Genomic DNA, 72,089 nt, shown 5'->3' with positions numbered 1-72,089 from the left:
GTCTATGAATGTCTAAAACACATCTGGAGGAAACTTCCCCAAGCCTAGAACTGCCCAGCCCTGGGGATTACACACACAGATGGGCTGCAGTGACACCAGAGGGTCAGCTCCATGAAGGCAGGGATTTTTCTCTCTTAGGTTCACTCCTAGAAGGCCTGTATCCACAACTGTGATTGGCTCACAGTAGGCTCTCAGTATTAATATTTGATGACTGAATAAATTGTGGAAATATCTCACAAAGACATGCCAAACACTGTTCCAAGCATGGAGACACTGTCCACATGCATCTTATCAATAAGCTTCTGAGTGTGTGTGTGTGTGTGTGTGTGTGTGTGTGTACCTGCATCTACCCGAAAATCTAGGTTATTCTTCCTTTTACCAACTTTTGGCAAAAGTACTTCATCATGATTTGAAACATGTCTATGTGGTGGGTGGTTATTTGTGCTACACGACAACAACATGAATGAGGGCACAGCCATGTGTTAAGGTTCTAGATACTTTCGCCATAAGCAGCTCTGCCCTAGACGTCTTTGCTACAAGCATTTTCAACGCAAACATGTCCGCCACATAGCTAACTGGCCATGAGGCAATTTTGCAGTAAAATATAAAATAACAAAAAATTAAAAAGGGACATTAAAAAGGACATAATGAAACACAAAAAACAAAAAACAAAATTAAAAAGCCTTTATTGTGAAATAAATACAAAATATTTGAATACATTCAACGTGTGTAGATTCATGGCAATACTGCACAAATAACTGATTTTATTTTGTGGGTTGGTTGTACCTAAACACTTTTATTCAAAGTCTTTCCTTCATAGTATCATACTTTTGTTTTGCTTGTTAATTCGTCTCCTCATTTAGCATCCATTACATTTTTCATTTTTGTAAAAATTTCTTCCTTCATTAAAAGAAGTATGTTTCCAAATACTAGGATGCATATTTGTAACCAAGCTTTGTATTACGTTGTGAAAAGGCGTCTACACTGTTGTTTGCTCTTGGCATATTGTCACATGTCCATTGATAGACGTTCCAAAGTTCTACAGGAAATGTGGAGCTAAGACTTATATAATATAAAAATGGGAGTTCTGCGTGAATGGAGAAATGAAACCAAACTGTCAACTAGTTATTTTATCTTAACCAAACTGTCCACCAGTTATTTTATCTTTTATGGCAAAATTGTCTTAAGACCAATTAGTTATTTGAAAATACCAGACACGGTACCCAATATGTCCCATTCTGTCCTAGGTCCACTCCTAAATGTCTATCAAGACTATCCCAGGCATTGTAGGTTCTATTCCTGGAATCAATGAGAACTCAGACAAATAGATAATAGCACCTTACTCCCTAGCAAGTAGGGTCTGAACAATTCCAGCTCAGTGGTTTTCAAACTGTTCATGGCCCTTGGATTCCACGAAGTCATATGGAGGCTTGAGTGGGCAGGGCTCTGGGTTCCCAGCTTCTGTACTAACTGGGAGGAGTATTATGTGTATCTATCATATTGTTGAGTTTCCCATCAAGTTTTAAATTTGAAAAAATAATTCACTGTTTTAAAAAGTTTGAAAACCACAGATCTAGCCTTTGAAGGTTCTACTCAAATGTCCACATGCTTACAAGTGAATAATAGTAATAGCTATCATTAATGAGCACTTACCATGTGCTAGGCTCTGATCTAAGAACTTTGCATGTGTTCACTCATTTACATGTCATAACAATCCTATGACATACGTATTACTATTATTCTCACTTTTCAAATGCAGAAACGGAGTCACAAAGAGATTAGAAAACTTGCTCAAAGTCATGCATAGCTAGTAGTTGGTTAGACTGAGATTCAAAGCAAGGCACATTACTTCCAGAATTCCTGCTGTTAACCATTCCATTATACCACCTAGAGTCAAAAGTAAGCACTACCTACTGACTTGAGTAGGTTTTGCTTCTAGAAATATCTCCAATAATTTTTGCATGATCCTCTTTGATAGACAAAAAGACTTTTAAGTAACAACAAAAACTATATCTGCCCAGAAATTTCAAAACTGCATCTTGCTTCACCTCCCTCAGATTCAATCCTTTGAAATTAACAAATTGATATGGAACTTGAATTTGCCCCCACACCATTTGGACTTAAATGTTTAACCTAATATGGGGACAGCACCTTTGTTGTACACCTAACTGGCTCTGGCCCTTTGAGGCAACCCAAATACTCGGGTGCCACACATAGTGATGAGGTGAGATATCCTGAGTCAATCAGGGCATTCTCCTTAGATCATGCTTGCTTGTACCTCACCGGCTGCCTCTCTAAACCCTAACTCCATTCTGGTGTGAACTCTTGGCTCTGAAATTCCTATTCCGTCTTGCCCCAGGACCTATTCCTTGGTGTTGCTTCTTGGCTTCCCAGAACCCGATGGGCTCAGATTTGGCTTGCCTCTCTGGCTCTCCCAGCCAAGTACTGTCTCGTGTTGGAATCCAGCTTTAGTCCCTGTCCTTCAGAATATAATTACCAACACTAGCCAGTGTCCTGGTCCAGGATGCCCAAGGACCTGGTCTGGGATGCTCTCTCCTCTAGGGCTGTATTCCGATGTTGTTCTCCTCATTCTAGCCTAAATTCTAGTTTATTCCAGTTAACTGTGCAGGAGCTCTTAGTATTCACCACAGCCAGAGTTGGGTCATTTATAACATGATTGGAGCATCTGAGTAACGACAAAGTGAGACTGAACGAGTCTTTTAGAAACTCTAAAAAATGAGTAAGAAGATTACAAACAGAGCCAAGGAAAGGTAACTAGATTGCCTCACTTCCAACCTGATACAACTGTAGAGAGTTTTAAAGAGGAGTTTCAAAACCAAGGCTCAGTTCTTTTCAAAACTGAAGATGTGCTACGGGGGGATGGGGCACTGGAAGCAGCCCTCTCCTAGATATTAATACATTTATATATTTAGCACATTAGGTCACCTCAGGAATTTGATGGAGTAATTTTTTTAAATTTTTTTTTATTTACAATCACCTGTCTGCTATGAATCCTCAACTCTTCAACCAGAGGAGAGAAAGAATGATAGAAAATGGCCTGGATGGATCTTGCTCCATCTGGATTTCCAAGAATTTGTAGCTATATTTCCAAGCCCTAGAAGTCATTCCACTTGATGCACAACTGTTAACTCCAGAGTCATAGGAAGGTAATTGGAGTTAGGGTGTGTGGAAATTACACCCCATTAGAATAAGAGAGAGATGGAGTGGCCTATGCTCTTGGCTAGCCTATGCTGATTTTAGTCTAAGCGTAATATTGACAAAATCAGTATGCCTGGCAGTTGTGCATTAAAGGCAGCACCTGAGTGTCATTTGCAATAAATGATTAGCTGAATAGCTTGCTCCCTGCTGGGCCAGTAGAGTTTGTTTTGCTTTATTAGTCTGCAGTATTTAGAACACATGACTGCTATAAGAGACCCAGAATGCACTCATAATTAGAACAAAGAATAGAGGAGGTATGCAGGGTTTTTGAAGTCACGTTTGTTTTTCTTTCAGAAGAATAGGTTAGGTGGTAGAGTCATAAGTCTTTATTGAAGCCCTAATAATTCTAGACACTGCCCTAGGCATTTGTCATGGTCACATTAATGTGTCTCTCAGATCTCTGTCTGTGAGGAGCATGATTGATCCAGGCCTCAAATGCTGCACTCTGAAATCCATCATTGCCTTCTCTTGGAGACCATGCTTCCATGGGCTGCTCCTAACCAGTAACTGAGCATGGCTGGGTACTGAGGTGGGTCCATTCTTAGCAGATAGGACACTCCTCTTGTGGGTGACTTTGGCTCAAGGAACTGTGCTGCAGTCTAAGACTCTTCCACACAATGCTCCTTCCTTCCCTCTCTCCTTCACAAGGGTCAGATCTGCACTACATTCTGATGGTTCTCCCAGCTTCCCTTCACTTCTTACCCATTTTCCCTCACAGTCGTTTCTATAATAAATCTCTTGAATATCTAATCCCATTTTAGTGTCTGCTTCTCAGACTTACACAGTAGTGTTACGTACATCGATTCATTTTACTCCTTACAAAAATCTTATGAAATAGTTTATTAATTGGGACTCATTTTAAATCATACAAAACTGATTTTTTTAAAACAAGAAAACATGTTCAAGTAGCGGGGATAGATGGGGAGAGGTGTAATTTTTTTTTTGTCTGAAAAATCAAGGGGAGACCTTTAGGCATAGCTAGGTTTAAGGATTTAATCAATGTCATCAAGAACTAGTTTTGTCTATCTTTTGGCTCTGAAGTTCTCTGTTTTGGCTCCATTCTATAGGAGATTATGTTTTTGTATTAACTCCAAGTTTATATCCTCCCATTAGCAACTTCAATGGTGAAGAGCTTCTATCTTCCCAACAACCCAGTCAAACTCCTAGACATGACTTTCATCGACCTGAATCAGATTACATGTCCATAGCTGAATTAATCATTGTGGCCTGGAGGATGGGATACACTCATTGAATTAGTGCTAGAACATAATCCTACCCTAAAGCTCGGGGTGGAATCAGCCCCATTCAACCACATGGACTGAGAATAGGGAAGAGATGGTTTCCATAATGGAAAATTAAGATGTTCTTCTCAAAAGAAGGAGAGCAGTTTCTCAGCATCATATGTTGATCGTAGAAATATATCACAGATTAGAAAATGGAAATCCAGAAATTTTAAACCACTTGCATAAGAAAGCTGTTCTTAAACTTTAGAGTGTGTCAGAATTACTTGGAGGGCTTGTTAAAATGCAGATTGCTGGGCTTCTCCCTCAGAGTTTCTTATTGAGTAGGTCTAGATTGAGCCACAAGAATTTGCACTTCTAACAAGTTCCCAGGTGATGTTGGTGCTGGTCTAGGGACTACAGTTTGAGAACCACTGCACTGAATAAGTAAAAAGTGTTAACTCTTTTGAGTAATTACTAAGTTCTAGACACTGTTATAAGGTTTACATACATTATCTCATTTAGTTTTCATAATAATGCCAGGAGTTAATTGCTATTATTATCTACATTTAAAAATTTTAGGAAGCTAAGTTTCAAAACGACTAAGTAACCTTACCAAGGACACATATTAGAAAGTGTCAAAGTTGGTATTGAAACTCAAATGGCTCCTAAAGTAAACTTTCTTAAGACCAACAGCCAGGAGGATGACATCTGTCTAGGGAAAATAGAAACCAACTAGCTCCCCACTATTTGGTTATCCATGGTCTATGTAATTTGAAGTTTAAAAATCAATTAACTACTATTTCCCCAAGATCATCCATGTTAATTGTATGCTAAGCACATATAGGCACACAAAGTGGTTATAAAAATGGTAATGGTTTTATCCCAATTTATAACCCAAACTAGCATCCACACCATAGGAACACCTAGAAAGGACATGTTTCTCTCAGATATTTCCTCCTGTGTTTCTGCTGCAGTGTGAAATTTTAATATCTCATCACCTATATAGCAGTCATAAACCACCATCCTTTTTTATCTAGTTTCTAACGCAAGAAGAAGCACATTCTTAACAATGAACTAAACCTACCTCATGAAATAATGCACAAGGATGATGAACTCTAAATCACGAGTGATTATTTTTAACTTCATGGCAACTTTCCTGAACATTTTTACTACCTGCTTAATTTCTCCAGAAAACCATAGTCATTGTTACCCACAATATAAGCAGTTCATCTGGAGGAAGGAATACTTGGTTTGCTTAAAGGTTTATTAGATTTTAAAGAAGAATTTATCACATCAGATCATGGCACATTCTGCTGCCAAGCACAGCCTTGTGTTTACAAAAACTGAATCATAAAAAAATTATTAATTCTAGCCTCCCAATAGCCTCTAGCTGAGGAAGGGAAACCACACAGGTCAGATATGAAGGGAAAAAGAAAAGAATGCATGACAACTAGGACTTTAAACTCTGAATATTATGAACTATGATTTAATCTCAGGAACTGCATTCATTCAATAAAGAATTGTAACAAGTTTGCTAGGCACAAGGCCCTGTGCTAAACATTACAGAGGATATAAAGAATTTTAAACCATGAACATGTCCCTTAAAGAACATTAGTCCAGGGGCCGGCCCGGTGGCACAAGCTGTTAAGTGCACGTGCTCCGCTGTGGCGGCCCAGGATTCGCCGGTTCGGATCCCAGGTACACACGGACACACTGCTTGTAGAGCCATGCTGTGGCAGCATTCCATATAAAGTAGAGGAAGATGGGCACAGATGTTAGCTCAGGCCAATCTTCCTCAGCAAAAAGAGGAGGATTGGCATCAGCTGTTAGCTCAGGCTGATCTTCCTCACACACACAAAAAAAGAACATTAGTCTGATCTGATAAGGAAGTTGACAGAATACCTATGGTTTTTGAACAACTATAACTAGCTGGATCTCATACTAGATACCTAGTAAGGGTAAAGACGAGAGAGCTCTAACAAGGATATTCAAAAATGCAATAGCTTAAACAAGATGTCCAGGGCGGGTAGCTGGCCTCTGCTCAAGGAGTCAACAAGAGCTAGGGCTAAAGAGACACCTCTGCCATCTTCCCAGCACCTAGAGTCTAGGACATTGCCATCTGCATGGATGAAACATGAAGGTACCACTGCATCCTGGTTCCACCCGGAAAAAAAGAAGAAAGAGAACACGGAGGCTGCAAGCATACTGCCTGAAGGCCCGGGCCTAGAAGTGGCACATATTACTTTCGCTTACATTCCACCAGAAAGAATTTAGTCACACAGCCACACCTAGTCACAAGGGAAGATAGAAAATGAGGTCTAATACTGGGCCCAAGAGGAAAGGGAGAATGGATTTTGGTGGGCAATCAGCAGTCTCTTCTCTAGTATTGCACATGATTTATTTCACTTAATCCTCACAACACCCAATGATGTAGATATTTTTATTTCCACTTTTTGTATGACATAACTGAAGCTTAGAGAGGTTAAGCAACTGGTCTGAAGTCACAATAAGCCATTGAATAGAAGAACTAGAATTCCAACCACAACACACCTGACTTCCAGGCTGTGCAAGTGGCCACTGTAACAGGGAACCACTGTGACACATTACTTTCTCATCATTCTAAACACCTGAATAGCTGTAATATTGGGTAGAGTGTGAAAAGAAGTTCTTTTTCTTTTAATGTGAGAATAGTTAATAGTAATGATGTATATATGAGTTCATAAAAGTTATGAATCTTGACGAGAGGCCAAAAAAGTGTAGTCCATGAGCCACCTGCCTGGGACAGAGAGCCATTTATTTCACTACAGTTTGTCTCCTGCAAATCTTTTCATCCATTTTTGTATCTTATTGGGGGTAGTGTGGGGTAAGGTTATTAGAATTAAGTAGTTTCTAAATCGAGGGTATTATTTGGCCAGAGCCAAGAAGAATTGCAATCGAGGCAGAGCAGGCTATGCATGCTAAGTTAAAAACTATAGCTGAGCTGCACGACATTTGCAAGATTGGGGAGTTGTTTCTATTGCCGTTTTGTTTCACGAGTGCAATTTGATTTCTACAGCCTTTTTTATTCATCATATTTCAAATGTGTCTGCCATGTACCAAAGTAGACAGACATGTGGTGACTGCAAAGGGAATCTTGGGCTGCCTGCCACTTGGCATGTGAAGACAGGCATAGTGACTCTTTATTTGAAAAAGGTATTTGCCATTTTCTGAAGGTAACTCGTGAACATCTGCAGGATTGCGAATACAAAGAGCAAAAGAAAAGGAAGGATGAAGAAGGGCAGGCTGGAGCAAAGAAGGCAGGAAAGTTTGGTAAATGACAGTGTTTAAAACATGTCCAAGTAAATATTAAAGAGCTGAAGAACCATTTTGGATACCTTAGGTTTTTGTTTTTGTTTTTTTTTTAACATGAGCAGGAATTCAGAACCTGGTGATTTTCACTAGACAGCTCATTGTTTTCTGCTTGGGAATGATATCTGCTAGGCAGAGAGCATTCAGGACTGGAAAGAGCGATTAGCTTGGGCTCACTATACCATCATATAACCTTGCCCATGGCTGGCAAAACACCTATCAGTGAAACAGCAGCAGCAACAGCAGCAGCAGCCGCATTATCTCACTGAGAGGATGGTTTTGGCCAATAAGTGACAGCAAGCGTGACATCTGGCTATTTATCATCTGAAAAACTCCAACAAACAAAAGGAAGTATAGCAGATGTGCAATCCTAGAACAATTCAGGTGGAAAAAACCATCAAACTTACCCCTCCATATTCCATAGATGCACCCAGAGCAATGGGCCAGACATTATACTAGGCTATGATCTTGCCCTCCCCTCTGGATTCCTCCATGGTCCTCATGGCCATGACTCACTTCTACTGTGGCCTGGCAGGTAGGTGCATAGCCTTGCTCTTTCTTTTCCCGATTTCCTTTCTAAGGCTATGGCTCTACTTTAGGAGAAAGGAGAAATGTTAGTCAAGAAGTGGCTTTTCTTAGATTAATCAAAATGTCTGTACACATTGGAAAATTCATCAGAAGCCAAGATGGTGTAGAAACAAAAGGTGGATATTGTTGGGAGACAATTGTCCATGGATCTCTCACATTTCTGCGCATCTTGCAAGCAGAAACACTGGCAGCTTTCGTTCCAGACCATCATTTCAATTGTATCTATATGGCAAAGAGCCTTGGAAGATAGAGATAGTTTCTCTTTCTGGAGGAGAGGGCAGGTTTGTTTACTGTCCAGTATAATACAGGTAATGTCTCCCCCTGGCAGAGAGCTTGGTAGGTCTATTGGTAGCCTGTTATAAAAGATTTGGATTTGCTAATTTTGGGGTTCCTCAGCACGACACAAACTCATTGCATGTATCACATTCCTTTGGCCCTTCTGCACCACTCTTTTGAGACTTGGGTGAAAAAGGGAACCAGTGCCAACAGGAAGCTCATGTTGCTTGCACTGCCATGAGTAATAAAGTTTTTTGTCTCTGACCCAGGAGTCTTGTGTTTTCTGCTTGCGTCCATGAAACTGTAGCAGGCTAACTTGTTGGGTTGCCAGTGGGGTAAAATTGCAGATCCTTCACAGTCTTGGCAACCACCTCTCTGTAGTAGTTTTGTTCTACCAATTAATCTCCACTTAATCCCAAGAAGATTTTATTTTTACCTCGTCTGTGTACCCCTGATGCTTATACTAATTCTATTATGATACTTATTGAAAGTCATCATTTAAATAAACATCTTTCTCTCCCTTGGCTTCAGGCTCCTAAGACAAAGGTCCATGACTTATTCATCTTTGAAGCTTCAACTACTGGTGTAAAACAATTGCTTAATAAATGAATTAGGGCATTTGAAACAGCCAAGTTGAGTCCTTCAGATATTAGTTATCTTCTTGGCATAGTAAACACTCCATCTGGATCCTATTTATGGATGAAGTTGTAAGATATTTTTGTTCAATCATAGATTCAGCCATCATGACAATCTTTAGCACAACCACTCCAGTACCCACAATTTCATCTGGTGGTGGCAGCACTACGAGAATAATCTATGGCCGAGAGGCAGAAAGAGGCTATTGCAGTGATCCTGATTGTTGGAAAACCCCAGCAAAAAGTCCTGCTGTAGTTGCATATTTCTCCAAATGTCTTTGCCTATATTCTAGGGAAAACACAGCTTGGGAACAAACTGTTCTTACCAGGAATATGGCATCTTTTCCAAGACTCAAATGTCCCTACATAGAGAAGAGAAGAGTACCATGGTTTCCAAGACTAATTGTGATTCCTCCACATCTTTCCCAAGAAAGACACACTCATTTCTTCTCTCGCTCATAGCTCTCGATTCTCTTCAGCACCCTCTTCTTCCCCCTGCCCCCACTAGTGGGTAGATTTGAGTGACAGATGTTCAAGGAGGCAACAGCGGTTCCCACTGTTTCCACCAATAAAATATAGTGTCATTTTCTAAAAGGGGGTATTAAGTGAGAACAAATCTCTGTGGGAAGAGATTTATAGTTAGAATGAAATAGGAACAGTTTTCTTTCTCAAGACCTTTTTTTAAGGGAAATAAAAGTTCCCTCTATGCAAGCATAGTTTGATCATAACTATTATATTTGGCACAATTCAAAAACTCATTTTCCACCAAAATGAAGAAATATATTTGAAAGAGCTTCCCCACTTCTCTTCCTCTCACTCTCAAGAAAAAGCAACAGTATAAAATTTTGCAGATTCTACAATATCCTTTAGCTAAAAGAAACTGGACACGCGTGTAAAACAGATGTTTAAAGACACGTAAATAAATTCTATTAAAAAGGAATCAAAGATTCCCTATATTCTGTAAAAGATATTGATAAGTACCGATGAAAGACTGTCTTTATTTCCACCTTTGAACAGAGATTGTGATTGATTATATTTTAATTGAACAGCTCCACCCAGATTACCGTATTTTAAGAATGAGTAATTCACCTTTATTGCTTGTTCTGTTCCTTATCTTTCACTGATGACACTCTGTAATTTAACATAATTTGGGGCATTTCTTTCTCAGATGAAAGAAGGAAGGAACAAACAGTACACTATAATAACTTAGAGCCTGTGTTTCACTTACAACTCAGCCACTTACTAGTCTGGGGAAAGTTATTTAAGTTCAATGAGCCTCAGTGTCCTTATCTGTAAAGTATCAAATGTAATGTCAACCTTAAAGGTTTTGTGAGGGTTAAATAAAATAATATAAAAGTGTTTCCATAGTACTTGTTACATGGTAAGTGTTCCAAGATTAATACTAGTCACCATTTTGTGAGACATATGACATGCCAGGCACAATGGTAAACACTTTACTATATAATAGCTTATTTAATAAAATAGGCTTTATTAAAAATCCTACTTTACTACTGAAGACTTTGGGCTTCAAGCAATTACATTATTTACCTGAGGCCATAGAACTAGTAATTGACAGCACAAGGATACAAGCCTAGCAAGATATTCTGACTCTGGGTCCAATGTTCTTTCCAATAAATATGAACAACTGAGAATAGATATAAACTGGTTCCATTTCACTCTAGAGTCTAGCCACACACACTGTCTTCTGTTTTCTCACAAACATACCGCACAGGGTCACATCTCTATAAATTTTATGAATAAGTTTGATTTGGAATAATTTCTGAATCAGGGGCTGGGATTTACCGGTCTCTGCAGCCACCTTTGCTTCCTGGGACAGAAGTAGAGATCAAGGGCACCTATAATAATAGGAGATAATAACTATCTTTAGATCAGAGTTCAATAAAGCATCAAAATCCCCAGGAAACCCCTTACCCACAGCTGTCTGCCCTTGAGTCTTAGGAACAGTCCAATATGGACTTATTTCTCCCACTTCCAACCTTAGCATGTTGAATCCTTTTCCTACCCAGTCACCTTCCTCTGAATACATCTCATGCTTCTTAAATATGAGTAGCCCTCTTCTCAGTGGTCGTATGATGGGTGCAGGTTGTATGATTGTGCTATTTCCACTGATGTTTGCATCAAGAGTCTAAACTCCAGCCTGATCTCCCCTACAACCAAGTGTACAGTTTCCTATTTATAATTTTGTGAGTGTGTTAAAAATTATCTCAACAATTTTTGCAGTAAAAATAGTATATACTTCTTGGAAATTTTTCAAACAGTTCAGATATAAAAATGGAAGTCTGCCTCCCTAATCCTACTCTACTTCTTGAAGGTGGATACAATTAACAATTTAGCATGTATCCTTCTAGACTCTTCCACATATAAACATCTACTCAATTGTATATAAATATGTATATATTGTATATATAGCTATATATACCATATATAATATACACATGTATATATAATTTCTTTAGATAAATGGAATCATAGATTCTGTAATTTGCTTTTTTCAATAAACAACATGCCATAGACACCTTTCCATGTGGATACATATAGCTATACCTAATTCTTTTTAATAACAGTATAGTATTCTACTATATTAGTGTACTATATTTAAATAATTTCCTATTGAAAGACATTCAGTTTGTTTCCAGTTTGGGAGCTATTATACCAACAGTGCAATAAATACTCTAGTAAATAAATATTTGATTACTTCTTAGAGTATTTTTATAGGATGAATTCCTAGAAGTGGAATTGCTGAGTTAAAGGGTATACACAGTTAAAATTTTGATAGACATTGTCAAATTGCCCACTTACCTGTTATATTTGAGAATGCTTATTTCCCAAAATATTCTCCAACATTGGATATAATCAACTTTTTCTTTTTTGATAATCTGATAGACATAAACAAATCTTAATTTATATTTCATCAGATGTTAATGAAATTCAATATCAGTTTCAATTCTACCTCCTCATGAAGTTCTATTAGTGCTGCACATTTATTCCAGACTAGATCTCCTGCTGATGTCCCTGCCAACTTGACCCATCACTACCGCATTTAAGAAGGATACTTTGAGATCATCTACCGTCCCTTTCATTTTGTAGAAGAAACTGAAGCCCAGAGAAGTCAGGGGACATGCCAGAGCTCAAGTTGATATGCAGTGAAATTGAGGATGGTCAATGCAGTTACTCTCTTACTAGTTACTAGTTAGTGTCCTAGGCAGACACTTTGCATTTTTATGTCCCTCCAGTGTGTCTACCATGGTGCAGTAAGTACTTAATAAATGTTTATTAAATAAATGAATTGAAAGAAAATAAGCTCTTTTGTTCTCTAGGGTAAGAGGATTATTAATAGATGTCTCCAGGGACTGCAATATTGAAACCAAAAAGACAATACTAGGTTTTTATTTATTTACTATAGTATTATATCCAAATTATATTTGTGTTGATGTGGAAAAAGGCAGATACATACAAAATGTTCAACAGATAAGATTATTCAACCAAGTAGGTAAATATCCATCACACAATAGTGTCATTTTTTATTTAAAAGCAAAGCCCTCAGACATTGCTCCTACCTGAGTGAGAATCAGGGTCCAGCACCACAGACAGCATAACTGGAGTAGAAGGGTCTGGTTACATTATTTAAAGTAAGAAGTGGCCAGGCTCAGATGGATTTTTCCTGAAGGAAAATCAGCGGAATGAAGTAAAGGGAATCTAGCTATGAGCAAATGCAGGTAGTTGGGCTCCAGGGAACAGTGGGGAATTGGGCCTGAGAACCTCCTTCCTCTTTTCTTCCTATACACCACATAATCTACTAACCACACCACCATCCCATGTTCCATAATGTTCCAACTTCCACACCACTCCCCTCACTCTAAGAGGACATCAATTATACTTGTTTTTATTGCTGCATAACATTACCACAAACTTAGTGGTTTAAAAATCACACTCATTTGTTACCTCACAGTTCTTTAGGTCTTTAGGTCAGAAGTCCATGGCATGGCTGGGTTCCTTGCTCAGGGTCTCACCAGGCTGAAGTCAAGGTGTTGACCAGGGCTTTGTTCTCATCTGGATCTTGGTGTCTTCATCCAAGTTCATTCACATTGTAGGCAGAATTCAGTTTCTTGTAGTTGTAGAATGCAGGTCCACATTTCTTGCTGGCTGTTGGCTGGGGGTCACTCTTAGCAACTACAGGATGCCCTCAGGTTATAGCCGTGTGGCAATACGTCACATGTCCATATGGCAATATGTCATATGGCCATGTCACAGTATGGCAGCTTGCTTCTTCAAAGGCAGCAGGAGCATTGCTCTCCAGTCTACAATGAGAGTAGTATATGTAACATAAGACAGTCATGCCAGTGACCATCACTTTTGTCACATCATGTAACCTAATCAATGGAGTGACTGCCCCATCATATTCACAACTCCCACCCACTCAAAAGGGGAGGGGATTATACAAAGCATGAACTCCACGGTGTGGGAATCTTGGGGATCATCTTAGAATTCTGCCTTCCACACAGATTTAGCAGATAGAAGCCCAAAGCGACTCTGGTGAAATACCCAACACTAGTAGACGTGACAAAAGATGCTCAGCCTCATTAGTAGCCTAGGAAATGGGAGTAATAACAACAAGACTACAACTTGGACAGGTTTTCAACAAGGAGGAGTATTGTTAGAAAAGTTAGAATACGTTTTGTCAGTCTGAAAATGATCATCTATGGTACAACTGAAGACACAAGTAGCTGAGATTTCATATTTTTCACAACATCAAATAATGGTATTACATCAACACAAATATCAATATTTAATTACTTAAAAATAATTCGGTATATCAAAATAGCAGAATACTAAAAACCAATATTACAATCATAAAATATCTCCTGAACGTGGGGAAATAAATCAACATCAATCTTTATAAATTATTCTCCTATGAACAGGGCTACCTATACATTAAGTAAGCTTGTTTATTTTCTACATATATAGGCTTTTTTCATGCCCATGAAAACTCTGTCCTATTTCACAGTCAGCTTACGTTCTTTTACGATTGGTAATGGAGCATTTCTTCTTTTTTTGTACTCTTCCATATTCCATTAAATCTGTACTCTTATTCTCCTTCCTTTTTTTTTTTTGTGAGGAAGATCAGCCCTGAGCTAACATCCATGCCAATCCTCCTCTTTTTGCTGAGGAAGACCGGCTCTGAGCTAACATCTATTGCCAATCCTCCTCCTTTTGTTTTTTTCTTTCCCTCTTTCTCCCCAAAGCCCCAGTAGATAGTTGTATGTCATAGTTGCACATCCTTCCAGTTGCTGTACGTGGGACGCCGCCTCAGCACGGCTGGACAAGTGGTGCGTCGGTGTGCGCCTGGATCCAAATCCAGGCCACCAGTAGCAGAGTGCGCACACCCAACCACTAAGCCATGGGGCCGGCCCACTTTCTTTGGTTTTTAATGAAGTCAGTCCTTCCCCTTTCCAGTTAATTTTTTAAATAGAATTTCACTGATGCTGAAACACCCACAGCCTGCTGTTACCTACAGGCAAAATCCTTGCCACCCATGGGAGATGAACGAATTGAATATTTCAAACAAATAAACATAAACAGTTTAACTTGCCACACATTCTGACTTTGAAGTACTAATTCAGTAGTTCTGATGCATCCAGCTTAGTGACATAAACCTGTTGCCCAGCAGAGTAAAAATGCAATGGTGGTTCTGTAAGGTACGCGTGAGAGCTGCCAAGGATTGTTCCTTTATTTCCTTTTCCTCAAATTATGTCTTACTGATCATGGGTTTAAAAACATTCACCATTAATTTTTGTAAATTCTATTTTAAAATTTTATTATTGAAGATTCAAACATAAACACAAGAAGTGGCAAAGGTATTATAAACTCAATGTACCCATTTCATCACCCAGCTTCAACAACTATTAACACATGACAAAAGCTTATTTCATTATACTCTTACCCACTACTCCCTCAATTATTTTAAAGCAAATCCTACATATCCTACCATTTCATACCATAGAGATATTTCAGCATGTGTCTCTAAAACACAAGATTCCTTTTAGAAAGTAGAAAAAATATAATCACACCTGATAAATTAACAATAGTTCCTTAATATCATCAAATATCCACACAGTGTTCACACATCCTTGGTTGTTTTATAAATTTTTTAAACAGATAATTCATTTAAATCAGGATCCAGATGAGGCTCATACATTGAGATGGTGGTATGCCTTTTAAAGCCTTCTCCTGCTGTTTTTGTTTCTTGTATTTCTTTTTGTTGTTGTTGAAGATACTAGGTCATTTATCCTGCAGAGTTTTCTAAAGTCTACTGTGCTATTTACATTCCAGTGATGTCCTTTATTGAGTTCCTTTGTCACCTGTATTTCCTATAAACTGGCAGGTAAATTTAGACGCTTGATCAGATTCAGATTAATTTTTTGGTTTCCGGGCAGATTTCCTTCATGGGTGATATTGCATTCATCTATCAGGATGTACACATTGTCTCTCTTTCTTGATGTTATCAACTACTGATGATTATTACTTAGACCCATTAATTCATTGGGGAGGGGTGCAAAATAGTGATATTTGTCATTTCTTCTTCATTTATTAGCTAGAATACTTCTATAAAGAAAAATTTCCCCTCGTCAATTATTTGGTTACTGAGGTACAGTTACATATGAATGGAGGACAAATGCTAGATTCTTTCTCTTTAGAAATTTTCAATAAATAAATAAAAAGAATCACCAAAAGTCATCAATGAGTTATTTTTAATACCATTATAAACCCAAGGAGTTAAACAAATTTGATGAGATTTAATCCATTGTAATTTTTGTCTTAACTGATGCTTAATTTATTTCATCTTTGACCAGTGAGAGCTTATTCAGATTGCCTCCTGAGTTCCTTTGATATGACCCAAAAGTCTTTGATAGTTATCTTGCTCTCCAATACTAAAGAATATTTCAGGATCACTTTGTATATTTCTTTTTGTCCCATATCTAGAATCAGCCATTTCTCAAAAAAACACAAGTTCCTTTTAATGTAAGTAATAGAGACCACAATCTGGGTACTAAGGGTAGTCTTTGCTATTGGGTTGGTCATTGTTTTTAGGTATTTTCAGTGTACAGAGGTAGGGAAAGATTTTAAAGATAAAATACATCATTGCTTCATATTGATAATTACAATTTATATTCAAGTTTATAGAGTTTTAGGAATTTTGTATAACAGCATTATTGAAATCTAATTCACATACCACAGAATTCACCCTGTTAAAGTGTACAATTCAATGTTTTTTAGTATATTCACAGAGTTGTGCAGCCATCACCACATTCAACTTTAGAACTTTTCCATCACCACCAGAAGAAACCCTGGACCTTTTAGCTATCATCCCTCAAGTCTTCACACTCTCCCTCCCCCCACTAGCCCTAAGCAATCACTAATCTGCTTTCTGTCTCTATAGATTTATCTATTCTGGACATTTCACATAAATAGAGTCATATAATACATGGTCTTTTGTGACTGGGTTCTGTTACTTAGTGTCAAGTTTTCAAGGTTCACTCATGTTGCAGCATGTATCAGTACTTCATTCCTTTTTACGGCTAAATAATATTCCATTGTACGGATATACCGCATTTTGTTTATTTATTCATCAATTGATGAATATTTGGATTGTTTCCACTGTTTGGCTATCATAAATAACACTGCTATGAATATTCTATATACAAGTTTTTATCTGAACGTATGTTTTCATTTCTCTTAGATATATACCTAGAAGTGCTATTGCTGGATCAAATGGTAACTCTATGTTTAATGTTTTGAAGCACTACTAGATGGTTTTCCAAGTGAGTGCACCAATTTACATTCCTACCAGCAGTATATGAGGTTCTGATTTCTCCATGTCCTTGACAACATTTGCTATTATCTAACTTTTTTGTTATAGCCATCCTGATGAGTGTGAAATGGTATCATCATTTGGATTTCCCTGATGACTAATGATGTTGAGCATCTTTTCATGTGCTTATTGGCCATTTGTATATCTTATCTAGATAAATGTCTGTTCAGATCCTTTGATCATTTTTTAAATTGAGTTATTTATGTTTTTATAACCGAGTTATAAGAGTTCTTTATATATTTCAGATATGAGTCCCTTATCAGATATATAATTTGCAAATATTTTCTCCCATTCTGTTGGTTGCCCACAATCTGACCCCAACCTACAGTGCCAGCTTGATCTCTTGCTTCTTACCACCATAAACTCTATGCTCTAGCCATGGCTTTCTTCCTGGCCCTCTATTTAGAATCTTTAAATTCTAACCGACATTTCTTCTCTGCTTCATAAATTCTAACTCAACTTTCAGAACAATGAAATCTTCTCCAGATGATCTCAAGAAGATGGTAACCCAAATATCTTTCATTTATGTATCTGCTCTAATATTTAACCTGGTCTTTGCACTAGTTGACACAAGTAAAACTTAAGTAATTACGGGACAGCCTGCATGCTATTAACTCTAAAGGCTACAGAAGTTCATAGAAAGATTAAATAAAGGTGGCCTATGGATATCAGAGAAAATATCTTCCTGGAAGATGTAGAATTTGAGCTAGAATCCTATGTAAATAAGAGGTTATCTCTTTTTAAACACATTTCCATATTTATAAATTCCAATGGTTAGCAATACCTCTCCTCCTGCCAAACTCATTTAGAGTTTAAACTATTTCTTAAAGTACAGCCTTAGGAAGAATAAGTACAACTCATCCATAGCCTCTCTCCGTATATGAAAACTCTTATTAAATTACTTACAGCCAATGATTTTACGACAGGCTCCAGCTCACTTCTCCAATTCTCACTCATGTTCTCAAAAGAGCTTATTAGGATCTTCTGTAGCCTGATCCTACAACATTTACTTATCCCAGGAATGTTGTATTATGATTAGATTTATTAGATAATTGAAAATGGCTATCTAACTAAACCTTGTCCTGAGAGGGTAGCATAGCATGAAGGTTCTTGGAGTGTGTTATGAGATTTGTCAGATTTTCCAGAATCTTATCTTTTCCAATTATCCATTTTAAAATAACTGTTGCTCATTAAGACTTACCCAAACATGATTCTGCATTTACGTTTGGAAAATCTTTCAGGATCCTGATATGCAATTTTTATGACTGAAGAAATATGCTAGTTTATAGCACCTAACTGCTCTCCCACATGTGATCTTGCTTGAACTTCAAATACCCCTTAACCAAGCTTGTTCTACTCTTTCCGGCTCGAAGTTCATTTCTTCAGAGTCAAAAAAAAAAAAAAACAAACAAAAAAGGAAGAAGAAGGATGTGCAGTTGGTAGAAAGAGCAGCTGAAAGAGCAGGTACTTGAGAACTGAAAAAGTGAGTTATTTTTTTCTTAGTTCAGACAGCCACATTGTGTGTGACTTCAGGCAAAGCCCACAGTCAATATTGACTCCATTTCCTCATCTGTATAAAGAAGCGAGGATGGGCAACTCTTGGACCCTTCCTCCATGTTTGTGCTCAGCAAATGCACTTCACACTATCTGGTTGAGTCATATCTCTTTTAATACTCGAGTAGCTCCAAGCCACCATCTTCTTTTGGTAACATCAATTTTCTCCTATCCTGAGGTTTTTCAGCCCAAGTTATTGCCAGACAATCTACAGAATGCTCACGAAGCCTATGAATCAGTCATTTTTTTCACTCATATCTGGTCATCTGCCTTGAATTCTCAGACTCTTTTGCAAGAAGATCTCTAGGATTGCTGATCTCCATCCCAACCATATTGCACACCACTGCCATTAAAACTCAAACAACTTGGCAGTGTGAAAGAGGCTGTTACTTCTGAGTGGTGCCACAGTCACCAGAGGGGCCTAGAAGTCAAAGGCGAGGCTCTGTACTCCTCACAACTCTAAAGCCGCAGTGAATGGCCCCTCAAGGGGCAGGGAAGGCTATTCTTCTCTCTGAGTCTTACAAGTTCACACAATAAGAACTGCCCAAGGCCTAGTGCTACTGTTCTTCATTAACAAACTTCTTCACACCACACACACACACACACACACACACACACGCACACAAACCTCACAATGTGGTTAAGTCAGAAGGGGCTTTAATAGCAGACACAGGAACCTCTGAAACAAAGTGCCTCAAGAGCAGAGGAATCCCCTCCTTCTCTTTGCCCATGGCCTACTTTATAAAAATTTAAAAGCTTTACTGATATATATCTAACATACAATAAACTGCACATAATTAAAATGTACAATTTGATATTTGGACTTATGTACCACCTGAGGAGTCATTACCACAATTAAGATAAAGAACATAGGGCCCGCCCCGTGGCTTAGCAGTTAAGTGTGCGCGCTCTGCTACTGGCGGCCCCGGTTCGGATCCCGGGCGCACACCGACGCACCGCTTGTCCGGCCGTGTTGAGGCCGTGTCCCACGTACAGCAACTAGAAGGATGTGCAACTATGACGTACAACTATCTACTGGGGCTTTGGGGGAAAAAACGGAGGAGGATTGGCAATAGATGTTAGCTCAGAGCGGGTCTTCCTCAGCAAAAAGAGGAGGATTAGCACGGATGTTAGCTCGGGGCTGATCTTCCTCCCCAAAAAAAATAAAAATGATAAAGAACATATCTATCATGCTCAAAAGTTTTTTCGAGGCTTTTTAATCCCTCCATTTTACTCCCCTCTCATGCACCTCTTTCCCGTTTCAGATATTTACAGGATGTGGACATCCTTTGGGAACGGGGCTCAGAAATTCTATTTTTAACTGGCTCCCCAAGTGATCCCCTACATACTAAGGTTTGAAAACCACTGCTTTGGGGAAGGAACTTCACATCCTCTTTGAAACATACGCAATTTGGGGCTTCTATCCATAAAAGCATACCTTACCACCCCAAGTATTTTAAAAAGTCTCCTTTCCTATTGTTTATGATACATGTTCAACTACTCCCATCATTCTCTTCATTTATTATTGGAATTCTAAGTCAAGGTTGTCACATAGTCATAATCGTTATAAATATATAGAACCATGACATGCAGTTCTAAGAGAAGATGGGGGATAATACAAATATCTGTATTTCACAAAGTTCTGAGAAGTTTTATAAAAGGCTCACATTTTATCATACAGAAATTTCAAACATTTCTATATACAAAGTTTCCGAAAATGTACTACATACATTTTCAAGAGCCAGGATTCACCTCACAGTGCTAGATGATTCATTTAGAAAGTTATTTTTTGAAAAGTGTTCATCAGATTTTTGTAAGTCAAAATTTCAAATTATTTGGACTTCACTGAACATATGCAGTCATCTAGTTCAAATGGGGCTTCTCCTCAATGGGAAAATATATGGGCCATCAAATGTGAGCACCAAAAACACTAAATAATTTGTATTAGTAATATGAACATTATTGACATTTTTCCTTATACTATTCTTCAAAATGTTTCTAAAGGGAATCAGATAAAAGTACGATATTCGGAAAGTCCATTGAATGCGTTTATTATTTATTGTTGTAATAAAAGCAAACTGAAGTCTCACCTCCATAATTAATGCTTTAAGCTCTTATTTATTCTTTGGATGATTACAACCCCGGGTAAAATTTAGAAAACATAAAAAAACCCTTAAATTTCAGGTAGAAGCATTATTATTTTACTCTTGAGTAAAGGAAAGCACTGTGAGTCATTGCTCTCAAACAGAAAACTGCCTTATGGTAAATAACGCTTCCTTTTATTGTTGGTATAAAAGTCCCAGCTCTGAAAGTAACCTAGGAGGCATTGAAAGTGGTTTTCTGTGAAAAGATATAAAACCAAATGATCAATGCAGAGACTAGAGTGTAACCCAGACTCAGAATAAAGCAGGAATTCTCATATCCTAGTTTTTGTGGCCAGGCTGCCAAAAGATGTTAACCTTAAATGGAGAAAGTTAGGAATGAGGATACAACTGAAGACTTTGGGCTTGCTGTTCTCCCTCTCAAGGAAATGAGGCGACCTCTCAAAGATATTTGTTTCACTGTTTGATTATACATCCACAATGCTTCTCTGAATTGTACAGGCTTATTAAACCTCTGTAACAGTGTAAAGTACTCTCTAAGCTACTTCCATGATTTCTAGAAGGGCCAAACTGAGTATGGCAAGACCTTTGATCACAGTGTTTTGACATTTCTTATCTAACTGATTCCAAGTAACATCAAGATATCTCAACAGCATTCTACTTTTAAAAGCTAATATATTAAAAATTTTGTTGGAAAGATTTAATCATTCATTCATTCATTCAACAAAACTGTTTTGAATGCCCACTATGCCTACAGGTGCTGGAAGATTTAAATCTCTTACTTCTTATTTTCACTAGACTAGTTTATTCACGTGGCTCTAAAAAGGACAGCAGAAATCCTTCTTGCTTACGTCTCATTCAATTAATGCCTCTTCCATGAAGCTTTCCCTGATCATCTCTACTAGAAATTATGCCTCTCTTCTCTATACCATACGGTCATATACCAATCTCATATTTTATTTAATTTAGTTTCATATCTTATCTTTCAATCTAGTCCATAAGCTCCTAGAAAGCAGGGGCCCTGACTCTACACTCCTATTCATTCATTCAACAGGAAAGATACTGAGCTAGGCATTATGTGAAATGTAAAGATAAATAAAACACAGGTACCACCAATAATTTGATTTTAGTTTAATTGGTGAAATAAGACATGTAAGTAATTACCATGACATGATTCCTAAGCATTTTTTTACATCTAAAATTGTGTTAACTTGAGCTGAAGGCTTTTCCCAGCATTCCTGGCCTCTGCTTCTTAATACACCTCGCCTAATTTAACACGCTGTCATAGACAAAGTAAGGACTAAATAAATGTGTTGGATGGATATTTGTTGAAAGTTTTTAAGATTTCACTGTTAGGTCCATGAGATTTCCATTTTTGTTCATGCGTTTCATAAAGCTACCCACTGTGATGCTTTACGACATTTGCACCTTCAGATTCTGGTGGCTCATAACTAACATAAGGAGACAGAAATCTTAATAAAATTACGAGGCAGCAACGTGTAGTGAGAAAAGCATTGAGCTTCGAGTCAGGGAATGTGCTCTGGACTTGGGTTCCTCCATTTCCTGGTCGTGTGAATTGAATCTTACCCTCTGACTCCGGATCTCAGTTTCCTTATTTGTAAAAGAGGGATAATAATAACCACCCGATAATGTTGTTATGAGGCACAAACGAAAGAATGTGTTTGAAAGCACTCGGAATACTGCAAAACATTTTCAAAATGATATTGTGAGCTCACAGGCTGCTCATGGCCAGCAAAGGGTAGCATGGAGTCAAGCACAATAAGAACATCCTTACTGCTGTGCCTTGCCACCTGACTTGCTACTGACACCTTATCATTTTAGAAAAATCATACTTTTTTTGTTATTGGATTTCCGTCTTTCTAACTACAACCTGAAAAGATGCCGTATGCAGGTAAAGGCTTAGTGGAACTCAGCATTCAATGACCCTAAAAATAGCTGTAAAATCATCACAAATCTTTAGAAGAAAAGTAATAGGCAAATATACCCTTACTAGTCACACATTAATAGTAGCTCTTGATTACAGAATGTTTTCTATGTGCGAGACAGTGTGCAAAGTGCTTTATAGACATTATCTTAGCACAGTACATGGATAGAAATCTCAAATTGCAGTCAGAATATGCTATGTGACTTGGGCTGCACACAGTATAGAATGGGTTCTGGAGTCTGAAGACATTAATTCAAGTCTAGTCTTTACCCCTTAAACTAATTGGGCTCTAGTACCTGGTTTCTCGTCCACTTAAAAAAAAAAAAAATGGGGCTAGTGTTAGTCTCTGCCACATAGGTTGTTGTGAGCACTGATTTTATAATTCATGGAAAGCATTTGCAGCATGTCTGGCACTATATTAGGTATTAGTATTTTTTCATCTCTTCCAACTAGTAGCAAATTACCTTGGACAAACTACCTAACCCCTCCAGATCTCGATTTCCTTGTCTGTAAAATGGTGATAATAATAATACTTTTGTCATCGTACTATTGTGAGTATTAAATTAGATAATGTATAACCTAGGAAACACTATAAATATTTTAATTCATATTTTCACCTCATTCTCTTTCTCTTCAGCCACTTTCCTCTACATACTAACCACAGTAAACTACCAGGATATGGTCTCTGGAAGGAAATTCTCGAATAAATTAAAATTCCAAGAAAACCGTGCATCTTATCACCAAGAGCAGTTATCTCCCTTGGGCTACAAATGCTTCACATCAGCAGCAGCCCCAGAGCCATCTCACTTGACAGGATGATGCTGTGTGGATTAGTGTCAGCAATCCTTAAGATGCCGTGGGCTGCGGAATACCTGGCGCCCATCTCCTCTGCTGCTAATTCACTGGACAGCAAAGAACAGCATTCCCAGATGTTCACCCATGCAGTACCCACCAGGCCTGAAGAAGATTACAAAAGGGATCAGTATGAATTCCTTCCCTATGACAGCAGCAAGGAGCAAGGGAGAAGAGAGGCATCCTGTTGAAGTGAATAAGTGCTATGGGAAGAACAGAAATAATTAAATCATTTTTTGCTCACGGCTCTATAGGTCTGGGCTCACTGACGTGTACTTGAATAGCTTTTCCTTCTCAGCGTGTATAGACATTAGACATTTCTAAGTTAAGAAGATTCAAGACACTATGAAGTGCCTTTTCTTGAAGAGAAGCCAAGCTATGTATTCCTCCTCTAATCACTACCAGTATCCAGACCAAAGGAAATAGACTACTTAATAGCCCATATACAACTGCTTGAATTTGACAAACTTGAACAATAGCAGCAGGCTGTAAGAGTGGTTGATCTTATTTTTGGTTCTGGTTGAATGAGATACTGCAAGGTGTCAATGTCAGTAGACTGAAGCACTGTGGACATCTAGAGGGTATACTAGCTGCCATTTTGAATGACATGCAAAACCTAGACGTATGTATACACGTAATCATAAGTTGAGGAATACATGGAAATTATTGTAATAATTTTTAGTATACCCCAATTTTTAAACCCATTAACACACTATTTTTCTGGTTCTAATTACATACACCATGTGTTATTATTAATACAGCCATCTGAATAATGTATGTAACAGATCTGTTTAACTGCAAAACCTTTTACCAATGTTAGTTATTACACCTTATAACCCTGCCCTAGGACCAGGAAGTCAGGGATATTTACATATTATTCAGTAGTCCACACATCAAGCTTCTTTTAAGGCTCAAAGCATTCTTCCTCCTGGATTTAACTCATTTTCCTCCAGCTAATTAGAAATAATCTCTTTTTCCTACATTCTCACTAAATTCTCTTACTATCTCTGTTATAACATTTGTCACAGTCTACAGGTGTTAGATTTATTTATGTATGTGCTTAGTTTCCAGATAAGATTCCAGAAGCCTAGAAGGCAGGCTCTATCCTGGTCATCTTTGCGTAAGCCCATCCCCTACTCACTTGCCTCCTTTCTACTAGGTGTTTGCACCTGGTTGGTATTTAATGACCTTTTTACTAATGATGTTTTTTAAAAGGTTACTGGTCACCTCAGTTATATTTTAACTACGGTGCTATTTTCTTTTTTTGTGTGTGAGGAAGATTGGCCCTAAGCTAACACCTGTGCCAATCTTCCTCTATTTTGTATATGGGACACCACCACAGCATGGCTTGATAAGCTGTGTGTAGGTCCATGCCGAGGATCCGAACCCGTGACCCCAGGCCACTGAAGCGGAGTGCGCAAACTTAACCACTATGCCACTGGGCTGGCCCCTGGTGCTATTTTCTGACCCTTAAAATAAGATAAGTATGTAGCCCACCCTCACTCCTTATAAGAACTTGTGGTTATCTACTAGGGACACATGCAACCAGATTTATTTTATGCCTTTCTCTCAGTTACGTGGGATATCCCTCCCACAGTTCTTAGAGTGATACTTTCTCTCCACGCTGCTGTGGTAAGTGGCAAGCAGTGCTTTTCCCTAGTGAGAAGGAAGTCAATAGGTTGTATTTTACTGTGACAGCCGGGCCATTTGACTTGAGTCTTATTACACTTGATGGTTACCTTTAGGGAATGTCTTTTTCAATTGTTTATTCTCCAAGACTCTCACCAGTTCAAACTACAGAAAACAAAAAGGGAATCCACATTTTACTAATGTGTACCCACAATTTGGATAGCACTTTATCAGACATGGGCCTAAGAAGATATTTAAGTCTAATGAAACCCACAGATATTTACTGAGTATCTCAATAACAGTATGAGAATGATATAAAAATGAATAAACTCTAACAGTTCACTCTTGGATATTATTTTTAGGAAATAATAAATATATATACACACATATAAATTAGAAATTATCTGAATTACTTAAAATAGAAGATAAAAAAATGCCAAAAATATCCAATTTTGGTAAGGTCTTAATAATGGACACTCATTTCAGAAAGACAATTTAGCTATATTTGTCAATTCATTTACTGAGTTTTTCAATGGGGGAACTATTGGCATTTCAGCAAAGCAGTCTTTATTGTGTAGGACTGTTCTAAGCATTACCAGAGGTTTAGCATCCCTGGCCCTTAGACACTGCCATTGTGACAACAAAAAGGCCTCCTTATATTTCCAAATGTCTTCTAGGGTAACACCCTCAGGGTAAAATAGGCTAAGTTATGTTACAGTAACAAATAACTTCAAATCAGGGACTTAATCCAACAACAGTTTATTTCTCCCCCAACCTACATAACCAAAGCAGGTTAAGAGGAGTATTCTGTTCACTATAATGACCAGAGACCAAGGCTGATGAGGCTCCATATCAATATACACATCTGTGATCTCACAGGGTGTGTTGGAGAGAAGAGACAGCAGAACAAGGGCATTGCAGCTGCAGATATCAGAATGAGTCAGCAAAGTACAATTATTAAAGGTGAAGGGCACACCTTGAGATGCAAAACCGAATGCACCAGGTACCATAGACCTACTTGTGTGCCATGAATAAAAGAAGGTAGTTAAATAAGGAAACCCCCCAAGAAGCCATGTATGCAGGAAGCACACTGTCACTGTGGCAGTGTAGGAGAAAAAGACTCTGAGTTGTAAAAACCCAAAAGCTGCCTATTCCATTCACTGGAAAGAAAATAAGGCTACATGAACTTATATACCATTCCCTGAACCACGAGATAATCCCAATTGGCCTGGAACTCAGGTCTGGCTCTGTCCTGATGTAAAACTGCTCCTTTTAGTTGGGAAAACTCACCCTTTCAAAGATGGTTAATAAACAAGAGAACCAAAACAGGATATTCAAAGATACACTAGGAAAAAGGGAAAGAATGGACAAAAACAAGAAAAATAAATGGTAGATTCATAATAACATCCAGAAAAATATTGTCATGGAGCATATAAAAATCATGGCTAAATATTTCTCCCTGGATTTTAAAAACTGAAGAAGCAATCAACTCCATGAAGCAAGAGCTCAAAGCACAAATAAAAGAACTTTCAGACAAGATGACTAGACAGCAGGAGAAGATAAAATATGAGTGTCAGAGCTCAAGAAAAGCAGTGGGAGAAAAATAAAATCATCAAATTTATAGTGGACAAAAGTAGAGGCATATGAGGGAGATGAGACACTGCTATAAACACCTTAAGGAGAAAAGAAAAAATAAATAAGAAAACAAATGAAAAGGATTTGTAAGATAAATGAAAGAAGATACAACAGGATATATAATTGGAAACTTTGAAGAAAAAAGGAAAAATAGAACAAATATTTAAAGGGCAGAGCCACACTGGCAACAGCACAGGAGGAAGAAGCGATGTGACTGTTACTCTGCTGAGGCCACACCAGGCTCCCAGAGCACAGGTGAGGAGTCCCAGCATGTCACACTGCGCTGTTGCTCTCCATCATGCACTGAAGCTGCAGCCCATGTCTCTCTGGCCACTGCCCATCCCAAGCTTTACAGCAGGAATGAAGATTCCCTCACACACACTCATCAACAAAGTAGAAGAACAGGGTGTTGGCTGCAGCAAGATACGCAGAAGCTATTTCTTGTCACAAAAAGGCAGACATATATCTTTCTGAATCCGTGAGCTGACATGGTCTGAACAGGCCCATTTATCACTGGAATTGCAAAGAGATCGTCACATGAAGCAGCTACTGCTCATTCTGGAGAGGCGAAAAGAGAAAAGAATGTGAAAGATTAGCAGAATATGGACAAGGATGTTGCTCCACATCTTCAGGCATCTCCAACCCTCTGCTGTGGAAGCTAAAAGCCCAAGCCATTTTCTTTTCTAGAAATGGAGGCCCAGCACAGAGACACACCTGCAGAAATTTAGGGGGTTCTTTTACAGGGACCTATTTTTTACTTCAGCAACAGAAGAAGCCAGCAGAGCCAGATATTGGAAGCAAAGCCCCAAAAGATGATCAAATATTTATAAATGAGCAGATAACAAAACTGTATATCTAACGAGGCATGTGGAGTTCCTTGAGGCCAAGAATTGAAGAATAAAGAAAGAAAATAAACAAGGAAAAGCTGAAAAGGTCAGCCTTCAAAAAGGTCCAATAAAAAGGGGCCACAGGTAGATGCTGATTTTGTAGGAAAAATCAAAGTTATGGAGCTTATCATCACATTTAGAAACTTGAACATCATCAATCTGGCAGAAGTTTGCCACAAACACAGGGAAAGCCAAGGACATAACAGTGCCCAGTCTTCCTCTCTCTTTAATTTTCCATCTCAAAAACTTCTTCTCAGGGCCAGTCCCATGGCGTAGTGGTTAGGTTCGGCACACTCCGCTTCGGCAGCCCAGGTTCACAGGTTTGGATCCCAGGCGCAGACCGACACCACTCGTCAGCCATGCTGTGGGGGCGACCCACATACAAAATACAAGGAGACTGACATAGACGATAGCTCAGCCCTAATTTTCCTCAAGCTAAAAAACAAACAAAAAACTTTCTTCTCTTAGAGGAATTCTTAGAGGAATATTCTTCTGGAGAATGTTCTGAAAGTACTCACAGCTAAGTAAAACAGAAAAGCACATGAGAGGAAAGGTGGAGAAATTATATGGTTCATACATAGCAACAACAACAACAACATACAGAGAACCACCAGGCCAGGGATACTCCCCAGAAGGACATAATCTGTCAGGACTTCAGGAGAAAAGGCAGACCCACGATGGAGGAAACAGTCACCGTGAAACATGCAGATATCCAATTTGTTGACTCAAGCCAAGGATTCCAGTTTTGGTAGACACTCACTTCCTGGAGGTTCAGTTTATTCTATTATAAACCAAACGGCTACCGGGAGATCTTTTTCAAGAAACAATTATTTTTCTTTTCTTAGGGTTTTAAATATATAAAAATATGTTTTATGTAATAATGTATAATGTCATAATAGATAATTCAACACCAAATTTTAATATGAAGGCCTAGGGCTCTTTGGATTCATTTTGTTACGCAAATTTTATTCATCCATATGAGGTAAGTAAATTACATCCCTTTCTAGATGAGACTCTATGTACCACACTTTGAACTACACAAAGATAACATTAAGACTAAAAGAACTCTTTAAATTTCTATCTTATAAGGAAAGAAACAAATAATTAGTTTTGCTCTTTTCTTAATTATCAGTTTACATAATGAATTAAGGTGTTTTTGTAAATTTAACTTTTTTTGTTTGTTATAGAGTGCACTATTTAAAAATATCCAATGAATTATCCTTTTGTCTTTAATGATGAATGAGTGGAAGCAATGTTAGTTGGCTGTATTTGGTTATAAGAAAGCAATAAAATAATTGTACTTTAAAAAAGATATAATTCAGGCAAATAGTCATGAAATAAAGATAAGAGAATATATATGTCTATGAAATATGGTATTTTATATATATATATATATATTTATTTTTTATATATATATATATTTATTTATATATATATATTTATTTTATATATATATATATATTTATTTATATATATATATGGTAATGTTTATGCCTGGGAAACAACTAGAATAGTTAACAAAGATATATACTCTAGTAAAGATGCTATTGAACTTCAATAATTTTAGGAAGGGAGGTAGAAAGGAAGGAAAAGACAATGAAAAGAAAATCATTTGGGCATCTAGGAGAAAATATCTAGTTACTTACATCAGAGAATAAATTGGACTGGTCTCATAATCCTCCACAGTAATACTCAATGTCAGAAAATAGTGGAGTAACACAAAATCTTTAAGGAAAGAAAGCGCTATCCCAGTGGTTATACTTTGCTGCCTTAGCTGAGGTTCTTCAGAGTGCAGAGTCTGGGACAAATGTTTCATCACGTGCCTTTTTTAGTTTCCCGTGACTGCTGTAACAAATTGCCACACACTTGGCGGCTTAAGACAACAGAAATCTATTCTTTCACAGTGTGGAGGCCAGAGTCTGAAATCAGCATCACTGAACTGAAATCAAGGTGTTGCCAGGGTTGTGCTCCCTCTGGAGGCTCTAGGGGAGAATTGTTCCTTGCCTCTTCCATTTTCTGGTGGCTGTCACCATTCCTTGATTTGTGGCCACATCACTCCCATCTCCGCTTCTGTGGTCACACCGCCTTCTCCTCTGTGTGTAATCTCCCTCTGCACTGGTGATTGCGTTTAGGACCTGCCCAGATAATCCAGCAAAATCATTCCACTTTAAGATCTTTAACTAATCACATCTGCAAAGACTCTTTTTTCATACAAAAGGTAGCATTTACACATTCCTCACAGATTATAAAGAAATTAAAGGAACTGTTTAATTCTACTACTCTTCTTAATTCAGTGCAAATAAATTTGGAAACTAGGTGACATAGATAATATTCCAGAAGTGTATAATTTACCAAATCTATTTCCAGCAGAAAATTTAAACAGATTTCCAAAATACAAATAGAGAGAGGTGTCAAAGAACCTCCCTCCCCACAACCCCACCAAAATCCACCAAAACAACAAAGTGCCTGAACTAGAGAATTTCAAAGGAAAATTCTAACAAAACCTCTAAAAAGCAGATAATTCCAATGGTATTGCAATTGTTCTAGAGTACAGAAAAAGAAGGAGTGTTTCCAAATTCTGTTTATGACATGGACATAAAAGTGACCCCCAAAATCAACAAGGATTGCACAAAAAGAAAACTACCAACCATATTTCAAAAGTTCAACAGAAGGCACTGATAATTCAATATTAGGATATATGGAAATCAATAGTCTTCCTAGTAGTATTCAAACAACAACCAGATAGTAGACACAAGAGAATGAAAAATCCTTTATTTTCAATAATAACACAAAAAATAAAATGTCTGAGAGGAAATGGGTGAGCTCATTATGAAAAAGACTTTAAAATGCTACAGAGGAACACAAAATAAGATATGAACAAAAGAAAAATCATTCCATGTCATTGGGTAGGATGACTCAATATCATAAAGATGTCAATTCTCCCTAAATTAACCTACAATTTTCACACAAGTCTAATAAAAATGTCAGCATCATTTTGTCAGAATAGTCAGGCTGAGTCAAAAGTTCATGTGGAAAAATAAACATGTAAAAATAGCCAAGAAAAGTCTAAAACAGAAGAGTAATAGGGGGAACCAGTCTCTAAGTATTAACACATTACAGAGCTTTAGTAATTAAAACAGCGTGATACTGGCACATGAATAAATAGACAGATCACAGAATAGAATTATGAAGTCCAGGAATAGATATACGTCTACATAAGGCATTTTAGAAAAGGTGGCATTTCAAATAGGAAGAGAAAGGTGGATTATTTAATAAGTAGTGTTGAGAAAAATGGGTCAGGAGAAAGAAAAAGAAGATCTGATTTATCCTATTATTAGGTTAAATATTTAATCTAAATTTAATATCCTATTATTAATAGGATAAATCCTAATAATAGGATAAATCCCAAATGTATTAAAATTTTAAGTATTAAAAAAATCAAAATACCAGGGGAAACCATAGAATGTGGAAGGCCTTTCTAATAATGACATGAAGCTCAGAAGCTATCAAAGGAAAGACTGATGAATTCAATTACATGTTTAAAAAATGTACATGGTAAAAAGTATAACAAGCAAAATCAAGAGGCAAATATCAAATTGGGAGGAAAAAAACATGAATTTATATCACAGACAAAAGGTTAATCTCTCTAATGTATAAAGAGTTCCTAGCAGTCAATGTGAAAAAGACAATCCAATGAAAAAACAGGCAAAAAATGTTGACAGTTCACAGCAAAGGAAATATGAATTGCCCTTAGACATACATTAAGAAGTTTACTCAAGAAAAAGGATTGGCAGAGATCAAAGTTCAATAATTCACTGTTTTGGGGAACAAGGTGGGGTAACAGGTGTTCTCATACTTGTTGGTGAGAGTATAAACTGGTACAACTTCTCTGAGGGGCAGTTTGGTAATGTCCATCAAGTTTATAAACACTATACCCTTTTACAAATATAGTCTAAGATATCCTTATATGTTTGTGATGTGATGTTTGCATCAAGTTATTTCCTGCGGCACTATTTGTAACAGTGAAAGAGTGGAAGCAGGCTAAATGTCTATTAATGTCCATCACTATGAGGCCAGTTAAATACAGTATAGTACACTCATACAATGGAATACTACACAGCCATACAAAAGCATGAAGAAGGTCTTTACATACTGACTGATATGGAATGATGTCCAAAATCACTGGAGGAAATAGACACAGACATCTCTGACAAACACAAGAAACTGCTATACTGGCTGTGTTAGGGAAGGGGAACTGGGTGGTTGAGGACAGGAGTATGGACACTGTTTAGTACATACCTTTTTATGCCTTTTGCATTTTTAAAATAAATAGAAGAGATCATAATGCCAAGATGAACTATAGAGATAATAAGTAGTAAAAGAAATAAATACAATAGAGACAATGAATAAAGTTAGCTTCCAACCTCCTACTTCCTTCCTCCGAAATGCACACATCTTCCTCCAATTACAGTGTTGCTTAATTTCATTGGCCCCAACCTTCATCTATGCTCAGACCCTACTGTTTCATTTATCTCAAAAGGTGTCATAACATTTCTAATAATGTTCCAAAGTTATATTAGTACATCTCAATTTCAATATGTGCTATGTGCAATAACAAAAAAGCTTGAAATCATTCATTTGAGGCAATCATAAGAGCACAAACCCATCTTTTGGAAGGTACTTTAAAAACACAGTGGTTAAAATAAAATCTTGCCTGTTGTTTGGAAAATGTGTTATGGGCCATTTTAATACTATTTGTTTGGAGAATTAAAGATGTCCTCTCCCAGTATGCTTAACTGTAATAAGCATAATAAAGAAGGTAAGCTTTTAGATAAAATATGAATGAATAAATGTCAAATAAGCATGGTATCCCTGGAGATGCACAAGCCTATATATTGGGTTGTGAGAAAATACTGAAATTTCTATTTCTATTATTTTATCTTATCCTTATAATGTATAAAGTAGTATATTAATATATAATTTATAAATAATAAATAGGCATGCTTAAATGCCTATTGTGTGCTCAACCTTTTTTATTCACAAAAGTGTGTAATCAAAAGGTTTGGTAACCACTGCCAAATGATGATTTTTTTTCACATAGATAAGGAGAAATCGCATGCAGTATACAATGTTGTATCAGGCATAGTGAGAAGCAGCAGCCACAAATTACGAATTTCTAAGTGAAATACTATTGAATTCATTTTGTACGGCACTTAGCACAATGCCATCTCTCTTCAGAGAGATTCCTAATAAATAATAGAATTTTCAAGTTAGAAAAGAATGTTAGATACCCACCACCTATTCCAAATCTTATTTTAAACATGAGGTAACTACAGGCCAGAGAGAATAAAGAATGCTTTTTATGTCACATGGCTGACTCATAGTGACAGAGCCAGCTATAGAACTCAAATTTCCCAACACATGGAGACACATGTGTCTTTCTACACTTGTACGCATGTATACAACATGAATATACATGTTCAACATTTCTATACATGTATACAACACATGGAGATATATATATGCGACAAAATGGAGAGGGTCTTTGAAATTATGCAGCAGGCCAACCCAGTATTCTCACTACTTTGTTTTCTCCTATTCCTTTATTTTCTGAGTTTCACTCTTCTATAAGAAAGATATATAGTCACGCCTTGCTTAAGAACGGGGATACGTTCTGAGAAATTCGTGGTTAGGTGATTTCATCATTGTGTGAAAATCATAGAGTATACTTACACAATCCTAGATGGAATAGCCTACTACACACCTAGGCTATGTGGTACTAATCTTATGGGACCACCATTGGATATTTGGTCCGTCGTTGACTGACTTTGTTATGCAACACATGACTGTAATGGTAATATATCTTCTAGGAGGGTTGTGAGGGTTAAATAAGATGGCATATACTAAAGCACCTGGTAAACTTGATGGACATTACCAAATTGGCCTTCACAGAAGTTATACCAATTTACACTCTCACCAACAAGTATGAGAAGACCTCTTTCCCTACCCTATTCCTCAAAACAGTGAATTATCAAACTTTGATCTCTGCCAATATAATACATGAAAATAGTTTAATTTCCTTTTTCCTATTTATCCATATCTTTATTTTAGTCTTTTTTATTCAGCCTTCCCCAAATCACATCCTGTTTTAGAAAGTGTAATATGTAGTGAATTTCTTTTTTATCATGTTAACTTTTCGAGCCATTCTAAAGGAGAAAAGTTCAAACCTGAATTTAATCCTGTTTTCACCCATGTATTCTAACAGAAACAACCTCTGAACTCTAAATGCCTTTCTTTCTTACCAGTAATCCTCTGAGAACAACCCCGTACATGAAATATATACCAAACTCTACCCAAAGGAAAAGAAAGGCGAAATGACTTGGGAGTAGATGCTATAGAAGCTGAATTGCAAAGAAGCAATCAGAATTAAAAGTCCATTCTTAAGGGATGATAAGAATGTAAACCTGCAAGAACAGATCCTATATTAACTTCCCAAATCCATTAGCCTGTTTTTGAGTTGAATTTTCTCCAGGGCTCTCAAAGCAGAAATAATACCTTGAGTATGACACAATTGAAATCATGACGTTAAGAAAAAGCTAAAGAGAAATTGAAAGTTTTTACCCAGGTAATTCAAACCCATTTTTAATACCTTCATTATATTTGTGTAGTCCCTTCACTATACCTATAGGTGGCATTTAAGAAATCTGACTCTGTCTTCACAAAGACATTGGTTTCAACCATGGCTATGTCACTTAACGGGTTTTGTCATATATTGGGAAACTGATACCATGTTGGGTTAGGAAGATTAAACAGCATAACGCAGATAATCGCTTAGCAAAGTGTCTAGCATATAGTTAAGCACATATAAAACTTAACTCTTGTGTCACACGTCTCTAGACAGGGGAAGTGACATGTCCAAGGTCTCACCTTTTGCGCTATGCAGGAAATTTAGAAAGCCACACCCCTCCTCTGAGGATATTGAGAGTTGAGACATTTAGGGAGTGGGCTATATCAGAATTCTAAAAGGATTGGGGGGAAAAAATGGTCTCCAGGAGGGCCAAAGTTGTTGCCACAAACACCGAGCACTATAAGTCCTCCTCCATCTTTTCCTCTGCCGAGGCGGGCAGGAACTACATTTCCCAGCGGCCCTCAGGAATTGCCCCGGCGAAGCACGCCGGCGCTCTGCTTTCCGGCTGCATCTTTTACGTCAGTTCGATCCGAACACTCCTACGGCAGAGGCCAAGTTCCTGAACATGGGTTCTTTTGTCTCCCAGACTTTGGAGTCAGTCAAGGTCGCTGCGTCGCAAGAGACCTCTCCGTCCTCCAAGCCCCCGGCCCTCGCGGCAGCTGGAGCGCCGACTTCTCCAGAGCAAGCCCCTATATTTAATAACTGCTGGAGCTGTCGCGTGCTTTCCGGGTCGGGGCTCATAGGGGCAGGCGGGTATGTGTACTGGGTGGCGCGGAAGCCCATGAAGCTGGGATACCCCCCGACTCCAGGGACCATTACGCAGATGGTCATCGGCATAAGTGAGAGTTGGGGCACGGCTTTTGGGCGGAGGGAGAAGCGGGGCGCACCCACGTGGGTGGGGGGCGGGGCGCTCTGGCTGGTCACGTGGCGGAACACACACACACACACACACACACACACACACACACACACCCCCGCAGAAGTTGCGACGCTGGTTTTTTTTACATCACACTATTTCTTGAGAACCTTTATTAGCCTCAATCTTGATTAGCTGTTAGAGATATCGATTATAGTAGTCCCATTTTACTGCTGAACAAACTAAGGCACAGAAGTGAGAAATATCGTGTTCAAGGTCAGACATTCAGTGTGACACAGCTGGCCTTTTATCTCAGGTGTATGTGGCACCAAAGCCCATGTTTTTCCTCCACATCCTGGAGAAAGCCTGAGTGAAGGCACTTAACCTTAGTTTAAGAAGTTGGGCTTTGAAGTCAGGTTGTAGGCATGGGTTCAAAACCTTAATACTAGGTGTACCGCTGGGTATTGTGGCCCACAGTCTTTATCTGAAACAAGACTAAGTGATTGTCAAGATGTCCTCGGGTAAAATATTCTTTTAGCTCTATCAAACCAATTGAGTGAATAGAATTTTAGATTTTCAGATCTCTTACCTTCTTAATTAGATTGCTCAAATCAGTTCCCTTTAAGTCCATTTCTTGCTTGGGCAGGTAATAGGATTTTTTTTCCTCAACTTTTTTTTTATTTTTCCTTTTTTGAGCTGTACTGTTCTATAGATATACAGTCATGTGTTGCTTAACAGCAGGGATATGCTCTGAGAAAGGTGTGGTTAGGTGATTTTGTCTTTGTGTGAACATCATAGAGTGTACTTATGCAAACCTAGATGGGATAGCCTACTGCACTAATGATACTAATCTCATGGGACCACCATTGGGCTATTTGGTCCATCCTTGACAGACTTCATTATGCGGCATGACTTTACTAGTACGATATCTTCTAGGAGGGTTGTGAGGGTGAAGTAAGATGGCATATACTAAAGCACCTGGTAAACTCAAGTGCAACATACATGTAAGGTACTCTTGTTTTTTCCTAGGCATTGCTTGTTGGGGTGTAGTCATCCTGTCAGACCCTAAAGGGAAGGCCTACCGTGCTGCTTGAAAGTACCAGCAGTGATTTTGTCATCTTCTGTCCCTGTCCCTGTGACACACAGAGCAAGCATGGGGCTTATGGATGTTTTGGACAGATACATGGACATCGACAGACTTCAGTCCTGCAGATCCTACAAGACTGAGAAGACAGACACAAGTTGTCATTCTTTGGCTGTGAGGGTTTGTGGCCTTCTCAGACTCCACAGGGATCAATAAATCCCTGAGAGTAGAGACCAGGTTCTGTGTCTTATCTGGGGAAGGAGGATATAATTAAAAGAAAAAAATAGAAGAAATGATAAACCAAATGGGAAAATCAACTACACTGTTGTTTTAGATAGTTCTTTACTTCTCCTGTAATTAGGTTAACACCTGTTATCAACTTAACCCTGGATAGGCATCATGCAATATGCAGGAATACATAAAACTTTGTACCTGTGTACTGCTCATTCTTCCAAAGGCATTCTGAAATCCTTCACCTTATGAGAGTTTCACTGCTACTCAGGTGGTTATTTTATTGGTGGTAAGTGAACCTCAGGAAAGAGCCCTGGTGATTTGCCCATGGTCATTCCACAAGTCAGTAATGGGGCTAGGACTTGTTCTTATTGAGTTGTGCTTGTTCCAGTCTTTCAGAACTAGGATGGTTCCAAAGAGGCAAGAATTACCCTTATGAAACAATTAGGTAATCATAAAAATAAGCATACAATAAAAGATTTAAGTGCCAAAATATTTTGAGAGAAATGCACAACGTTTTGTAATTAAAAAAACAATTTTTGGGGGCCGGCCCGGTGGCGCAAGCGGTTGAGTGCGCGCACTCCGCTGCGGCGGCCCGGGGTTCGCTGGTTCGGATCCCGGGCGCGCACCGACGCACTGCTTGGTAGGCCATGCTGTGGCGGCGTCCCATATAAAATGGAGGAAGATGGGCACAGATGTTAGCCCAGGGCCGTCTTCCTCAGCAAAAAAAGAGGAGGATTGGCGGATGTTAGCTCAGGGCTGATCTCCTCACAAAAAAAAAAAAAAAAAACAATTTTTGGTTCTTTTTTCCACAAGCACTGGAAATGTTTCTATGATGAAATTGAGACGCTTTTGAGATAAGAATTTAAAATTAGTTCATTTCTAAGAGAAATCTGTACTTCTTTCCAGTTCTTTTTCTTTCTGATACACCATGGCTTCTCTATAAAGTTATATGTGGCTATTTTTAAGAGCAGAGAGAGACTCTTAAATGCAGCTGCCAATCACAGTGTGTAAGTTTTGAATGATATGTTGAGCAAGTACCTTTAGGACTGTTACTTTTTCTAGTAGTATGTAGAAGTGCCTGTCTATTAAGCCTCGCAAATAACAAGACTCTTACGTTGTCTACATCAGAGGTGATGGTATGGGTGGTGATATGTATATATATATCTATGCAATTGAGAAGGAAGACATTTTAACCTAAAGTAGACCACAAAGGTATTATTTATGTGAAATGTACAATTCAGTTTTATGATGTTAATAAATATAAAAGTTTTAAATTGGAATGGACCATAGAGGACCCAAAGCAAGGTGCCTCCTTGAGGGCCCATGATACGTGATCATCCCTTAAAATACCAATGAAGACAGGTACTCCCTGCTTTTAAAGGCAGGCCATTCTTTTCATGGATGGCTGGAGTCTGAACATTTTCTTAGGTTAAACCGAAAATGCATAGGTCTAACTTGTTCTTGGCTTGACCTACTGGATAAGTAGAGTAACTCTTAAACTTTACATTATAATGTAATTTTAACATCTGTCGCAGAATTTGTCCTAGTATGAATCTGTAAGCAAATGAGAGCTTTTTCCAGATAAACTTGCCTGCTCACCAGATGTAGTGCCAAAGTATGTTTGGTTCTCCCCACCTTGGGGCCATTTAACCAGGTGTGAGCAAAGTATTTTTCTATCATGTCTGTAGGCAGTTAAGTGGGAATAACCTCTTCGCCCCCAAAAAATAGGTTAGTTGAAAGTTGTTTTTTTCTTTTGAAGTGTATCCCAAAATTTGCTTTGATTTCTGCCCGTGCTGAGTTACAGATCTTATTTGTTTTAGGGATGAGTCTGAGCTTCAGAGAGAAAAGAGCCATCCCTTAGTCCTGCAATGCAGAAAGTGCACCTAGTGCTCCTATTATCTTCCCTTTTCTTGGGGGTGAAGTGGGGCGAGCAGGATGAAGAAGCTCAAGGATGTGTGGGTTGTTACGCAGTAGTGTAAGAACACCATCTTAATTATCATTTATGAGCTTTAGAATCTCTTTATAGTATGGAAGTGAGAGTTTATAAAGGCTCATAATTACCTTTAGCAAAGGAGAGAAAAGAAAAAGTACAAAAATGGGTGATTTAAAATGCATTTCCAGTTTTCCTTGAAACACCAAAATGTGAGCATACATGTGAACACTGACATTTTCCATGATGTCCAGACTACCTCTTAGCTCAAATTGTGCATAGTGAGTATTGACTTTGGTATCTCAGGATGATCAAGAAGTCATTACACAATCTCTTGTTCCTTTTGTGTGTCGCATTGACTGGTCTGGAATCTTGTGACCAGCGAACAAGACGTCTGAACATAATACAGGTTCCTTATATAGACTGATCCTCAGAATCTTGCTGTGCGTTGAGGGAGGAGGTGAGAGGTCTCTTTTTTCCCAGGCCAATTGCTGTGACAGCTGTTGCTGGTGGCCCTGGAGTGTTCCAAATGCAGATCAATGTAGAAAGTTCTGGAGTTTCACCTGGCCGAAACCAATTGCAGAGACAGCTGTTTCGGGTGGCCCTAGAGGTTAAGCATCTCAGCCATGATTTGTACTTCACCCTCTCGGCTTAGCATTTGCTTGGCTCCTTTTTATTACGGTTTCTCAGCCTGGCTGTCTGAATTAGGAGTCTCTTGAATGAAGCCAGTTGATTTGACAGCATAAAGTATATTGCTCCTAAATTAAATATATGTTCAGGGCAGACATATGTTCAAGTACCCCCTGAAACCAGGGTTGGCCTCAACTGATTTATTGCTGGGGCTACATTGATCAAACTGACACTTCTCAAATCTTGAAGTCAAGAATAGTAAGCAATTTTGAGTTGAAAAGCTACTTTTTTTAAAAAAAATGACAAATACATCCTTGCCTTGACCCAATGATTATATAGGTGCTAGGGGTGCAGAGTCAGAGGTGAAAGACCTATAATTATACATCATTCAGAGGTATCCTCAGAGCGTGGGGAGAAAATAAATCACCCTTCTAAAGGCCTGTCTCTTGGCCTTTGAGATACTCAGCAACTTGTCATTCAAATGTAAAGGGAGTGTAGAGAAATAGCCAAAAGGGCAAATGTTTAACTCAGCAATGCTGCTAAAACTCACTGCTCAGTCCTGTGAGCAACATTGCATGTGCTTCAGGAATGTGGTAGGCGGGACTCTTAAGATGGTTCAGACCCCTGGTGTACACATACCTTCTCCCAGTTATTCAAAGACCATTCTAGGTGCTGTTGTGACGGAAATTGACAGATGTAATTAAGATCCCAGATCAGTTGACCTCAAGATAGGGAGATGATCCAGATGGGCTCATCACATGAACCCATTAAATCTTGGTCTGGAGGTCAGAGACGGAAGAAAATCAGATCGGACGCAGAGGGGGATTCAGTGCACGAGAAGTCCATTGCAGGCCTGGCAGAGAGCAAACATCCTTGTTGTGAACTGCCTGTAGGGGCCACATGGCTAGGAGCTGCAGGCTGCCTGGAGCTGCTGAGAGTGACCACCGCTGACAGGTAAAAAGGAAGGGAGGACCTCAGTTCTACAACTGCAAGGAAACGAATTCTGCCAACAACCTGTGAGCTGGGAAGAGGCCCCTTTGAGAACCAAGGATCACAGCCCTGGCTGACACCTCGCAGCCCAGTGAGACGCTAAGCAGAGTGTCTAGTCGTGCTTTGAAATTGCCAGATAATAAATTTGTGCTGTTTAAAGTTGCCGAGTTTGTGGTAATTTGTTACACGGCAATAGAAAACAAATACAAAGAATCAGGAGTGTTTTGTGGTATCATAGTCACAGAAGGTGGCATGCCAGACCAAATACACATCCCCATTCTGGCTATTCGGGACGGAGCAAGAAGGGGCCACATGAATAGCATTTGTCTTTCCAGTTACTGTCTTCACTTGTTCTTTTACTGGTGGTTTTCTTGGGTAGTTTTTATTTTCTGTTTTCTAGCAGAATTGTTCCACTGGTAAATATTAAAAAAATCACAGCACCCTTTTTATGTGGCAAGCATTATGCTAAGGGCTTTTCAGGAATTGTTTAAACGCTGTAACCCTGTTTTACAGATGAAATAACAGGCCTGGAACAGGTAAGAATTTTCCCAAAGCCTCAAGTGAGGAACTGGTAGTGGCTTGGCAAAGAGCACTAATTGGGAACTGAGAATTCGTGTTGCTATAGTCGTTTTCTTAGCATCCATTCTTAAAACGTTCAGGTATCAAAATTAGAACTTTTGAATTTTGATTTTCCATTTTTTGTTTGGTTATCCCTTAATTTAACATATATCGTTAATCTTTTGGTTTCCTCTTCTTTATAACTGAGGTTATATCACTTACCACTCTGACAACAACTTAACATATTAATCCAGGACAAGAAATTATCATCTCCCTAAACAGGCTCATACCCTTCCACGACTTTAGCCCAATCTCTCTCCTGCCCCTGGGCCATTCTCCTGAGCCTCAGACTCTATTTGCCAGCCGCCATAAAGCATCCTACCTGTCTGTCTACAGACACCTGAGTCAAAACTTGTCCCAAATGAACTTATCTCCCTCCAACCTACTTTTCTTCCTCTATTTTCTATCTCTGTTCGTAGTATTTCCATCTCATTAGCTGGCCCAGCTAGAAACTATGAAATTATCTGTGATTGTCTTGATTCTCATTCTTTACTTCTGATCTGTTAACACGTCCTGGTTATTTTAACACTTTAATGCTTTTTCCTGTCCATTCCCATTGCTGTTGTTTCGGATCAGCTATCATCATTTCTCATGTAGATTACTATAATAGATTCTTAGTTTCTCTTTGCTTCCAGGAAACCCTTCTCATCTGCCCTCCACAATATAGCCAGAGTAACCTTAAAACATGTCCCAGCTTAAAACCCCTCGGTATCCTTGCTGCACAGGAGATGAACTCCAGACTCTTTGGCAGGGTATGGAATGCTTTTCATTAGTTCACCCTCCATGTCTTTTCATCCTCATCTTCCACTCTCTGACTTCTGTTCCACGCACCCCATGTTCCTGCTATTCTTATTTGGCTAACACTTCCTAAAAATGCCATTCTCTGTGCCTTTGTGCATGCTATTCCTTCAGCCTATGATATCCTTTTGTCCCTGCTCTATCTGGAGAAATCCCACTTATCCTTCGAAGCCTAGCCCAAATGTCACCTCTCTGGTGAAGCCTTCCCTGAAAAGTCTCTGTGTCGTTAGTTTTAGGGCTGTGGAACCATTAAACTTTGTACAGACTTCTCTCACTGCACTTAAAAGATTGCTCAGTGATTGTTTATGCACCTGTCCCTCCCCACTGATTGTGAACTCCTCAAGAAGACTGTGCTTTTGTCATCTTCATGTTTCCTGTCCCCAGCACCAAGCATGCCAGGCACTTGGTCGTGTTCAATAAATATTTGCTGAATAAGGGAATAAAGGGCTGAACAAAATAATAAGGAAAGAAAGGGAGATATTTGTTCCATTTGACAATGTTAGTGTATCTCAGTGGTTCCTATTTCACGTATGGTCCCTGGCCCAGCAGCATCAGCATCACCTGAGAACTCACTAGAAATGCAAATTATTAGCCCTATCCCAGACCTACTACTGAATCAGAAGCCCTGGGGATGGAGCCCACCAATCTGTATTTTAACAAGCCTTCTGGATAATATAAAGGAACGCTTAAGTTTGAGAACTACTGGCACAGTTGAAGCTGACTGACCTGTGTACAGCAGATCTCAGCTGTAATATAGTGGAAAGAACATCCAATTGAAGACGTGAGACAGAGGTTCTAATCTCAGTTCTGCCACCAGCTCCTAATATGCTCTTGAGAAAGTCACTTAACCTTTTAGAACATAAATGTTACCCTCCATGAGGTCAGAAGATCAGACTAGGTAATTTCCAATTCCTTTTCAGCACTAAGATCCTCTCTTTGTAAAGAAGGAGAGGTGCTCTCTGATTCCAAAGGACAGAGACAGTAGCGGGGAGCTGAGAGGAAACTGAAGTAGCTCTCTGCAGCGATCGTGCCAAGCTGCCCCAGAAGATCAGACCATTGCTGTTGCAAGTTCACTCCCTAGCATCTTGCAGCTGCAAGTGCCTGATGCTTCACAGGAATTTAGCAACCCCTCACCCCAATTAGTGCACCTGGCCAACCGAACAATTCCACAGGGGACAGAAGGGGTCCTTCCTGACCCTCTTGTGATCAGATCATGCCCTGAAGTGTGAAATGTGATTACCCTCTCCTAGCCTGCGTCCAAGCAGTCCAAGTGCTTTTGACTGTCCAAGCAGTCAAAAGCAATACGGGAAGTCAAGGAAGGATTGGGATTGGTAGTGGTGTATGTGTGGGTTCTTCTATTTCCCAAGAACCCAAATAGGAAAATCCCTCCTTCAGTTTCACCCTGCATAATACTGGTTCCGTGATGTGAATTAAATTAAACACATTATATTATGCAGGCTGTCTAGAATAACAACAAACCTCAGCAAAGGAAAAGATGCCATCAGTGAGTGGGCAAAGCAGACCAATAAAAAATGCATTCTGTCCTGTACCTGGAGGTATCAGATTTTATATATATATATATGTTAATGGTTTCCACCTATATATGAAGCTGAGTAGACACAATAAAGTGCAACAAGTGACTGCATCACTACAATGGCCAACTACAGAAATAGCCATTAAGCCTGGGACCAGGAGCCCGTCCTGGTGAAAGCCCTAGATCCTGGTCATGTTATCACCAAAAATGTTTCAATAACTTGAAGAAGTCTGGCCTGATTTCCTTGAAAGCAATTACCATTTTGTGGTACCTCAGATGCATTGAATTAAGATTCAGTCCCATATGCCTTTGTAATATGCCAGGCACTGTGCTAGGTGTGTGAGGAATATTGCAGGGTCCCTGCTCCAAGAAGTTGAGAATCTAGTGGGAGACATAGAGACTTTAAAAAGTGACTGTGATATAAGTATTATACACCAGGTACCTGGGAGCAAGGAAAAGGGGTATTTTAGATCTTGCTAAATAGGCAAAGAAATTAAGTCAGATATCTTACACAGAGCAAAGCTCAGTCACCAGTGGGACAAACTTTTGACCTGTGTGCCACCCACCAGGAGGATGAAAAAAGCAGACACATGTCAAGAGGAAAGGCTACCAACACTCGCATCCAGGCATGTCATCAAACAGAACCACTATGGGGGAATTCTCAGAGCTCCTTGACTTGGGGTTGCTTTAAGCAGTGTGCTGTGCAGCCATGCTTAGAACTGTGTGACAGAGAACTGCAAAATGACTGTCAAAAGCCTTGACAAGTGAAAGACAGGCAAACTGGGGGGGAGACTCACTCTCCATCCTCACCAGCCTGTGAACACCTGTTTCTAAAGGAGCAAGCTGAGAGACACATTTGGCACATGTTGGCAGCACCAGCAAAATGAGCCCCTCCTCATGATTTAGAGAAAACGTGATCCTTTCTCTGTGGCTTCTCCTGCACAAACCCATTTCAGTTTCCTTTGTTGTACAGTTATTAGAAATGAGAGGGAGAGGTAAGTAAACTCGAATCGGTTTTACTGTGGCTGATTATGGGGATGCTGAAAATTTTGGCAGCATTCTTCTTGAGATAAGAAAAATCACACTAACCCCATTTGTCAGAGTTTTTCAATTGACAAGACACTTTCATTCATTTATACACTGGGCTCCATAGCAACCCAAGAGAATGGGCAGGGCATCTCATACAGCTCCCTCTGGACACATGAAGAAACAGAGGTGGTTCCAGGTGGTTGAGGAACTGTACAATCACTGGGAAGAAGCAGATTTGATCGTGTGAGCTCAGATCTTTGGCACCTTTGCTGGATACCGGTTCTCAAAGAATTCAAGGCGATGCATCCCTTCTAACCCAGCCTTCTGTGTAGGAAGCGGTTTAGGTTGTCCCTTTCAAAGCAACAGAAATTCAATTTGTCTCCCTCGGATGTAAGTGAATTCACTCTGTTTTCAAAAGCCCAAGGTTCAGAGGGACTGGAGCAATGCAGGCAAAAGGTGTGGTGTTAGAATCAGCCAGGCTGTTTGCCCCTAAACAAGCCACCCTCTCTGAGCCTCGGCTTCCTAATTTGTAAACTGTGAATAGTCATACCCACCAGGTTTTGTGCGACTGAATATGTGTTTAATTATTGTGACCTATGAGGCAGTCAATAAATGATCATCAAAATTATTGTTTTTAATAGTATAAATAATGTGTCAGCACTCCTCTTGCTGACTGATTGAGGACTCAGGGTCTGGATGTATGGAGGGGCTGCTATCCTGGTGTCTGTGGGATTGGGGGTTTTTGGTCACATCATATACCACGGGCAGGTGCCAGGAAGGCAGAATTTAAGAAAATTAAAAACCGGCACATTGCTCAAGGTATATTTATGTTTGCAATTTGGCTCAGTTCATCCCAATTTTTTACTTTAAAATGTTTCACTTAGAAAAGTAACTTTAAAATAAACAGCAAATGAAAAATTAAAAAAGGGGAAATGACAAACTCTATCTAGAAAAATTTTTCTTCTGAGGGGGCTCCAGAGTTGGCTCTACGAAAGTGCCAGCTGCCGGTTTGTTTTATTATTACTTGGTTTAAATATATCCATGGTTGAGGGGGAGGAGGGCAATTGACAGCCGCTTCGGCTTCCTGCAATGCTTGCTGCTGATTTCACCAAGCTGGTGGTGGGAATAACATGCTTTTCCTTGACAGGCGCTCTAAATGAATCCTCTGCGTTGATTTCTTTCTCCGCCGCTTATTGACTGTCTCGCTTCCTCATCTGGAAAACAGTGATGATCTTACCTGTCTTTGCCATCTCATGGCTTTTTCATGCAGATCTTAAATAAGATATGTGGATACGTAAGCCTTTGAAACTGTACATGATACCCTGCTGGGGTTACCCATGTCTCTCGTCCAGTTGTACTTTTTCAAAAATATGCAGTGCAACTCAAGAAATGGAGTTACCCACCCACTCGTGCTGCTAGGCATTCCGAATCCAACACCTTCCCAGTTACTCTGTTTCTCTGCAATATTAGATGTTCTCCTTTGCAACCAGTTTAGCTCTTCAAAAACACCACTATGATACTGATCCTTGAATAAATAACGTGATTTCTTGGAACTTGCTTTCGAATAGACAACCTTTCAGCTTGGTATCCTTAGAATCAGGGGATCAGCTGTGGGGCTTGTTCCTTCTCCCAATAGTTCACATGCTGTTCAAGGACTCCTCTCCCCTTTCCTCTGACTTTGACTTGAAATATGGCAGCTCTTTCCACGAGGGTTCTGTTCAGAGTCCCAGCCGTTCAGGAGTGTGGCCACTCCTTCTCTGAACAATTGGAGTCAAATGGAACATCCCACCTGGGCTCAGTAGGCCACTGTATATTCTAGGTGACCTAGTGACAGTTTACTTACTCTATAAAGCCACGTGTGATCTTCAGACCAGTAAACGTTGATATTTCTCGAGAATGCAACTCTTTCCTAGGGTTGAAGTCAGCTAAGCCCTCCAGCTGATATATTCTTTCTGTATTTGAACTTTACTTGGAATATCATGCCTAGTTAACAGCTTTTCTATAACAATTCAGAAAAGTGCTGATTTTTGTTTTTGTTTTTTGTGAGGAAGATCAGCCCTGTGCTAACATCTGCCAATTCTCCTCTTTTATTTTATTTTATTTTTTGCTGAGGAAGACTGGCCCTGGGCTAACATCCGTGCCCATCTTCCTCCCCTTTTTATGGGAAGCCGCCACAGCATGTCTTGCCAAGTGGTGCATCAGTGCATGCCCAGGATCCAAACCAGCGAACCCCCGGCTGCTGCAGCGGAGCGAGCGCACCCAACCGCTTGCACCACCAGGCCAGCCCCAGAAAAGTGCTGATTTTTCAAACTTACTATAAGGTCTCTTTTACATTCAGGATTTTCTCCTACTGAATTTAGCTTTCACTTATTTCCTTGAATGCGTATTATATATGTCTGTGTAATATATATATAGTGTCTCTATCTTACATAAGATATATATTTTTTAAATAACATGGTACTCGGGCCGGCCCCGTGGCTTAGCAGTTAAGTGTGCGCGCTCTGCTGTTGGCGGCCCGGGTTTGGATCCTGGGCGCGCATGGACGCACCGCTTCTCCAGCCATGCTGAGGCCGCATCCCACATACAGCAACTAGAAGGATGTGCAGCTATGACATACAACTATGTACTGGGGCTTTGGGGGGAAATAAAATAAAAATTAAAAAAAAAATTTAAATAACATGGTACTCAAATAACATGCCAATATCTGCCAAGTCTGCTTTGTTTTAGTACATCATCTAGATACAGCCAGATACAAACAAGGAGGCAGAAGTTTAGGCTTCGAGTCTCAGATCTGCTACAGGTCATCTTAGATAAGTCAATGATAATGATTCTCAAATTTACATCTCTAGACTCAAAATCTTCCTGACCTCCAGGCTCATCTATTCAATTGCCTTTTGACGTTGCTATTTGGATGACTAATACGTGTCTTAAATTTAACACATCCAAAACCAAATTCAAGAAGCTTGACTTCTCCTTTCGCTTCCCAAATCTGCTTCATCTCTTTGTCCCTTTCTTAAGAAGTGGCATCTCCATCCTCTCAGGTGCTCATATCAAAAGCCCAGGAATCATCTTTGACTCTTCTCTTTCTCTTACACTCCACACTTATTAAATTAAATAAACAAAGTGGCTATTAGTCTGAGGTGGCTCTAATGCCATGGGGGCCTACACAAGCAAAACAAAATCTAATCCTGTCAATGCCTCAAGCTTATGAAATCAAAACACTAAGGGCAACCAGTCACACACAGCCAACTAGGTTTTAAGCTATAGCCAATCAAATCACTTCCCCTCTCTGTTCCTGCACTTTCTCCTATATGTCTTTCCCCTGGCTTCTATCTAGGAGCTCTCCTAACCGCTTCCAGTTTGGCATTGCCCCATTGGAATCGATTTTGCTCAAAAAAACTCTTAAATTTTTTAATATGCCTCAGTTTATCTTTTAACACACTCAACCCCTTAGCAAATCCTGTTAGTTCTATCTTCAGAATATTCCTAAAATCTGACCCCACATCACCATCTATTGCCCTGTTTCAAGTCACCCCCAGCTGTTGCCTGGACTATTACACTGCTCTCCTGACTAACCTGCCTCACACTCCCTACGGTTTCACTCCACACAGTAGTCAGAATGACCAATTCAAACGTAAATTGGACCATGTCACCCTCTTTCCTAAAACCCACCAGTCACCAATCATTTCCTGTCACACTTGGAACAGATTCTAAGCTTCTTATCTTCACCTTGAGGCCTTACACGATTGAACCCTGGATACTTGTGTGATCTTATTTCACACAATTTCCCTCTTGCTCACAGAGTTCCAGACATACTTCTTGCTGTCTCTCCAACACACATAACATCTTCTCACCTCAGAGTCTCTGCACTTACCATTCCCTCTGCCTGGAACTCCTCCCCTGAAATAGTCACATAGCTTATCCCTCACACCTGTCACGTGTCTGCTCAGACTCCCTCAGTGTTTTCCATCGTATCCAGAAGAGCTCCCATTTTTGATCCTATTACTCTTTCTTTACTGTGCTTTGTTTCTCTTCCTAGGACCCACCACTACCTGACACTCTGCCTCACTCCTCATCAGAATGTAAGTGTCACGAGGACAGAGACTTACAGGGTTTTGTTTACAACTTTATTCCCACTAACTAGTACAGTGCCAGGTATTCAGTAGGAGCTAAATGAGTAATTGTCCATGAATGAAAGCATGTAGGCTCTGGGCCTGTTTCTTTTCTGTAAAATAAAGCTTGCAACCAGAAGATCACCACTCGCTTTAAAAACCCATGATTCCTTCTTTTATTTTTTGTTTTATGATCTTGCTTTGTTATGCACAGAAAAACATCTGCGGCAGAAAACAGTAGCATAGGAGGTAATGAGCTGGACCCAATAGCATCTCTACCATAACTTCAAGGACTTGCTTTCAAATTTTCTTCTGATTAAACTTCTCATTCCCCAGAATGTATATGTCTATGGAAAATAAATTAGTATAGCTAATTCCATGAGTACAAAGAATCAGAGTTTGCCAAATGAAGCAAACCAAGACCCTGATGAGGTCCGGAGGCTCAGGACCAGCCTTCCTATCTCTAGAGAGCTTTGCACATGTAGTCACATAGGCAAGGACACCCCAAAATTGTTCTGTTTGAGGTCCTAATTTGTAGGTACTGCCCAGGCCATGTATTATAATCAAATGAGCAATCTGATTCTGATTACCCATTCCAACACATCCTGGGGGGGAGACAACTCATAAATTATCTGAGCTTCATCTATTGAATGGAGTGACTGAGATAATGAAATAGCTTCATGCAGAAATCCATCTGTGTGTTTAAGGTGGAGAGACAGACAGACAGACTTCTTTCATAATGTTCATGGAGGCAAGTCCTTTTTGGCTTCCACTCAACATGAAGAAGCCTAGAGTCAAGTTAAAGGAACTCCAGTACTGTTCTTTACTAATGGATTACAGGGGTGGTACAATTCATTTTTAAACATCTTGTACTCTTAGTCAAGTCCTCACAGAGAATACAGAGGATGTACAAACTGTTCTTTACTTTGAGACACAACTTCCATCCTGTAATCATGCACAAGGGCTGGAGTTTTGGAGTCGCTTCTCACATATCAGAGTTGCCTCCCACTTCTACACCCAGAGTCACTAGGAAAGCAAACTCCTCTCTCTACGGCCAAGGTCTTTTTGACCCATCTGCATTTCTCTTTGGGGGTCTTCCTCTTCTTCTCAAGTCTCTGGCACAAGTTAACAATTATTTGTGGGTGGGGTGTGTGGGGAGAAGTACTTAGGATGCTGTCAGCGGAGATTTGGTAAGATGATGGAATAGTTTTATGCTGTCAAAATAAATCTCTTCTTTGCATAGCTAGAGTTCCTGTTTCTTTCCTCATTTGACCTGCACTACTAAATTCCTCTTTTTGCTATACTGATTTTAATGTGTCTAATGTCCAGGAAAGAGGAAGAATAGGAGAAAGAAATAAGTTTATCTACCTCATCACAATTAGCAAAAGTAAGATGGAGGAGGATTTGGAGGAGACTTGCTCATGAGATGAGTTTTAGGGAAAACCAAGGTAAGAGTGTTAAACAACAGTGATCAAAAAAAGAGTTGGAGAAGCTAAAGAAACAAAGCTCTAGAATCCAGCTTTCTCTTCCTTATAGTATGATCTGTAGTATGTCTTGAGATTCTAAACATTAGCTCAGAATCCCACCTGAGAATGTCCCAGAGCTCTAGTTCTGCTTTGGCAAGTTGTAAATGAGAGAGATGAACAGCTAATGAAAGAGTTAGATCAGCGCTTGACTGACAGCTCTGTTGCCAAAACTACAGCCAAGTTTAAACCTCAGGTTCGTGAGGCATATTGCCACAAACTGAAAAGAAAAATCCACCAACACATCTGAGCACCTGAGATTAGAGTGTGCAAACCATTGTGCTCAGCATTCCGACTGTAGTCCTGAAACATAATGTCAAGCAGAGTGGGGAGCCACAAAAAGTGAAGTCAAAAGGCCCACTGAGTTGTCAATGGAAGGTTCATTACTAACTCTGATATGCTCCTTGGCATCTACCCAGACAATCTGAGGCTGCGACATTAACATGTGCTTCTTTATGTGAATCCAAACCGTGCTATTTCCCCAGAAAGAAACGCGAGGGGGAAAAAACCTAAAATATTTTCGTTTCTTCTGTGGTATTACTAAAAGCCCAGGAATAGCTTTAGATGTAGATGAAGGATATCATCAAAAATAAAAGTGTAAGACTTTTTTAACTTCATTCATACATCTGTAATGATAAATGCTGTCATCATTTCAATACTTTTCAAATAAATCTCCAGGCGCATCTTAAAAAATATTTAAATGACTGGGAAGAGATGAACTATTCCCTAATACCACTGAGGGTTATTAAATTTAAAGAAAAAGAAAGGGAAAATGGCCTTTCTGCTTTTTATAACAAAGCAATCCAAAGGTCTTTTCCAATGGAGAAGAGTAACTTCTAAACATATATCTAAACATATATCTGTGTCCAAGGTTTGGACTGCTTTCTGACAACACACGACATAAATCCTGCTTAGGGAATAATTGCCTGGGATGGTGCCGAGTTACCAGGTCATTTCAATCGATGCTGTGTGCTATTGCACACTTAAAATTATTTACATTGCTCTTATCCTAGCTCCAATCTGTTCTCTCGCGCTAATGCAATGGAGAGCAATTTACTCCAGAATACCAAAGTCCTCCTGATTTCATTTTTGCCTTCACATCTGCTGCTGTGAGCAGAAGTCCTAGAAATAAAACCAAATAAAGAAGCACATGGAAGCTTTGGGGAAAGTGGGTTTTGGAGTAAACATCAACAAAAATTTCCAAGTTCTGTTTCTGACACTTTGTTCTAATTAACTTGAATGGTTGGTTGCAGTTCGTTGGAGAGATTTGGAGGAGTTCTTTCTTTCCTCCTTTCTTATTTCCTTCCTCCCCTCCTTTGTTTTTTTTCTGACACATCTGCCCTTCAGGATTGAGGCAGAGGGGGTACCTTCACAGGCTATGATCTGTGTCTCATGTTACTTGCACCATTGAAATCATGGATTGTGAGAAGTAAGAGAGTTCTGATCAGAACTGAAATGATTGGCAAACCCTAGAAAATACCAATCATCATTGTTTTGTTTAAATCTCAATTGTCTTATTATTAAAACTCAATGAGGGCCTGCCCCGTGGCGTAGTGTTAAGTGTGCGTGCTCCGCTGCTGGCGGCGCGGGTTCGGATCCCAGGCACACACCGATGCACCGCTTGTCAGGCCATGCTGTGGCGGCGTCCCATATAAAGTGGAGGAAGGTGGGCACAGATGTTAGCGCAGGGCCAGTCTTCCTCAGCAAAAAAGAGGAGGATTGGCATGGATGTTAGCTCAGGGCTAATCTTCCTCACACACACACAAAATAACATCATGGTACTTATATCCACCTGAAAAGCTGTTGAAAGTTCTTAGTTTTATTCTTTTTTTTTTTTTTTTACCAAAATAAAAAAAGCAGGGGGTAGTTAGAAATGAATCAAGAAATCAGACATTCTAGATTGTGGTTAACTAGTGAAAAATCAAATAACTCCCCATTATTGTAAGCCAAGATCTGAGACAAGCTTCTGGCTATTACGGGGTTCCAGAGTAGGAATTTAAGGGTTATAAACATGCTGGAGATTAGGACATCTTCTCCATTGGTCTCCCATAGCTTTTTCTTAATGAAGGACCAAGAGTCTTTCAGTAGAGATTCTTGGTTGCCTGTTCCAAACCCTCCTCTTTTCTTCTCTATTAATAATACTCCAATTTTATTCATGCGCCTATCCCTCTGGGAGGAAATATTGAATATTCTAAGCAAAAAAAAAAGATTAACTCATTCCCCTTGACAGTGATTGGTTTAGAGGTGAGCATGTGATTGAGTTCTGGTCCATGAAATTAGGGGTCAACTTGCTGAGAATCTTCTGAGAGAGACTTCCCCAATATTAAAAGAGACATGCAGCAAGGGATGGCCCCTCTTCTTCTTTTGGACATTGGGTCTGTAGTTGATGCCTGGCAGTACTGTAGCTGTCCTGTGACCATGGAGTGACCAGTGTGAGGACAAGTCAACAAGCTGATGGCAGAGCATGAAGACAGAAAGTCTCATGTCCTTGATAACATTGTAAAGCCAATGAAAGCATCCTACTAAAACCTCCTACGGAAAAACAAATAACCTCAGCCTACCAGGGAGGATCTTGAGGTTAGTAAACTCGCTATGAGGTTGAAGAACCTTTGTGAGAAAAAATGAGCAATTTGAGTGTCACCAGCTCCCTACTCAATCTCCTAAACCCTACCACGAATGACTTCTGACCAGTTTCTGTGCACAGGTAGATGTGACCAAAAGAGAATCACATCACTCCACTCTCTGACAAGACACTGAGTGTAAAAGTGAGTCCATTTAAAGCCTCGGATGCAGAGGACAACACAGGGCTAGCTGAAGAAAGTATTCCTCTCTGGTAGCCTGTTGGAACTGGAAGCATGAAAGCAGGACCAAATTGAGCTCCTGGGTTTGGGAATTTGGGAGGAGAAAATCATAGGATCCTGGAGAGCTGCTTTCAACAGCAGTGGAACAGTAGAAATCCGGGACACACCAGTGATAGTGTCAGAGCAGTATTACTGCAAACCTGGAGAGCAAGAAAGGAGATGGGGCTATCTAGGGACCACGTGAGAGCACAAATGAGGTACCTTCTGGAGACTACCTGGATGCCTCGGGAGGAACTTGAGGATGGAGTTGTTGGTTGTCCAGCCAAAGGGCTCTTCTTTTGTTAACTTTATTGCATCCCCAGATAATTGTGACAAGGAAAAACAAGGGTTCTCTGTTATCAAGCCAATAGTCACTTTGATTTGGGTTAGAATAGAAAACTGACATGCAGAGAGAAACTCCTTAATAGTTACCAGGCCCAAATGACTTTGTTTAATGGTATATTGGTGAGTTGTTGTTGTTTTTTAGTAGAGTTCATTAACGTTGCCTAGTCATAATGCAATGAATGAATTCATTCTAGACTAAGATTGATTACCTATTTGAGATCTTATACAATAACTTAAGTTTCTAAAGTATTGTTTTTGAAACATTTGTGTACCTAAGACTCACCTAGCATCCTTGTTTAAATTACTGAATTCTGCAGTCTGCAGATTCTGATTATGAAGGTCTGGAATGGGGCCCAGGAATCTGCATTTTAACACATTCCCCATGTGACTCTAATATAGGTGATCCATGGACCACACTTTAAGAAACTCTTCTGTAAGAATTAAAGTACAGATGTTATAAATAAAAACATGTGGCTTTCCCCTCCAAGAAGGCTTTGCATTTAAAATATTGTCCCACTGTTAGGAATGAGGTTGATACTGAATAGTCCTCTTGGGATCTACAAATAGTCCATGAGCTGTGATTTAGCCACCCAAGAGCTATTGTATTGCCGTCATTTTTCTTCATAGAGGCTCCTTAAACCTTACAGATGGAATTTTTGTTGTTGCTGAGGTAGGGAATGAGAAATATGGAAGACAACGCTCACTTCATATTTCCTCCCTCACTGCAAGAGGAAGCATAAGAGGAGGTCACAAGTCCACCCTCCTTGAGACCAAGAAGCAAAGTATTGATTTGTGATTTTCTGAGAGCACAGATTGCTATTCATCTTTGCATTCCCAGCACTAACCTGCAACATTGCTCTACCTGCCACCTTGCATGTAATAGGAGCTTGCAAAATATCTGTCAAATGTTAGTGACTTTGGGGCAGAGTTTCTGGTTCCAGCTTATAAAAACCCTAAGATAGCAACACATATATATTAAATTTTTAGCTCCAAGAGGGAAGGGAAATATTGTTTGTTTGTTCGTTTGCCCACCATTGTATACAGAACCTAAAACTTCATACTCATCTTTTACATGACATCAGGTTTCCAAACTAGTTCTTTAGTGACAGAATCTTCACTTCAGAGAAAAACTCATGTAGGACCCCTCCAGATACGACAGACAAAAGCAAAGTTGAGAGACTGGAGGTTGAAGACTCCTCCTCCTTGTATCTCCACCATCCTTTAGCAATAAATAGTCCCTGAACCAATTCCTCTTAACCTAGTTTAAAATTATTGGTCTATAGAATCTTCACAAGGTTCTTATGCAGCTTTCTACACTTCTAGATTCTATACTTTAATATCATGGCTGACTAAAACTAACTTTTGTGTGACCCATCTTTCTAACAATAAGCAGGAAAGATTTTCTTTCCCTGAAGCTGACATACATTTTAATCTTCTAGCCATGGGGTGTGCACACCCTGCACTTTCTTCTTTTATAAAATCTAAAATAAAATATTCTATATATAATCAGAAAGCATAGTTATTCTAAACATTTCTTTTTAACTTATTTTACAAATTGCTTCTATCATAAATCCTACTTCTTCATAGTAGACTATAGTAGCTATAATTTTTCTTTTCTTTACACACTTTCCCACCAGATTTCTTCTGGTTCCTTTGGTGAGCTTGTGGATTTAAAATTCATATGTCCCCTGACTCCATCCCCACCCACTACCCCTGACCACCACCATCGTCATTGTCATCTCAGGGTAGGCATATTAATCAGGCTGCCCAGAGTACTCAACTCCTTAACTACAGTGATTGGCTCAGGAGTGAGCACGTGATTGGGGATTGGCAGATGGGTGCTGGGAGAGAGATCTTTCCATTCTACTGCTATGCTATAAATGTGGGAGTCTGGGGATTCTGATGACCATGTTGCTCACCACACGAGAGTAAGCAAGGCAAGATGGGGAATGACCTGAAGACATCATTTGAACTCCTGGGTCTGGCTACGTCACATACTGTTCCACCTCCGACTTACCAATTGTTCGCGCTTAAATATTCAATTTTCTCTTAAAATAGACTGACTTGGTTTCTGTCACTTACAACCAAAAGATATCTCTTAAATAAAATACTAACTGCATTCAGAAGAACAAGAGAAATTTATGAACTAATAGAGCACTGAAGAGTATTTACTAAACTGAGAAGAATTTGTTGTTAATTTCTTATTTATTTATAATCTCAAAAGAACCATGTAAACTAGACGTGAGATTCTACTGTAGAATACTGAAACTTTGTAGTTAATAAAAAAAACTTTCAAATAACCATATTGCTATCCAAAGAGCTATAAGGATTCTAATATTTTATTTTGACAAACCTCATTGGATGTTTTGTGTTACATATACTGTTCTAGGTGAGAGGGTTAGAAACAAGTTAGAAGTGGGCATTTCTATTTCTTTAAAATTTCTTTTCTGTGCTTTTTTTGCATTTTCCAAATTTTAAACAGAAATTAAGAATTAACTTTTAAATGGCTTTTAATAAATTAATAACAATAATAATAGTTAACATTTAATTTTGACTTAAAATGTACTTGATGCATGCCAGGCTAAGTATTTATGTACATTAGCTTAGTTAATCCTCACAACAACCCAATAAGGTTGATGCGGTAGCCAGCCACCAAGATGGCCTCTAGCAATCCTTGCCTCCTGATATTCACACTCTTGTGTAGTCCCCACCCACACTGAAAGGGGCTGACCTATGTAACCAACAGGATATTGTGGAAAAGATGATGTGTGACTTCTGAGGCTAAGTCATAAAATATGTTGCAGATTCTACCTTGCTCTCTCTTGGATTACTCACTCTGGAAGATGATAGCTGCCATGTTGTGAGGTCCCTTAAGTAGCCCTGTGAAGAAGTCTACACGGCAAAGAGTTGAAGTCTCCTGCTAACACTCAGCACCAACTCCTCATCCATGCGAGTGAGTAGATCCTCTGGCCCCAGTCTAAGCCTTCAGAAGGTGGAAGCTCCCACCAACATCTTGACTGCAACCTCATGAGAGACTTGAACCAGAACCATCCAGCTAAGCTGCTCCCAAATTCCTGACCCACAGAAACTACGAGATAATAAATGTTTGTGAGTTTTTTTTAACCCAATAAGTTCTAGGGGAATTTGTTCTGCAGCAAGAGAGAACTAATACAGTTGGTTCTATTGCTATCCCCATTTTATAAGTGAAAAAAATTAAGTTTTAGGGAGGCTATAAAATGATCTCAAAATCACAGAAGAAAATAAGCAAAAGCATTTGGATTAAAACTGCAGCCTGATTTTGAAGCCCTTTGCTACCTACTATACACATATATTCTGGAAGGGGGAAAATAAAAGTCATTCTTAAATGGCTTGTCACACAGCCACTTCATGTGTTGTCTCTTTCCCACTAACCCTGGACAAGTAATAGGAAAACAATGTGGTACTGTCATTTTTACAGTTCAAAAAAAGTTGAATATTGGCTATTTCATGTGTTGTAACCTAACAGAAAATACTCCCACAGCAAATGCCTCCTTTTCCTGTGATATCATATATAGGCTGTGACATCTTTTGTAGTTTTTATGAGGTTTTGAGGTAGAAGCAAAGTGTCTCACATATAATAGTAATCAGTAAGGTTTAAATTAGTAAACATTCCATATATTAAATTCACAAGTAATTACGGAATTTTTAAAAAGAGGGTAGGAAGAAGAATGGCAATTAAGAGGTAAGAGAGGAAAAGTATGTATGTACTATGTATACTATACCAGAGGCAGCTATGCACAAGCATATCTGTTGCCTTATCTACTCTCCCTGTCCTCTGCTATCCTCTCTGTCACTGAACTTCCCAAACCTTTGCCTTAACAAGTACTACAAACAAATTGGGCACCAGCTGCCATCTTCATAGTCTCCATCTTTCTCTATTCCAGCCACATCCACCCACATGTCTCAGCTGTCCTCTGCACACACAGTGCCTGCCACAGAAGAACCTCTACCCTGCACTGCAATGAGAATGTGTCTACGTACCTGTGTATGTATGTGTGCCATTGTGCACTGCCTGTGACCTGATACTCTCCATCCAGCTGCATTTTCAGCAGTTGCAGTTAATTCTGCCATAACTCATCCTCCCCTTTACTAACCCCCAGCACAACCCCCTTGAGATCATTCCTGCATTTTTCTTATTTTCAGAATGTTGAAAGCAGAATACCACTGGCTAAAGTAGAACCATGTGAGCTACACAAAACATGAAGTTGAAATCAAAATGCACTAGCAGGACAGACAAGAAATAGAAAAAGGCACTGGGGCACCACTGTTCATATGGGAAAACTCCAGGGAGACTTGAAGCCCCTGATAGTTCTGCCTAGAGAGTAAGGCAGGATGGTGCCTTCAAAAAGCAAATATTTCATATAAAAGAATGACTTAAAGTAATGTTTTCTTAGCTCTTCTAACTACCACAGTCCTTAAATGAAAGTAGATGATAAAAGAGGAAATAACACTGAATTGAGTATTCAAGAAGCATGGATTTTGGTATAAGCTCTGCCAATAACTAGCTGTATAATATTGGCAGATTTCTCCATTTCTCTGAGTCTTATTTTTTCTTCTATAAAAGATGGTGATTTGACTACAAGATTCCTAAAGTCACTTCTCCTTTAACATTTTTTAAGTATTAATTGAGGAGGAAGCTACAATTTAATGGAAGTTGCAGAAAATGAGCTCAAGAGGAAAAAGTTAAAATAATTAGATTATGGAAATGATTAAAAGTGAGAAAATAATGGTCTATATTTTAATAGAGAGAATTTTTATAGATGAAGAGCATCTGAACTTAATCTTAACTTTGGCCAGCATGAGAGGAAATGCACTTTATTTGCTGAGGTTAGTTTTAACAGGGACCTCCCTGCCTGCACTGAATGTCAAAGTTGCAACAGGAACTGGAAAAGAAGGTCCATCTTCTCTTAAAACAGTTTTCAGAGAGTACATGTAATTATTTCTTCAAATGGTCTATTCTAAGCAGCAAAAATATGCAGGTAGCTTTTCATATATCCTTTGTTTTCACACATTTCATGGACAGAGTATTTGACATAAGAGATTAAAATCCCTACTTTTAGCCCTTATTTCTTTCTTTTTCCAGTGTCCATCTGCTGTCTGTCTCACTGAAGCTCACAGTGCCTGAGGGCAGAAGACAGATGATTAAAAGCCAATGGCAAAACAGTATGGTAAGTGCCATGGGCAGTGGTTTGCTGGCAAATGTTTAACAACTTTCTCTGGGGAGAGGTGGGTGCCCTGATTCGTAGTGCTTGCCCATTTCCGTGGTGTAAATTCTCCCACTGTGGCTGATTTCAAGCAACCAATGGCATCAACTGGCTACAGAGTTTCTGAACACTTAAAAATCAGCTCTCATGAGGTAGTGTAAGCCAGCTCTAGCACACCTCTGTATAGGTATTAGCCAAGTTATTTAGAAGCTCATTATTAACTATGCCAGGAGGAGGAAAGTGGTCAGCCGCGGGGATAGCAACAGCAGAGGAAGTTGTGAGAGTATGGAGAATTAGGGACACAAGGAGTTTGTTAGGGCGGAGTCCCAGGTTTGTGGTGGAAATCAGACTAGAGAAGCAGAACGGAGAAAGATTGTGACGGGCCTGGTGAGTCATACTAAGAAGTCGGGGTTTCATCTTGAGAACAGAAGGGAACCTGGGCGGTTGGTTCAATGCAGGGTAAAGATAAAAAATAATTTATTTTAGTAAAATAATTCTGGTGTGGTATGAATTATGGACTTACTGTGAGTCCAACTTGAGCTATTTTAAGTAAAATTGGGGAGGTTGTTATAACAATTACAACTTGATAGCAGTGCATGTGGGTCAGTGAAACCCAAAGGTGACTTGGCTTTTGAAGGACTGTACCAGCCCGGGTGGTTTAGTGATTAAGATTCAGTGCTCTCATAGCTGTGGCTCGGGTTCGTTTCTCAGTTCATTTCAGGGAACCACACCACCCGTCTGTCGGTTGTCATACTGTGGTGGCTGCGTGTTGCTGTGATGCTGAAAGCTCTGCCCCCAGTATTTCAAATACCAGCAGGGTCACCCATGGTGGACAGGTTTCAGCAGAGCTTCTAGATTAAGACAGACTAGGAAGAAGGACCTGGCCACCCAGTTCCCAAAAAAAAAAACTGGCCGTGAAAACCCTGTGAACAGCAGCAGAGCGCTGTCTGATATAGCGCCGGCACATGTGAGGATGGCGCAAAAAGACCGGGCAGGGTTGCCGTCTGCTGTACACAGGGTCGCTAGGAGTGGAATCGACTTGACCCACTAACAACAACAAAGCAAGCTGTCAGGAATCTAAGACATGTTCTATCTCTGTCTCTTAAGTTTGCTTTGCTTCGTGCCTTATGTCTCTATTCACTTCTTTCCCAGCAGAGTGGTTTTCTCTGCAACTTCGTTTATATGGTAAGAAAACAACTGTCCCAAACTGACCCAATTTAAAAAAAGAAGAAGAAGAATCTGGTTTACCTGGCTCTACTCTACTCAGGTATCTACTTCTTATCACCTGTGCCATGGAGGTGGCATGGACAAAGAAGGCCGAATGTGAGCCTATAGCTTTAAGAAGACAAAAAAGTGGGTGCGTGGGGTCAGTTCTCACAAAGAGGTTACTAGAAGCTGGGTAGATATACTCAAAAGTATCTGCTAGAGATTGCAAGTGAGAGAGAATATTGCAGAAGATTCATGTTTGAATCCAAGCTCTTTAACACATTTTTTATGCGACCTTTAGCAAGTTAGGTTGCTTCTCCAAGACATGATTTCCTCATATATAACAGGAGGATAATAATAGGATCAATCCTGTTAAGTTTCTGAGGGGAGTAACTAAGCTAACCCACATGAAGGAATTTATCACAATACCTGGTATGTATTATGTCCTAATTAAATATTTATTGTCATTATAAATGTATTGTTATTAATTTTCAAGTTAGTACTAAATATAGGAAATAACTAACTAAATAATTTGGAAAATACAAAAGAAAGCATAAAGAAGAACATCTAAATAAGTGAAAACACCTGCATCCCCAGTATCCAGAATGTAACACTGTTAACATTTTAGTAGAGAGTCTTCTAATGAAAGAGACATTTTTGCATTTCTGAGTTAGGATTGAAAAGCCTTTGCAACCAGTAGAATGTAGGTAGCAAAGAGATGGAAAAAATTAACATAGATGTTATAAGCTTAATACACTAAAGCTCATATATCCCAATAGATAAGCTGTATGGGTCCTACTTTTCTCCTTGACACAATTCTAACAGGATTTCATTTTTCAGTTCAAAGTAGATAAGAAGCAGCAAATTAGGAAAAGAGACTCTGGAGGAGATAGTCTTTCAATTATTCAGCCAAGAATTATTTGGTCATATATATATATATATTTTGTGTGTGTGTGAGGAAGATCAGCCCTGAGCTAACATCCGTGCCCATCTTCCTCTACTTTATATGGGACGCCGCCACAGCATGGCTTGACAAGCGGTACGTCTGTGCACACCCGGGATCCGAACCTGTGAATCCCGGGCCGCCAAAGCAGAACGCATGCACTTAACTGCTGCGCCATTGGGCCGACCCCTTAGTCGTATCTTAATGATATAAGAAGTGATAACCAAGAGCCTTAGTGTGAGAGAAGACCCCCCAATATACTAGAATAAAAAACATAAATAAAAACCCAAAAAGTAACATTTTGAAGTCATTTAGTGTAGGGGTAAGGGTCCAATAGACACCGGTCATAGCATAGACCTGACTGAATGATAAGCTTTGTGTGATTGATGACAATGATCCTGAATCATCAAGGAAATATTCATAGTGCTCTGCAGGTGATAGCAATGGGACATTCCTAGAATTCCAAAAGTCAACGTACTTAAATCATGACATATTAGGAGGAGAGTTCTTTGACATGTAATGGAAAATAATTTTTATCTGCAGTACCATCTCTAATAGATTGGCAGAAGCTGTGGAGAGCACTGTGTTAAGAATGACTCTGAGGCGTCCTCTGTACTCTTAGGAAAAAGAGCCTTGATGCATTCTCAATAATGTATACCTTGGGCTTCAGAGCTGGTAGGAGCTGCCTCTGTGTATTTATCTATCGTAGGCTTAACCATAGCTCACTTAGAGATATTAACGCACATACAGAAAAAATCTGTCAAGAGAGGTAGGAATTATTGGAATGGAATCTGGTTTGAGATAGGCCAACTTTATTGATATCTAGATAATATTTTCAAAGAATATCCTGAACCCAAGAGACAAGACAAATTTCTTCAGAGAGATGTTCTCTCATGAGGGTTATTTTGGAGGTTTAGAGTTTAGGCTAAAATAACCCCCCCCAAACCCCCCACCCCTGCCCAGTCATTCTTGCATACAATAAGCAATTTCTCAATTAGGATTTGAGACATCTCAGCTACCTTAATAATGGAAGAAGAGTGTACCGTCTAGGGGACACAAAGATTCCAATCACTAAAAGGCAATATATGATGTGAATAATTAAGAAATATAGATTTACAATTCTGTCTTTTGTGAGTTTGATTTATGTAAATCAGCCACCCATCTCCTCACTGGCCCAAAGTTTATAGCCTATGTCCACTCCAAAGAAAAGATCATCACTGAATATACAAGAATTTCAATGAACAATGACTCAATTTAGACCAGTTTTATATATATATTACGTATAAATTATATAAATATAAAATTATATATATAATTTTTTGACTTTCCTGTCATAAGTAGGACCTCCACATCCCTACACACAGAGTAAGGACCAACATTCATATTTATTGTAACTATGGCTGTATAGAGTAAAATAATTATCATCATACTTAACATAGCTTACTATTTGAAAGCTTTGTAACTAAAGGTTTAATAGATGATCTCATCTATCCCTCACAGAAACCCTTGGAAATGAGAATTATTGTTACCTCCACTTTCCAGGTGAGGAATCCAAGGCTTGGAGTGGTTGTCTTGCCCAATGTCACACGACTCGTAAGCGATGGAGCCAGGATTTGAACTATGGTCATCCAATTCCAGAGCCCTCTTGCGGCTGACAATAGAGATATACCAGGTCTGGTTCATGCAGCCCTCACCTTGAGCCTGACCTTAGGCTTGTATTCAGGAAGGAGTCAGGATTAAGTTGAGGATCACCGTGCAAAGAAAATTCCATTTCTTACCTGCAAAGGTGAGGACCAGAGTCTGTATTGTGGTGACCACACTCATACTAGTCACGGTCTGTGACCATGACCCACAATAAGAAATATATTTTACATTGCATCCAAGGGCACACACACATCAACACCTAACAAACAAAACTTCACAGAAGAGCACTTATTCATATTATATGTGATATAATCCAATTTTTCAATTCCACTCTATTCTGTTACTGGTCAAAACTCACCAAATTGACTTCCTGACAGCAATGTTGAATAATGCTGCTCTACACAATTCCTCCACTGGTATGTCTCCCACCCCATCTCCCCTTGTTTTCTTCCTAACTTACTGCAATATGATCATTGTATTCTTTGAGACACATGCATTTTAGGAATGCTTTTATTGAAAATGTTTTAATAAAATTTTGTCACTTATGAAATAGGATCATTAATTATTTGCCAATAATAAATACCTTATTCCCCTACGATGCCACATAAATAAGTTTGTATAAACAAAACATGAACATAAAAATGATGCAACAAAGTTAAATAACTATGGTTTAAATGTTAGCATTTATCACACCTATTGATTATTCATATATACAAATATAAATATAAATATATATGTATATAATTGTTTCCAACGGTGTCTATATCCTCTGAAAGTACTTGGATAGACTTTCACCAACTTGCAAAAGTAAATTTGGGATTGTCTAGATAAAATATAGGTTGTGCGGCTCATGTAAACTTCCATGTGAGGGGCCCTGGGGGACATGTTAAATAAACAGTTATCCTCCAAACTAAAACTGCCCCATGACACTGACATGTCATAGACAATGGGTTCGAGTATGAACCCCAAGATGAAAATGAAAATCTAAGGGACAAACGCTGCAATCACTGGGTTGGTTTCCACTTGGAGCTGCTTCTCACGTGGGCCCCTTTAAGTAGGCAAATGGCGATAGGGATTTATTGGCTTTCCTGAACAAAAAGAATGCCACCTAATATTGGCTAAGTGATTTGGCGGCACAGGGATTTTTTTTCTCCTTTGTTCCTGTGGGAGAAGTAACAGAAAATAAGAGAGTAAAACGTAAGAGGTCAGAAATTAACCATATGGAGGGACCCTGAAGCCCTATTTTGCAGAAGTGGCCACAAAACTTGAAGAAAGGAGTGCCTACTGCTGAATTTTTATATTCCTTATGTTTCTGAAATGTAAACCCCATCCTTTCCCCTGAATATTGTTTTATATCCATAAAGTTCTCATAATGAAGTTTTTGGTTCCTATTTTGTTTTTTTATTTGTCATTAGTGTTTTGAACATCCAGTAAAGGGACTGAGTTTTACGTCTGAGCTGATATAGTGAGTCCTGGGGACAGCACATTTGCAGGGACAGGAAACTGTGTAATGAACTGTGTCAGCAGAAGCAGGACGTGGTGCTGTGCGTGGCCGTGAAAGGTGAAGCCTGCTGGGAATTCACAAAAACATTTACTGATGGCACTGGATCTTCCATAGGATGCAGAGTAGGGTTTTGAATTGATCTTGTTTAGATCTTAAGGAGCAATGACCCCAACTGATATCAAGTATTCATTTTTTTTAAATAAACAAAACTACATATGATTTTTAAACTTATGCTTACATCCAAAATATACATATATTACTTCACTTCAAAAAAAGGGATGTGTATTAAACAATAAGACAATGTTTGGTAATTTAGATTGGAAACATTTTGGGGAATCTAGGCTATTATTTTTGACACTAATAAGTGGACTTTCTATAAAATGCTTAAATTTAAGGGGATGAATCTTAATTCAGGTCCCTACAGAGTTCACATTCTTATATTTGGTTTAGGAACTTCGCTAATTGTAAGATTCTTTTCAGTTAAAAAAAGAAGGCAGAAAATTGGATAAATTCCTACTTTAAAGAATTTCTATAGACCAAAATCTTTTTTAGTGTGCTGAAAACCTCATTAAAACAACACACATAACGCTGGTTCACATTTTTTAGTCCACTCTCCTTTTCTGTCTCATCAGCACCACTTCATGTCTTAGCCTTCCTGGAAATGTGTGCCATTATATAAGAGAAAAGGTTTTCTCATTTTCTAATAGTTATGTTTTGGCAATACTCCTTTCTATAGGTCACATCCTTTCTATGAGAGTTTGCCTAATAACAAAGAGGAACAGGGAAGGGCAGGAGAGCAGAAAAGAGCAGAATTCATGCCAGTCAAGTTCCTATGTGCCTCTTCTATGTGCTGGCCCTTTTGGAGGGCCTTCCTTCATATATTATTTCATTAAATTAATTTAGTCCTCATATCTTATTATTCTCATTTTATAAAGAAAGCTTAAGAAAATTAAATCACTTGACCAAGTTCATCTAAATTGTAAGAGAATCCACTTATAAGCATACCAAAGGTTTACAAAGTGTGCTCAGGTGTGTCAATTAAGTGTGTCCCAAAGAAATTGAAAATTCCTTGATCACATAAGCTTGGTAAATGCTGGATTAAACAACATCAAGAAGGTTTCTTTACTACAGGACTTCTCTGAGTTATTAATATGATGAGGTTGATTGTCATTTTCCAAGAAGGTAATATAGTAAGCAGAAACTTCTATTAATTTTTTAAAAAGAGTAACTTCTAGAATTAGCGTTCAGTGAGTTATTCACTTTGGGGAATAAATACTACACTAAACTATGTCACCTCCAAAAAGAATGGATTTGATCGATCTAGGACCAGTGCAATGACATGATCACAATCTGCCAGGATGTGGTTCAGGCCAGGTGGCTGGTGACACATCAAACATGCCCTGAAATTCTGAGCACAAGTAAGGAGTCTTTATTGATTTTCTCTGGTTGCTTGACAGCCTGAGCCCATGGGTGATGTAGGGCTACAAATCCCATCAAATTCACGGGAACTTTTCGACAGACTGTGTCTGCCTCCTTCGCTGCAGTGATATGGTTGAACCCTTCTTGGGTTTATACATTGATTATAACCTTGGATAACATGCCACTGCAAATTCTAACTTTCTGGCTGAAGAAAGTGCCCTACTGAAAAAAATAAAAAGCAAAAAGACGAATGGAATTTTCCTCCTCTCTGATGCATGTTCATCTTTTTTATTTGATAATTATTTTTGCTAAAAATATAATTTTATTATATCATGATAATGTTGATTGAAAAAGCAATTTTTATCACTTGTTGAAAGTTCTGGTAAAAATCTCAAACACTATGAAAGCATATGTAATAAAAAATAACTTTCTCTTTCAATCCATCATATTTGTCTTCTTTTCCAAAGTCAGCTACTGAGACTGGTTTCTTAGAAATTCTTTCAGATGTTTTCTATGTATATACAAACATATATACATGAGTGTGTTTATGGGTCTTCATGCAGGGAGGTATAGATACTGAGAATTTCTATACACAGCGTTCTATTCCTAATATATTCAAGATTTCCTGAATGAAGATCTTTTTCATGTAACTTAACTTGAGATAAGTTAAGAGAATGAACTAATAAAATCCATTTTATTTTAAATTTTTTAAATTTTTAAATTTTTTTTATTTACAATAAAAGCCACATTCTGGTTTTTATTGTAAGGTTAATATGAAATCGCTTAAAGGCTTTACTGGTGATTGTATTAATTGTATATCCTGTGCTGTCTGACACAGTAGCCAAGAGCCACGTGTGGCTAGGCTGAAATGTGCTATAAGTGTAAAATATACACTGGGTTTTTAAGACTTAGAAAATTTAGAATGAAAAAAAGATTGTAAAATATCTCAATAACGTTTAAATTGATTACATATTTAAATGATAATATTTTGGAAATATGGGTTAAATAAAATATAAAAGTATAATTAATTTTACCTATTACTTTTTAATGTAGCTACTAGAAAATTTTAAATTACATATGGGGCTCATGTTATATTTCCATTGGACAACATAATAGAGACAAGAAGATCTAAGTAAGTGCACTCTGGAAGTGTTACTTGTCTATTGGATTTCTCACAGCTCTGAAACTCCATTTGAATTATTTTCTAGAATAGATATTAAGCCTAGGATGACCCAACATTTTTAAGTGGTTGGTTTCAAAGATAATATGGTTCTTAGAAATGAATTCTCCTTGTTTGCATCTGAGCATCACTACCTAGTCTGAGAAGCAGTGTAGTGCAGTGGAAAATGATTATAGTCGGTGCCATGAGGTCTGAATTCAAGTATTGACTATAGACACACCATTTAACCTCAATTTTCTCATCTGTTAACCAAGAATTATATCATCTGGCCTATTACCTATCTGAGTGTTATTGTGAGCATCAAATGAGAGAGCAGATAAGCATTTAATGAATTATTAAGCACCCTCTAATAGTTGATTAAATAGACATATTAAAACAAAGAACTAAGAATGTTAGTGGAAGTTTACATTTAGAAACTCCTTAAGAAACTATGTAGTCTAACACTCAACTACCCTTCCCTCACACACTTCTGCCTCATTTTACAGATGAGGAAACTGAGTTCGGATTTAAACCAGAGAGATTAAAACCAACAGTAATTAGTTGGTTAATAGTAGATTTAAGACTAGAATCCAGGTCTGATTTACTCTGTAGAGCCCCTACATGGGTTCCAGCCCATTCATTCATTTATTCTCTAAATGCTTACTAAGTATCTATTATGGACAAGGACTATGAAAGATTCTAATGATAACAATAGTGAAGATTCATTGATTCCATACTAAGCTTTGGACACATTATAAAATTTATCTCATGTAATCCAACAACCCTTCAGATAGGTGTTATTAGAGCCTACTTACAACATGGGAAACCTAGGCTTTCTGAGGTTAAGTAACCTGCTCAAGCTCACACAGTAAGTGACAGAGCCCCGATCTGATCCCTGTTCTCTTCGACTCAAGAGCTCGTGCTATCAACCCTTGTGCTTCTTACCCAAAGGGGTGAAAATGCTGGTAAGGAAGGCAGTCAGGTAGACGATAAACCAAAGTGTAGGGGTGGTTCATTCCATAACAAAGATGCATACATGGTTCTCAAGGAGCCCAGAGAAAGTTTAGATTGCCCTTCTGCTTTTCCCAGTCTTCCCCAACCCAATACACGGCACCACCAAACATTGATTCCATTCCATAACTTAAATTCCATTTCAGTTGTCTTGATTATCCTTTTTGTGACTCTTATACCACTTAAGTCAATTTTATCTCCAGTGTGTGTCCTTCATGGTTCTACTTCTCTTCACCTGCACTGTCATCACTTTCCTGCCTCCCACCCCCACCATCATTCCCCACCTGGAATGTTAAAATGCCTACTAATTGTCTACAAAGCTTTTTGTGCCCTCCATACAAAAGCCTTTTTTCCACCAAGCAAGCAGAATGATCTTTTGAAACTGCAAATCTGGTTATGCCATTCTTCTGAGTCAAATCTTTAAGTGGTTCCAGATTAACCTTACAATAAAAGCCGCATTCTGCACATGGCCTGCCAGCCCCTGCTTTCCTCTCCAGCTTCCCATTCATGACACCTTCCCTGGTTCACTTTGTTTTAGCCACATTGGCTTCCTTTTTGTTCCCAGAATAAGCCGAGCTTTTTCCCCCCAGAGACCTTGCACATGCTTCTGTGGGGGTCTCCTGCTCTTGGCATCTTCCGTGGCTGGCTCCTCCTCATCTAATAGGCTTAGCTTCAATGGTTGCTGGCACCTCTGAGCAGGTTTTCACTGTTTTCTGTCTTCGCAGCACTTTCATCTAATTGGAAGTATATATTTATTTATTTAATGCCATGTTTATTGGATTCACTAGGCTGCAAGCTCCGTGAAGGGCAGGGATCATGGGAATCCAGCTGCCCTCTGAATACCCAATACTTAACCTTGTGCCTCACACACAGTAGATGTTCAGCCAATATTTGTAGAAAACATGAATTATAATTCACTCTTATTGGAAGGGTGGTGACGGTGTACCAAAAAAGTGAATCAGTCATTCCCCTTTCTCTTTGTTTGTTTGAATAGCTACATTTCTTTTGCTTTCATGCTCTTGCTAGAAAAATTGTAGGTAGCTCACCATGCAGTTTCCCAGAATTGGAAAAGTCAATGTGCAATGCTTCTAATGTTCACAGTTTGGGTGATTTGCCTTCTATATAGTCCTGCAGCCACGCATTATGGATGGATCTCTTAAGTAAAAACTGCCAGAGAAATGAATGAGCGAGAGCTAGAAGCTTGCTGCATCTATCCAGACACAGCTGTTTTCCGGGCTCTAGTCAATTCTTACTCCCTGGCCACCTAATTCAACGAATCATTTTCTGGAGAGAATAGCATGGTAGTTGGTATTTAATGAGACACGCAATTCTTTCCCAGAAACAAACAGGATCTGAGTATCTGAGCTGGAGTTTTGCTTCACTGTAGTTTATTCCTAATCTAGGAGTTAGATGCTAACTGCACTGCCAAAACTCTAGCATAGTAAAAATCTAGAGCTGTTTATCATTACTGTCTAAAAACACATAATTTTTTTAGTCTGTTGCCTATTTCATCAAGATAAGTGGGCAGGGATGGGAGGGAATAGAATAAAAGCTAACATTCGGTGAGTATCTGTTGGTGACAGGAAATTTGCTAAATGCCTTAAACTTTGCTTCTTTTATCTTCAGAAAGAAATCCTGTCAGGTAAATACGTAACTGCCATTTTATCCCCATCCATGTTGACAGAGCAGAGAGCTTAATTAGCTTACCCAAAGTTATACGACCAGTCAAAGGCAGAGATAGGATTTGAAATCACATCTATCATCCTCTAAAGCCCAGTCTCTCTGAAGAGAAGAAAGTGAAATTCAACTTTATTTGGGGTTTTCTGGTCAGCAGACTCAGTTCAAGTTTTGGTCAAGGAGAAATTAAAATTATGGCCCTACATGGTATTTCTGGACCATCTGAGTAGCAGCTGTGAAACATCCATGCCTCTCTACATCTAAGAATGAAAATAAATCAGGTAAATTTTAATATCGAAACTAGCTTGAAAGAAATACAACATGTTTTGCCCTTATTTGCTCAAGACTTACTTTCCCTTTGGGTTTCTGGAAAGCACTGATTTGGCAGGAAGCAGTATTTGATAGATGAGTAGCCCAGAAAGAAGAGAGCCACAGATGGGGACAACTGGCATAGAGCAGGGGTGCAGTGGGTGAGTGTGCAGTGTTCACACTTGGGACGAGTCCCACAAACTATTCACAAAGCTGGTTTGTGCATTCACTGTACAAACACATCTCAGCTTCAGTGATACTCAAACAGCTACCTAGCAGGGCAAACATTCAACAAGCAGCATGGTTCTTATGGCTGAGCAGACACAGATGTCTGATAGCATGAGAGGTGGAAGGAGCTTTCCCCACAAGACAATGATGTTGAGCACCAACTCTTATAGACAGTGGGTATTCAAGACAGAGGTTGGATGCTCACATCAGACAGCGTTTGGTTCCAGTACCTACTCATGCCCTGTGTATGGGATACAACCCTGGTTACATAATTTCTCTGAGCTCCAATTTTCTCACCTATAAAATGGAAATGATGGGCATTTCCTACCCTTGCAGTGACGATCAAACGGGATAGTGAAGAGAAAGTATCTGGCACAGAGGATGCAGTGAGTCACTGTCCATTCATTCCCTTCCTCCTGTTTTCCTTGTAGTGTTTCTCAACACTGTAATGTTTGATCCCATCGCTCTTTGGGTTTGTTATACCTTACCTATCAACCTCTCCCTGAAGAATTTTTCTGAAAATGCACCTTCAGAAAGAGTAGTACAACAAAAGAGAGACTGTCAGTTTCCACAATTCCAGGGACCAATCTCGAGAGACTGAGACAGATTCCACTTCCCAGGAGCCTGCAGGAGTGGCCCCGATGATACTCCCTTATTTTGGCTCTCTCTCCTTCCGTCTATCACATTCCTCACTCTCTCCCTCCTGATTTCTGGAATCACCTGCTAAGTCCTTGTCTCAGGTTCTGAATTTTGGGCAAACCCAAACTCAGACAATTTGCAACATCCTAATTGATACATGTTATAACCCAAACCTGCCATTACACTGAACACCTTCCAAGGATTTGATATAGTTATTGTAAATTTGTTTATTATAATATAGCAAAATGATTTCAATACATCAGTTTCTCCATTTACAAATTGGCAGTAATAATCATTTCTACTGCACAAGGGTTTCTGATGATTTAAGGACACTTGCATATTAATGTGCTTAGTATAATGTTTGCCACATAGAAAGCAATTTAAGGGGCCAGCCCCATGGCCTAGTGGTTAAGTTTGGTGCACTCCGCTTCAGCAGCCCCGGTTCGGTTCCCAGGCACCGACCTACACCACTCATCGGTGGCCATGCTGTGGCGGTGACCCACATACAAAAAAGAGGAAGACTGGCACAGATGTTAGCTCAGGGAGAATCTTCCTCAGCAAAAAAAATAAATAAATAAAATAAAATAAGCAATTTAAAATTTTACCAATTCCTGATTACTGTCATCATTTTTATTATGAGATTAGGAGTAACATGACATATGGGCCTCTATGAACCTTGTTGACTGAACTATTCTTTGGCCTTTCAGCCAGTCTTTAGCACATACTGCCCTTTTCCCCCTAAATCCCATACCACATATAGTCTGTTACAGACAAAATACATTAAAACACCATCTATGTGTTGTATCATGTTACTTAGTTTAATTTCACTTTCTTTCACTCTTTTATTCAACTTTTTACTTGCATTTATTTTTTGCAGAGAAAGAGAAAGTAGAGGGCGAGCAATCTTGGTGAGTCCTGAACATCAAAAGATTTAGCAGAAAAAAAAACTGAAGTGTTGAGAAAGGATTTAAAAGAAAATCAGGTACTGAACGAGTAAAATATCAAGAAGAGAGGTTCATCTCAGCTTAATGGATGGCACTGAAAGAAGGAAAAAAGTAAGACTGAGTTAAGAAGATTAAGGAATAGCCAAAATTGGATAAAGGGAAAGAAATTAAATCAGAAATACAGAAAATCAGAGAAGATTTGTAAGTAACTCAGAATGTCAAAGAGCCCTGAAATTGAGCCCATGAAGCTGTTTCTTGGAGAAAAGTAAGAGGCAGTCATAAAAGTGTAGAATACTAGAGCTGAAAGGGATTTTAAAGTTTATCTACTCCAACCATTCCATTTTGCAATCGAAGAAACTGAGGCCCAGGGCAGAAAGCACACTGCTTTCTTAAGGCTACCTCACTAGTAAGTTGCCAACCTGGGCTGGAACCCAGGATTTCTTACTTTTAGCTTAGTGATTGGTTCTACTCTATTATTTCTGACAAAAGACCTTAATGAAAAGGAGTCATTTGATCTAACTGACAAATGAGGCATATGATTAGCAAATTAGATCATCTGAGCATTTAAAAGGATAATCATTAATAAATCTTGTTATAAAAAAGGTTTACTTGGAATTGTTTATAATTACACAAAAATTGGAAGCAATCTAATTATACAATTATGGTAGTGGGGTTACATAATAATATTGCAACTATAAGAATCATCCTTTAAAAATAAGATTCCTAAAGGATTCTGACGATCTCAAAAACTTTATATGATGTTGAGAGAAAAAATGCAAGATACAAAACTATAGCAGCAGTATGGTCTCAATTATATAGAAAATATGAATGGAGAAAAATTGAGAAGGAACATACCAGCGTGTGCTAACAGTGGCCATCATTCTCTGTGTTTTGGTCACGGGTACATTTTATTTTCTTATTTGTAGTTTTGTATTGTAAACATTTTCATCAATAAATACCCATTACTTTACTAATTAGAACAAAACATTTAACTTTTTTTTTCTTTGAAAAGCTCAGTTGGAAATTATAACTCATCTGATGTTATAATTTGAGATCATATTCTGTTCCTACTTTCAGAATGAAGATGAGATTTCAATGTTCTTTTATTCCTTCCAAATACTGCAAACTTACCTCTTTTATAAAATGACTCCCCGCTCTGAGCAGTAAC

General features: G+C 38.9%; 1 protein-coding gene and 1 pseudogene across 1 annotated transcript; both read left to right on the top strand.

Annotated features, from left to right (window-relative positions):
* The first annotated feature begins 23,632 nt into the window (after positions 1 to 23,632).
* LOC131419882 (nuclear receptor-binding factor 2-like) lies at positions 23,633 to 28,985 on the top strand (annotated as a pseudogene).
* A 6,027-nt stretch (positions 28,986 to 35,012) lies between these two features.
* On the top strand, positions 35,013 to 36,643 carry DMAC1 (distal membrane arm assembly component 1). Its single transcript, XM_058565789.1, has 2 exons — positions 35,013 to 35,311; positions 36,358 to 36,643. Exons 1-2 carry the CDS (start codon positions 35,038 to 35,040, stop codon positions 36,420 to 36,422), a joined length of 339 nt encoding a protein of 112 aa, XP_058421772.1. The 5' UTR covers positions 35,013 to 35,037; the 3' UTR covers positions 36,423 to 36,643.
* Positions 36,644 to 72,089: the final 35,446 nt, after the last annotated feature.

Source organism: Diceros bicornis, chromosome 22 (genome assembly GCF_020826845.1).
Source record: "Diceros bicornis minor isolate mBicDic1 chromosome 22, mDicBic1.mat.cur, whole genome shotgun sequence".
Taxonomy (NCBI): domain Eukaryota; kingdom Metazoa; phylum Chordata; class Mammalia; order Perissodactyla; family Rhinocerotidae; genus Diceros; species Diceros bicornis.
This window is presented reverse-complemented; position numbering and strand designations above follow the sequence as displayed.

Coding starts and splice junctions, on each gene's coding strand:
- DMAC1 (XM_058565789.1), top strand. CDS start 35,038: ATGGGTTCTTTTGTCTCCCAGACTTTGGAGTCAGTCAAGGTCGCTGCG. Junction 35,312..36,357: donor GCAGATGGTCATCGGCATAA/GTGAGAGTTGGG, acceptor GTTTTTTCCTAG/GCATTGCTTGTTGGGGTGTA.